Source organism: Ambystoma mexicanum, chromosome 7q, assembly GCF_040938575.1.
Source record: "Ambystoma mexicanum isolate Mex_15411 chromosome 7q, UKY_AmexF1_1, whole genome shotgun sequence".
Lineage (NCBI taxonomy): Eukaryota > Metazoa > Chordata > Amphibia > Caudata > Ambystomatidae > Ambystoma > Ambystoma mexicanum.
The window spans coordinates 402,714,039-402,786,127 of record NC_090941.1 but is presented as its reverse complement, the minus strand read 5'-3'; positions in this window follow the sequence as shown (position 1 = coordinate 402,786,127).

Genomic DNA, 72,089 nt, shown 5'->3' with positions numbered 1-72,089 from the left:
GGGACTAAATCAAGATATAATCTGCCTCCAAGAAACTTGGCTTCAAAGCCACCAATCATTGACCGATACTCAGTAACCCTAAATCCAGCTGAGAAAGGGCCTCGAGGCAGACCAACATTGAGCTTGCTTATCGCTATCAAAAATACGCTCCAATTAGAGGTATTGGAAATAAAACATCCAAATGCACACATTCAATGGTTAGTAGGAACGATCCCGCTAAATTCAGCTGACAAACCACTAACTCTAATCATTCTAAACCTTTACTGGAACCCAGTAGTGAAATCTCTGAGTGGTTTTTTGGCCAAAACAACATCCTTCCTCAATAAAGTTGGAGAACAATTTGAGAACCCTCACATTTTCATATGCAGCGATCTAAATGCTAATTGCTGGAACACAAAAGGCTATGAAACGGACGATGACCCAGTAAACATAACCCCGGTCCTACAAAGAGGCATAAACTGGAGAAGAGCGATGACACAAAGAAACATCTGCATTCTAACTGACCACACAGCAAGCAACAAACCTGGAGAAGCAACTTGGAGAGGAGCGAAAAGCAAGCAAATCCACTGAAGTAATTGCACTAATTAGAAAGCTCAACGCTTAAGCAGAACAGTGACACCCTGCCCCGCCAGTTTAGCCTAGGAATCTATTGTCACATTTGTCTAACCCAACACAGTGTTGTGCTAAATATCGGAATTATCCCCACCATCATCATGGCAGCTTTGGCTACACCTTGGCTAAAGAAACAATGATCCAAATGTATTTGAACATTCACCATATCTCCAGTATCCCTTTATTGGGCAAACTATTAGACAGCAGGTGTGTGGGAGAGGTAGAACGTGCAAGCAGGTTCCTGTGCTGCCAAATCATGATTGTTAGTACTTGGATTTCTATTATTTTTTATTTTTTTATTGTATTGGCATTTTTGGTTAGTATATTACAGAACTGTTTGCCTTTGTTCTTTAAAACATACATGTTTGTAAAAAAGAAAACAAAACAGCAGTTAAGAATAGAAATGTAAATGAATGAATTAAAACAAAAGGAAAAAAATGAAGAATCAGAAAATATTGCAACCAAATAATGTATCAGTGAGCAATACAACTTTTACATATTAACCAATCAGACTTTCGACCCAATAGTAGCACAAATACATGTCTTCTCTACATGAGAGAAACCATCCTGGAGGTGGCAGATAACAGTAGAGGAGCAGCACTGGTTCTACTTTATTTCTTGTTAGCCAATGATACGTTTAGCCACGTTGTACGCTTATCTAATCTAGCTACCACTAATGGGATTCAAAGAACAACACTGACGTTGATAACTATTTACCTGTAAGACTGATATAGCCTTTACATCCACATAAAGCCTTTTAAACTTAAGGGTTCCACAGGGCTCTACGGTCTCTCCCTGCTTATTTAACTATATATAAACACCTTAGTTGATCAAACTGAGGGAGTTAGATCTACATTTCCAGTACAAATTATGACTTTCAGATCACACTGGATATTGCTCCAAATTATCCCAATAATTCCTGGATTAGTGCCTTCCTTTGAAGTATTCTACATTACAACATAGAAAATCTACTTTTCAGGATTTTCCTGAACCAAAATCACTAGTATTCAAATGGCCAGCTCATAAGGGTATATACCCTGTATGCCAACTCAAAATGCTTGCAACTTTTGATAACGTCTCTCATGTATCCTCCAAATCAATATGGCCACACAGACAACACATTTCCCATTGTATGTATTTAAGAACATCATGCCATATCTACAGAGGCCACAGAAAATTGAGATCACGCAAGTCCAGGTTCTTACGAAACTGGATTACTGCAATACTGTTTATATCGGTTTGCTAAATATCTCATCCACCAATTGCAGCTCATGCTAAACATGAAAGCAAGAATGTTGTTTGATACCAGCAGTATTGGAACATTATTTTGGATACCCCTTAGACTGGAAATCCTCCTCAAGACGTTGGGTCTGTACATAAAGTCCACTATAATACTTGTGTTACAACCCTTAAAGTTAGCTTGAGTAAGTACCAACATGCATGTAACTGGAGATCAATCAAATGCAACCTAGTATCTGCCTTGTTTCTAAAGAAATCATCATGGAAGTCTTACCCTTGTAATTATGAGATCCAAAAACGGAAAAATGCACCATATTGATTTCAAAGTGGAATCCAATCACAAAGTATTTAAGATACTACTCCCAAACTGGCTGCTTAATCAGGCCTTTGGGATCTATCCACAAACCTTTGTGTTATAATTATTTCTTTGTTGTGGGTGAGATATTGGTTCATTCCTCTTTAATTGTGTTTGATTGCTAGTATTTTCTTTGAATAGCTTGAGGAATATTTCATCTTTAAGTAATTGCCAATATGCTGCCTCTCTGCATTATGGCTGATAACTGACTGTACCCTTTTTTCTCCTCCCCTGCCTGAAGCAGATTTACTGCAATTTGATGTGTTACAAAACGTCAAGTGAATAAAATAAATACATAAACAAACTAGCTCTTCAGGGAGTTGAAAAAATATATCTACTTGAAAAAATATGGCTGCTGGGACTTTACAGTGATTACACATTCTCTCGTGCTCAGGTCTCCTGGACGTTCAGTACATGATAATTGGTGATAACCATTTTCGCATGACTATTGAGGCCTACTGTATTCCAGTTGAGGCAAAAGTTAATGTATCCTTTATTTTATGAAGCAACTTTAATAATAAGGAATGACGAGTTATCCATTGATGAAACAAGACTGGAATTTGGTAGACTTGCTAGACTTTTTTCTGTCTCTTACATCTAGATTTTATTTGATTAGTTAGATAATTATTTGAAATAGCACAACATTGACTTGTTGAGTCTCCTTCGTGATTGTATGTGTGCTACCAATGACCTGCCCAATCATTTCCTTTTTGTCAAACATTTCTGTTCATTCCCCTTTCTTTTTCTAAGAAAACCATAAAAACCATATGAAACAATTTGAGTTCTTTTGTATTTTCTTTCTCACCAAATCAACGGCCCCTATTTATTCACACCCCTTTTATTTCTGGAGTATCCAGTGATTATCCTCTATTTGCCATAATTCTAACCTTCTCAACGTATTCTACTAATTGGGAGAATCTGGGCTACTAGATAATCACCCACTGATGAATAATGATCTCTGGTATCATTTAAAAAAATTGCATAACTTTTTGTTCTATCACCTGCAATGGTTAGGCGCAATAAACCTCAGTGTTTATGCATCGTAGCAACTTCCTAAAATCCAGTATTTACCATCTGTTCACTAAACACAGTTTCATTCCAGAGGGTTAACTGTCCTCCTCTTAGACAAGACATGGAAACGAGTGTCAAATCCGTAGCGATCAGGACATATTTTTGATAAATACCCAGAGGGTTTATATTCTAACCAATATCCAGGATGCCCTTCAATTGCTGCATGTTAGGCTGTAATTCAATACATATATTATACTGTATGATGTATCCTTAATATCCAGAACACCCTTAACATCTTTGGAAAGAGCCATCAACCAAATCCCCCCAAAAGGTAGCTTGTCCCCCACAGTTTACACTGTAAAGTGATAAATAACCCCTTCTACGTGTGATGCTCTCCAGTGAAGTCAGAGTTATATAACGTTCTTCAAGAGAAATAGATTTTAGTGAATCATTCGTATTACTACTTACAGCCTCACATTCCGTAACATGATAGAGACCAGTTGATATGTTTTCCCAGAGTATTACTTTGTAAGATGATATCATCCAACATCTAGATCTACTTTTCTACGCATAAAAACATTGCAAGAGCACATCTGTCAAAATAATAGGAACGTTGCTGAATTAAGGGATTGTTTTTACTGCACAACTTGTTCTCACCCATGCAGTTATTGCCCAAGAATGACTAGCAACCTCAAACTCGTTCCTCATATTTACATATATTTGCATTATTGTCATTAAATAGTAAGTTTCATATTACATTTTGAGAACCAGTCATATAGGTTGAAAATGTCCATGAGCTGTGCAGACAAAACAAGACGTTCAGGGTTGTAAATTGATTTAAGGTTCAAAAGTGTTTTTATAAATTGTGTTTTTAAGACTTAAACTGTAATATTGATCTAATTTGTGTAAAGTTTTTTTAAAGAAACTAAACAAATAAATAAATAATAAATTGATTTTGTGTGTGAGATAGGAAATGATCCACTGGTGACAGGGGTGAGTGAGATAGATACATGTTGAGGGCCTCACATAAAAGTATTCATATAAACTAATAGCCAACGGATACTAACAGTTGTGTTTTAACAGTGGGTCTGTCTTTTCCTTGAAAAGCCAAATAAGTATACTAACGAAATGACTTCTGTTCTGCGGGTATACAGAGTTCCTAGGACCATATTTTAGCAAGGCTGACACTGGGTTTAACCTTGAGTGATACTCGCGTGTCTCCCTCAAACAAGTTCGAGCTGTCCTGGTGGTTGACCTAATAGAGAAATGCAGCTTAGTTTGAATCCACAGGCAGGACTTTTGGAGTGGATGGGATATTAAGTGAAAGAGGAAGGATTCATTTTTCAAGGGATATATTTTTTTCCTTGAAGTCTCACTGTGGATGTGGAAGAGAGAAGGAAAGGGTGTTTTTGTCCTTCTGCCTACTGATTAAATGGGAATCATATGTGGTAGGATTATGATATCCATGAGTCTGTAAACCTAGTGTTCCCGAAGGTCCCGCTGTCCTAGAATATTGAGGAATACTTTTGTGTGACTGGTTAAGCTTTGCAATCCCTGATGTGCAGGTTATTCCTTTAACCATGGTAGTCTCCCCATTTTGTTTTTTTTTTCCATGTTATATGGCATTAGAGGATGATTAAAGCCTCTGGGCGCCTTAACATTTATGCATTAACATTTAGGAAGTGTCATACTCTATGTGATATTATGATGCCCAGGTTAGTTTTGCCCAGGCACCTCCTGGAATTCTCAGACCACCTCTACATTTGTTCTTAACATGACAAATCTGGTTTTACAGTAGAAGCTGTGATTGCCCCGATCATGTTTATATCATGGCTACACCATTATGGGAGAGCTTTCTTTTTTAATTGGTGTGAACTTACATTGGCTCTACAGGAACGCAGCCACTTCCTTTCAGCTCACAGACACTTTTTGAGCAAACCACTGGGTTTAAGAGTGATAGCAGAGTGATATAATGTTAGCACAGCTGATAGCTGCCAAAGGACATTTGTAATGCATTAGAGCTTGTTGCCATGTAGGTTCAACGTCCAAAACGTGAAAGGAAGTACATGCTGTGAGAATACTATTAACATGGACAGTAGGTCACTTGGAGTGTCAGTACTCTTGTCATTTGTTTAGCAGTTCTGTTCACGTGTGGATTGCACTTAGTTTTTGACATACACTTACATGGTGGAATGAGGGGCACCAAACTATACTATCCATTACACTTAGCAGTTAGGCTTTTGTCACTCCAAAGGTTTCCTAGCAAGCATCATTGAATTAGATTATGTCTTTGCTGCATTGAAGATAATTAGATTGTGTCCATTTGTATTTGGGGAAGCTTTTGTTAGTTGTCCAGTGTTTGGCCCAAGTGCCAGGTAGTGCAAGCATTAAGTAGGGTAGATATTAATCATTATTAGCATAAGAGCCACCTGCCACCTTAACCAGAGCCTTGCTGTTTTTGAACAAGGCCCAGTTAAGAGTTGGTAGCTTTCTGTCATTCAGGGAACCAGGCCGCATTTGTGAGCTTCTGTCCTGTTTGTAGAATTAGATTTTATAGTGTTCAGATGATCACGGTCCCTGGAGGAAGAGGGGAGTGCTGCAGAGTTGTGAACTGATGTTGCAAGATACTACAGTTCATAGAGTTTTTTGATTTGAATGCATTATAACAGTTTTGTTCCTCGCGTTTTGTTACAATATTAATTGTGATGGAAGGATCTGATGGAAATAAGGACTTGTTTTGAGATATTGCTAGATTACTGAATCAAGTTGTAGTCAAATAATTTCTAAAGAGCAGAGTCATCTGGTTCACAGGAGATAGGTAGGAGGATGTGCACTAGGAAAAGCAAAACATATTGCAGAGAAAGCTGCCACAGAGGTCTGGGAATAGTCTGATTTTGCCAAGAGTTTGAGCTTACGAGAAAGGATGTTGTTGTGTCTAATATGCTGGCCACAATGTTCACACCTGCAACATGATTAGTTTGTTTCGAGGGGCGTGCACATCATGAGTTACCTGAAGTAGTTCTGGCCAATAAGAAAAGGCCATTATTGCAGCAGTTATATGGATGCTGGTTAGCCAAACAAAACAGGGTATTTTTTGCTGACTGCACGGTTAGGTCATTTACAGGGGGCTGTACTCATATGGTCACGGATAGTTTACTAACCAGTGGGTTGGAGCTGTATAGGTTATGTTTAGATTCTTGTATAGGTGTTAGCCAATTCTGGAATGCAGGATTAATATGTACTAGACACTTGTAATCATGTTAACTTGGCAGTTTTTGTCTATATAACCTGTAACCTGAATGGACCTGCCGAGGGCGTTTTAGTTCTACGGATCTGACTGACCACCCTGGCTATATTTGCATGTAATAAAACTTGTTTTTCTATTAAAACGTGCACTCTGTTATCGATGCCTTGGATTGTTTTCGCCTAGAAGTTGTTTGGCCTTCTGTACAAGCTTCAGCTGGCATTGGCTTTGCAGCAAGCATGACTTTGCATTCCGCAGCTCATAGTTTTAATTTCCCATTATTATTATTATTATTATTATGAGATGACAAGCTGCAATTCAAGCCCAAAGGAACAACTCACTGTGAAACGCCTTTCCCACTGAAAAATGGCAAGTGTTTACTTCATGTCATGTGTGTCCAAACTGACAGCCTATGTTCTAGCATATTGCTTTCCAGACCCTGGAGGGATGTTTATTTTTCCGTCACACTTTGAACAGGGTTCAATGGGCACTTATCTTTATTGCACTTAAGTTATTGCTATCTGTAATAGCGTTTTTGAGTCAGGCTCTCCGGAGCGATAGATCACTGTTTGCCAGCTAAAGGTAATTAATCTAGGCGGTGGATTCTGAGGCCCTTTGATGGGAAGGTGTCTTAAGAAAACACACGGAGAAGTTTCAAAGCACGGAAAAGACAACAGGCACGGTTTTCAACCAGCTGGAGACCCGCGTGTGTTTTGATGAAGTTATTGTCAATGTAGTTGTCAAGTCAGTTTTAGGTCGTATTAGATGCAAGCTGCTAATTGGCAAAGGGCTTGCAGGGTGCCAGAATCAGAGGAGAAGGTATTCATACACCTGCTTTTGGTGCCCACTTCTATTTCGAAATATCAGTGCATGTTGTCCAAGAGTGTTGCAGCTCAGAGAAATAAAGATGAAGGAAGCTGCCAGCACCCATAAGAAGGAGAATGATGACTAGGGTAACCAAGGTGTGTGCTTGAATTTCAGAGACAACAGAAAACAGAAGCTTAGGATCCCAGGGGAGCAGACACCTATGGCTTCACCACTGCAGATGGAAGCTGGGACAGCAGGTTGCCTATCGAAGGAGAGCAAACATTAAGGGAGTGCAAACTCGACCTGCAAGCAGCCTACCCCTGCATGCAGTAACACAAAGCTCACCACAATGAGCAGTACGATGACATTGAAGTCCCTAGTGGGCGTCTGAAAGAAACAGAGACATGCGTTGCTTCACTCTCAGGGCAAGGGGCAGTGTGTGTAGTATGTTGGGTGCATAGAACGCCATTTCATCCAAGAACCTCATAAAGTAATGTTGTGCCCCCTTCACAAAGTGCACTTGTTGTTGCAAGGGTGGGTAATGGGACTGGTAAAAAAATGGCTGTACAGAATGACTCCCAAGGCAGCATATCCATCAACTGCAAGTGAGGGAAATAGAATGGCCTGAGCATCTGCTTTCTTTTACCAAAAGAAAGGGTGCAGTCACGCAAGCCAGGAGTGCGCATTTTGCCTTTGTGGCAGCTTGGACACGGTGCACATGCAGAATGTACCCTCACTGAGCCATTTGGGAGGGGAACAGGGGTCACATAAACCTTAGTAGACTTTCGCTCGTGGTGTTTGGTAAAGGACTTTATGCCCCAGTATGGAGGCTCTGGCACTCTTCTAATGGTGCTCGTTCAACCTGTACTAAAGAGTGGCAACATGGGAAGCCACACTTTCTGCATCAGCCTTGGTGCTCCTTGAGAAAGGCTTAACCGAATGGCTGCTGAAACCACTGTTCTCTTTAAGTATGTTGCATCACTCTCAAGGTGTGCGGTGCGCGTGTGCGGTGCGCGCGTGTCTGGCATTGGTTGCTGCTAATGGGGCTCATAACCCTGGGTTGCGTCTGGCAAAGCATGTGAACACAGAACTGTGCTCAGCGAGGGGCGTGGTTGATCCCGCCCCTGAGAGGAACGTTAAAAATGGATGGATTCGTATTGAGAATAAATCACAGGCGCCTTGTCTCGGGAGGATAGCTCAGGGGCCATGCGCTTGCTTTGGAAGCAAGATGACGCAGAGCAACACAGGTTCGATCCCCAAATATCGAAACGACGCTGAAATACAGCTGCAACACATCAGAGTAATGAATGGCCTCTTTCTTTCAGCTGTCAATTACCTTATCCCAGACCAAAACGTATTTGCCAACAAAGCACAGGGTAGGTGTATGTTGGGTGATTAGGTTAAACCGCAGAACACAGGTTTCATACATTTCTCCTCTTTTCACCAATGTCTAAATCCAAGAGTACAGTATTATTGTATGCATGACTGGACTGATTGCCTCAATTTAAAGATTTCATTTCCGAAAATACTTCAATGCCTTTTTTGGGAGATCTCAGGATAATGAAAGGTAGAAAACCACCTTTGATTTTTGCCACCAACCAAAACCTGTGAGGCAAAAAGTGAAGAAGAGCAATTGTCAGACATTTTACACCATTTAGTTTCCAAAGAGAACAAATAATCAGTAAAAATAAATCGCAGCCTGTTTGCTCTGGAAGAATTGCGAATTTTAGATAAGCTATGCAAATGAGACAGGGACGCCACGCACATTTGCCTAATAACCTGATCCAGAGACATGGGAAATTGAAATCCGAAGTCCACTGCAACCTGCCAAGCAGCTCAGAAGCAGGTATCGCACCATTCGTCATGGCTAATGGAGTGCCAACGTGCAATTATTCCGTTTTAAAAACATTACGGCCAACTTATTTGCATTCATCTACTGTGGAATCAAAATGGAATTTGTCAGCTAGCTATGAAGAGAATAATACATCTGCGTGTCATCTGCATAGCAATGATAAGCGACGCCAGGCGCAGCAATTTAGCATCTGTTGGTGGAAGGGAAATTATTCAAGGCAGTGAAAGGAACGTAACTAATAGCGACGAGGGACAAAAGTTAAGGAGAAGCAGAGGTCTTATGTAACGTGGTTAATCTGCAATCATATGTTAGGATTGATGACTGGGTTAATGGATATGGGCTGCGCCATCACTACATTTACAGAAGACGTAGCAATCAAGTCCAAAAATTGGAACTAAAGAGAGGCGGAAACAAGAAGGTCTGCTTTTCAACCCTTTGACAAAATGACAGCCCAGTCACTGTCAACTGCGTCAGGATAACAATGCTGAACATATATAAACATTCGTGTCATTATCTTTAATTTACTCATTAATGACCATTTTATCAGCCCCAAAATAATGGCAGGCGGTGTCAGGTGTACTGGCCTTCGATACCTTGAGTCAAAGGTTACTCGCAGATTTCTTTCTCTCTAGCTAGGCCGAGGTTCAGTGCTCTGGCTTCCCATGCTAGCACATCATTCTTTGTTTTTCCCAGTAGCCAAAAAGCAAAATCAATGCATCCACAATGCCTTGTGTGCAGTCAAAACAAACACTGCGCATTAGCATTTTACCCCAATATGGCCAGAGCCGAGCATTAAGTAGCAGACTTTATGTAATTAAGCACTAACACCTCTGGTGGTGGCCCAGGACCCAGATTATAGCCAAGAGGGAAGCAAGGGCCTTAACGCTTTGCCCGGTGCTATTACCGGCGGATGCCATCCCCACTGTGGGTTGTATTGCTTAATTAGCACCCAGCACCCAGAGATTAAGCCTTGAGGTGTTAATGACTTTCTTTTAAAATAAAATACCATGCATGAGTATTGCAGTTGAGCCGGTAATGGAAATGGAAGACAGACTTTTCCAAGTTCATGAGGTGGGGAGAGGTGGAGTCCAGCGATGGCGTTGAGTGGTGTCGGCTGCCAGTGATGTTAAGCGAGGAAATTGGGGAGAGAGCAAGTGGGAGATGGAGCGGCCGGAGGAGGTGGTGGGAAATCAGCTCTGGGGCACATACAATGGAGTATTGCAGGGACTCGGGCCCCATAATGTGACATGGGTTTGTATGATGGGATTCAGCCCATGTTCCTCAGCACCATATTAGCTGGTGCCTTCTCCCTGCTGCTAACTGACAAATATCCATGAAGCATTGTCCAAAATCAACATAAAACGGAACTGCTACTTCAGTAAAGACCTGAGACTGTACAACGACTTATAGTATCAATGTATATTTTTGCACACCACTACAGACATGCATGAGGATCCGTACAGACATTGAGAATTACAGTATCTGAAAAATCAGAAAAATCAGATATTTCCCTTTCCTGTCTTCCCTTTCCATTTTGTAATCACCCTGCGTTTCCTGCATTGTTGACCCTTTTGTTTGCTGATTTCCCGCATTGTTATTGTTTGTATTTTTTTCTGCTTGCTTCAATTTTATGTTATCTTTTCATTGGGCATTGAGGACACAGGTGAGTGGAGCAGATTATGTGTCAATAGAGCACCTGACCCCAATAGCAGCCAACCAAAGCATGTTCTATCAAATATCAGAAATATTTAAACGTCGGATGCCACCAATTGTCATGAATCTACAGCCAAGGTCGTCCACAGACCTAGGGGCCATGGATAGGTCTTCAAGCCAGAATCTAATCACAGAAACTGAGAGAAACAATCCATATACCAGTTTCTTGGCCCTGCCCCTTCCAAACAGTTTATACAAAACACCATACCCAACAAATCTGCATGCCCATATGTCAACACCATTAATATTGGTTTTATCAATACCAAATCCACTTTGGAGTTCTGTGAAATGATTTGAAAGAGTTGCCTAATTCCAACAAATCGGAGATTTTCCCATGTCATACATGTTAAACAGGAAATCACAATTTCCAACACTGACAATTAAATTTGCCCTATTGTGTTCATCAAGTGTAATATTGCTGAATGAAGACATCAGAGAATAACACACATCTCGGCCCAGGAGCCTTGACCCTTGACATACTTCATTCTGCATTAAGCGTACTATGTCCATTTCTTGTCTTTCATTAATTTCCATTCAAGGTGTTGTGCCCATGGCACCATATCGCCTTATTATACCCCCCACCTTCCTACAGATGCATGCAGTGGAAATATTGGAGCTAGCCAACAGCTTCCTGATTAATCCTGAGCAAGTTAGATGCATTTAATTCATGGCCAGAAATGTTGCTTCATACTCTAAAGGGGTAGAGAGACTGCTAATTCTAACATCATAAAAGGTTTTACCCTTGAATAGACTCTGATTAACTTAATGTGCTGATGTTATCTGATCCGTCTATGACATTTGCGGTAGTAGGAAACTCAAAATGTATTTACTGTCTGAGAAATTTAGCAAGAATCTTTGGCACAACCCTACGGTGAAATAATTATTTCCTCTGGGGTCGCAATTAATAATTTAGAATTGTATGACCTTTTTGACAATGAAAGACAATGGCCCTCATTACAACCTTGGCGGAGGACCATGGTGCTATTAGCACCATGGTCCATGCCGCTAAGGTTACGATTCCGCCATGGTGGATGGCGGAATTACCGCCCCATTCCAAGGTGAGTGGGGCGGTAATTCCCCATTCACCATTTGCCCTTCCCCATTCCCATTTTTGCCCCCATAGGGCATAATGGGAATGGGGAAGGCGCTAATTACGGCACCATAAATTACGGTGCCGTAATTAGCTCCAAAGTCCCTTTGCGGGTTGGATTTTTAACGCCTGCTAAAAGCAGGCGTTAAACACCAACCCGCAAAGGGACACTTGTAATCAGGTGTTAAGGGTTAACGGCGCCGACGGCGCCGTTAAACCCTTAACGCCTGAGTTGTAATGAGGGCCAATGACTGTGGTTAACCTATCGTCTAAGCAGTACAACATCACAGGGTATCCACAAGACTCCTGTCATTGTATTTAACAGAAATACATATGTATGTATGTAAGTAAATACTTTGAAGATCCAAAGGGCTGCTCCATTGCCTCAACACCCTATTCTTTGTTTTGCCACTGAAAGTGGGTAAGACCCTCCTGATATCTCCAAAGCTAATGAGCCCTAATATCTGTTTGGATTCCAAACTCTCCTTTGCGCAGGAAAATTTGACGTAACAATTATTAGATTTCATTTATGTTACTCAGTAGACTTGCTCCTATTTTTCAAACTAACATTAAGAGGTTTACATGATTTTTAGGGTAATACTTTCTTGTATATACAACCAAGTGGACAGACGTTTGGCAATAAGTGATACTTTTATAATCTTCCATTTTAGATTGATTCCTAGATGATCAGTGATCAGAATCCTATGATTTCCGCTCACCTCATTTCCTTATTATGGATGATCGTCCTCTCCCTCTCCTCACTATTCAGACTCTATCACTATTTAGTTCTAACCTCGTAGCTTTCCTTCCTTCTGAAGAACCACTTTCATGGCCTTCTACACCACCACATCACCCTGTTCTTCTTTTCCCCATGCCTCCCTATGACAAGCCCAGAGCACTTACCCACACCCCATCATTCCAAACGTAGTACACATCCCTGATTCATGTATAACTCTCCTGCATCACCTGGTCTTATATACACATCCTCTCACCCAGTGTTAAGGACACTGGTACTCTGCTCTGTACATCGATGTTAAAAATGTGTGCAATCAATATATTGCTTTCCCTGCTATTTCCCTGAATAAATAAATAAATAATACCAGAAAGAAAAAATAAACATTCTTGGAGATGGGCTGCTTCCATGGTGTTTCAATTTTGCTGAATCCACTACTGAAAAAGTGGACAGCATTGTGACTTAGGGTTAAGGATCTTACCTCACTTTTCTATGTTTTAATTGGTTATTATGGAATTTCTTGTTTATTCTCTAACCTACAGGTACTCCTCATAAAGTCAGGATTAGGAGTGGATGTGCATTCCTTAAGGCCTTAGTGCTACTTTAATAGAATATATAGGCACATCTGCCTGTACCTTGCATAGAGGTAGACATGTACTTTGTAAAACAAAGCCTCTGGACATAGTAACCTAGAGGAAATATAGATCATTGACATTTGTGTTAAAATGGGATATCATTAAATTATTATCATGTTCTCTCTTTGAATGTATCTGATTATCTGGCACTGTGTTGTTATTTGTCTGTAAATTAAAAAAAAAGCAATGTGCTATTCTTGTTAAATGGGTTTAAGTAATGGGTATCTAGGGCATTGTACATTGATGCTATTGGTTGTTATTATTAAATTAAAAATGATGGAATAAGTCCTGATAGTGAGACAAACACCCATAACTATGTTTTCCGTCAGGTAGGCAGAATAGAATCAGATGATTAAACTATTCATTGATAGCTGGTGCTACAATTCAATATGTGGGCTGATTAAAAATGCATCACAATCATGTTAGTCTTCTCTGAATTTGTTGTTGTAAGAATTCTTGTTCAAGTTCTACACTGAAAGGTTTAGTTTGATGAGGTGCCAGTTCTGTGTCCAGGGCCATTCCAGACCCTTGTAGAAAGGGTCTTGAGTTGTAGCAAAAATGGATGTGTGTGAGATTAGTTTGTGTGTCCATCTTGCCGATCCCTTTTTGATGGAATCTCTGAGATGCAGATAAGAAATCTTTATCTGGAATGCTTGAAAAAAGTGAGGTGACATCCAATATGGACAGGAAGGCATCTGGTGTCAGACATTCTATTTTCTAAATCATCCTGAGGTAGTGTGCTTAAGTACTTGCTTGGAGATGCTAAACTAAATTTAAAGAAACTGAGCTCTGATCATAGATACATGAATTATGACACACTATGGCTATTTAAATCTGTGGCAATCATGTCCACAGTGTCAGAAGACCATCTATCAGTACCACCGCTCTCTAACTGTTCTGTAACACAACTGTTCTGACCCCTAATAGGTGATAACAAAGGACATCAACAACAATAATGTTGGGTGTTTAATGTCCAAATGTCTGGAACCTATCATGAAGCAGAAGGCACACTGAGATAACAGTGGAGTATTGCATCTGTCCAAATAAAGTCACTTACCAACAATATATTTTTGGGCGTTCTGCCTTACCTTCTGCTAATTGTGGGATGTTGCATAAGTGCAAAAAATACAAATTGTTGCATTGAATGCTTCATTGAAAAAAAAAATATCATTTTTTAAAATCATCCTTTGTAACATTAATAAATATTAGCAAATCAAACTCGGGAGCCTTTCCAACACTGATACCGATGGTCTAAATAACACATGATTATCAAAGTCTGCTCTGCCAATGTCTTGAAACAAAGATACATGCCCTGCCCCAAAGAGTACTCAAAGAGTACTAAATTAAAAGCCAACATCTCTTAGTTTACTTCAGTCCATCCTAGAAAGGAATGTGAATGGGGTAAGGAGGCTGGAAGAGGAAACAGAGGGAGGAAATGGCCAGAGATCATTAGAAGGCTCTGACCAATTGTAGACAAGCTCGATTAAATAGAAGTTATACCAAATGTCCATTGAGGGGTATAATCAAATGTCAATAGATCCCCCATTGACAACATCTTCTGGCTCTCCCTCCAATATAACCTAAAAAAAACAAAGCAACACCGAAAAACATTCAGAGATACATCATTGCAGAGCCACAGAAGGGGTAAACAATTTGGCTATCCAGCAAATGAAAAGAAAAAAAAAGAAAAATAACTTAGAAGAGCTGGCCAAGCTGCGGTATTAACACAGAGCCCATTTGGAAACATTTTCATGAGAAAATATGGCAATATAAACTAAATGGCAAACAAATATGCAATGGAAAATGCAGGAGAGGCATGGACAGAATTCAAGGAACATGCCATAAAGTCCCTGAATAGACAAACACTAAATCATTGTTTAGTTACTCTGCTTCAACAAGTTCTCAAACGATGTTCCACATCTGCACATCCCGCGATGAAAAAAAACATTTAAAAACCTTAACCAGAATGAATATTGTCATTTTAAAGCCCAGATACCAGAAATCACCAATGGCAAATTGAGAGCATAGTCCAAATATAGTTGGAACATAGTAATTACTACAGTACATTAATCTAAAAGAAGCGGGGCATGAGGCTCCTTCAAAATATAGTATTGCCCTTTTCTCTAAGTATTAGTTTCCTACAAGAGCCAAAGCCCTAAGGTACAGGAATAGACACTACCCCACACTACGATTTCAGTAGACACAAGCAGCCTCCACGTTATTTCAGTCTGGGGTGATGCTAAAAGGATAGCCTCTCTGAAAAAGATCATTATAGCATGAAGAGAAAAATGACTAAAGAAGGGTGAATGGAAAATACTATAAAAAATGTTTGTGCAGTGGCTACATATTTCTGAAGGGAAATTGACATGTTATATTGGACAACACTTATGTATGTTTGAGTTTATGGCGGGCATCATGTATATAAATCAAGTATATATGTTCTTAATTTTCAGGTCGAAATTTTCTGGAATAGAATGTGTGAGATATAGGTTGGTGTTTGAATGAATATGAGAAATTAGAAAAAACAGAAGCGTGCAGGAGGAGGGAGCATCTGTAGGCCTGTTCACCCACTTACCTCTGTAATGTTGACTAAAGAAAAGTGGCCACACTGCTTACATGAGTCATCCTGCTTAACAAAAATATAGTATGGTTCTATTTTTCCTCCCTAATAACAGCAGTGCACTCATGCCCCAGACATAAAGTCATTTGATTTATTTGTGTTCCAATGTCCTGCTCATTGATGCTTTTCTGAAATAACTGACATCTGTCAGGCCCTAATATTGTAAGATGCCTGCACTACTACCCTAAAGACCGTTTAAAACTGGAAGGGTATATGAGCATTTGAACACCACTTTTGGTCCCACCACAATGTTCCTTTTTGTATAGGTGTTTCCTATTCATCTTGGAACTCTGAATACCCATGCATCCAAAATTCCACTACTGGCACTCCTTTTCAACGTGCACTTTCGTGGCTGGTCTTCCACCCCAATTTTCTCCTATGCATCGTAATACCCTTGTCTCTATTAATTGAATTAATATGCCTTTCTCCAAGTTTAGGGCTATGCCACATATGTCCTTTGCTTAATTGTATGTTGATATTAGGTTAAGTACCCGGTTTTGCACCGGGATGTCCATTCTCATATTTCACGAAAAAAGATGAACAAATATTGCTGTTTGCACAATGGAAAACACAATCCATGTTAATTTCACTAATTAATTGAACACCAAATTTGTATTTATCTCTGGTTTAACTCCTCACATAAATGTCATATTTGTATGCATACAGTAATTATTTGCAATGTTGTAAGCAGTGGTGGCCATATTCGCTGCTAAACACTCACTGAAAATAAACAGAGTAAGCATCCACATATGATATTCAGGTGAGAATTTAAATTAGAGTTAAATAAACATTTGGTGAAATTAACATGTATCATGTTTATTGCGAAACAAATCAATGAAAATAAAAACACGCTCTCTTCTAAAAAAACAAGAAAACAGAAAAACCAAGACCAGTTCAGCACAGACAGTGTGATGATGAGCACTTTCTACAAATGACCTGTAGATGACTGTGGAACACCATAAAACGTAATGCTGAAAAACAAACAAATTAATTATCTCGGGAACAGGATGACCTATCGAGCTAGAAATAGTTTTGTTAATTCGGCAATGAAATAAAGAATATTCCATGAAATCTTTATGACACCGGACCTCACCATTCAGGAGGAGTTACACCCACAAGATCAACACCACATACAAACCCACAAACAAACATGACTTTGTTTTATATATAGAGATTTTGTACTTTCCTGTTACAGCCAAAGTGCATTATAAATATACATTAGACTGCATCTACTATACTATATTCATGTGTAAAGATGTACTTGTATTGTTTTACTCAAATCTCTTGAGGTATTTTGATTTTGGCCCTGTACGTAAAAATCTCTCATTCATTTTTGGATACTTTTCTTTAGCTTTTTCTTGTGCTAACCAATGACTTATATTTGATACCTTACTATCAAAGGCTTGCCCAAAATGCACTATATTTACTCCATTCACGGTATATGGTACTAGTTTACTTTGTGGATTTAGTCCCTTCCATTCTGATTTTTGGATTGTGGTTAGAATAGGGTAAGGGGGAAGGCAGTCTTGGGGTTCACTGGCAATAACATTTCATTAGATTTTCAAAGATATTCAATAGGCCCATATCCTTTGAGCGAGATCCCCAGGTTCCAAATTTTCTTGACAAATGCATTCTGGAAAACTGTAATAGTTTTGCTAATATTCCTTTCTCTTCCCATTGAAATCATTCTTTCTCGCTCGTTCTGAATGTCATAACTTGAGAAAAAATGTATGCAGAATTAAATTTGAGTGATTTTGCCAGTCTTAATTGCTTTTGGAGAATAGACCTAAATAGTCATGCCTAAAAGAAGCAGGTTGCATTGCTGTAAACCTCCAGAAAACATCTGCATCCTAAAACAGTGAAGAAAACATAATATCTATCACAAAGCTAGCTTTTTACAACCTTTACAACACAGTTGTTAATCACTCACTGTGATGCTAACTTTTATAAATCTTATCAAAGGTGTTGATGAGATAGTGGGCCTCATCACGACCCTGGCGGTAAGTTACCGCCAGGGCCGTGACTTTACCGCCATGGCGCAAACTACGTTTACACCATGGCGGTAAGGGGATTTACCGCCCCATTCCGACCTTGGCGGGGCGGTAAATCCCCAATCCCCATTTACCCTTCCCCATTCCCATTTTTGCCCCATAGGGCATAATGGGAGTGGGGAAGGCGTTAATTACGCCACCGTAAATTACGGTGGCGTAATTAACTCCATGGTCCCTTACCGCCATGGTTCTTTACACCTGCTAAAAGCAGGTGTAAAAACCGCCATGGCGGAAAGGGACCTCGTAATTGGCGGAAAGGGGTTGGCGCAGCTAACGCTGCCGCAAACCCCTTTCCGCCAGGGTCGTGATGAGGCCCAGTGTGTTTGCTTATGTGTCTATGCCAGTTACCACCATAATCTCCATTCAAAATATGATTGTTTGTGTTCAGGTTGACCCTGAGAATGAGCTCCTTCGTTGGCATGTGAATCGTAATCAAATAAGATACTTTTGCAATATGACAATATCCGTTCAGTACTTCAGGAAAAAATAGTCTGAACTTTTTATAGGTCCCGAGGGTTAATAGGCCATAATACATCTAACAAGATCAGATCTGCTTTAAGCACAAACTGTGTTCCATCTCTGAATCATTACATTGACTCAATTTTTAAAACTATTTGTCACTCATGCTCTTACAATCATTGTGTTAGAGGTCATTTTCTGGCCATTCGGATTCACTACCATAACTAGTGGATTATTTTCAGCAGGGAGCCTTCCTGGATGATCTTTGATGGAATGATTCTTCAAATCATTAATTTGTGTCAATGTTTAATTAATTCTTGGAGGTTTTATGTATAGATGATCCATTATATTATTTTCTTCACAACTGTTGACAAATATGATGTGCGTCTGATTAGTTTGCTATTTTGGCTTGGTTACTGGAAGGACCCAGCATCTCATTCACTATCTCCTTCATATATTCCTTACTGCCCATCAAGGCCGCTCCTTCTGGAGCAAGGTTTGATGGATTTCTACCTTTTCCTGTTGTTTTCTTTCTTTTTACTGTTGAATTCCATGCTACTGGAGCAGTCCTTTTCACCATACTTATCACTAGGCATACCCAGGAGAGATCATATTTCAGATCTGAGGAGACAGAACAAATGGCTCACCACTAAGGACAAAATTATGCTGAAAACTGTCTCAATAGTGCATAAATGCCTTAACCAAGCAGCCCTTCTCTACTTCTTTGAGAGAATCACCACAAAATCCACCACACGACCAATAAGGACAGTCAACTCATTCTGTCTGGTTGTCCTGAGATTTAAACTAAAAACAGCAGGGGGAAGTAGCTTTCCAGTCATGGCAACGCAAACTTGGAATGCCCTCCCACCATCCTTGAGAGCGGACCAACCATTTCACAGCTTTATGCATGACACGAATATCTAGCTTGTAACTAACGACCATTAATACCCTTGTCCTAAATTGGATGATATACCTCTTGGTCCAGTTACCACTGCCTTGTCTGCCTATGTATGTTGAATGCCTTTCGTATTTCCTGCCATTCTTGTACCTTATGTATATACTTTCCTTATATTAAGTATATTAATTTGTAAATATCTGTATCTTATTGTAAATAATGATGTCAATACTGTAACCCATGCTGAAAGTATACTTGCTATTTCCGTGTAATGCACCCTGATACCCTTGGGTTTGGTGCGCCATATAGATCAATAAAACAAACAAACAAACAAAAAAAACAAACTAGCATATTTTCACAGAGGCTGCTATTTGGTGCCTCCTCATGTAACTCACCTTCTGACTTGCTCTGGGCATGATTACAATGCTGCAATATCAGACAATTGCTTTACAGTCGGATTATAAAATCGATAAGAATTCTTGCTTGCACACATAAATACAAATTCCTACATTGTTGGCCTGTCATGCATTTTCTGGTATATTCTTGGAATGAAGACTTGGGCCAACTTCCTGCTCAACCACTTATACTTATAGGATGGGTTCCATGTGCATCATTTTTAATGCTTGCTCAATGGGGTGGTTTGGAGTTGGTGGGTATCATATTAGATATGAATGGTTCCTCATGCTTTTTAGGCAATATGACCCAAGAAGGGGGGCCATTACTGGTTGCCATGAGTTCCCCAGCACGTCGCACCGGGGTACTAATTGCAATTGTTCTCCAGTTGAGAAACGGTGCAACACCGTTTCTTGATTCGAGGAAAAAAGCAAAATAAAATGGCCACCAGGGATCAGGTAGAAGGGACTACATGTAGTCCTGTCTCCCTTTCCATGGCGGCCATTAAACCCAATGTTAAAAAATGTTTTAAACAAAATGACCACCATGAAAGGCGCGAAGGGACTACACGTAGTCCCTTCTCCCTTTCCATCACAGCCACTTGCGGAAAGAACGCCGGGACATGGCGGTGCACCACGGGTAAGGCCCGGGTGAGGTGCAATGAGCTTGCTCTTTACAAGCTCATTGACCCCCACCGGGTACCAACCTGTATTCAAGCGCATCCACTGGTTTTCCATTTCACAATGAACATTGTCCTTTGCATCTAATACTGGTGTATTAATAATATAATTCCTGGTTTTCTTGGTTCACATTTGTTGTTGGTGCTCTATGTTCCTTTTCTCTCGAGCACGAAGGACACATCCCATTACAGATGTGGCTGCCACCTAACTGTTTTTAATGTATGCTCTTTGATTTTTTTTATCTGTTGATTCCTTCATGAGTTTCTGAGATCTACATTTTCCTAAAAAGTGCCAAGAATTTACCATCATAGAGGCAATATATTTAAGACCAAAAGAACTACATTACTGGTTTTAGCTGTGGATATCTTCCTTGATTGTAACTTCAGTTTGAAAGTACTCATTTCTCCTCCCTTTGATTAGATAATAGCTCTAAATGCCTCAACCTTTGTTGTATCTTTATTCCCACCCAGTCTACCTCCAGAAATGTCATTCTATTTTAACATTTGCTTCTCCTCAGGCCTTAAAATATTATCTTATTGGGTGATTTATGACTTTCAAATCCTCTCTCTTGGCCCGGCCATTCATCAATATTGTTGAAACTTTTTTTAAGACAAGAGTTTACTGTTGACTTGAGCTCCTTTACTCCTCATCGCCATGTCTTCGCATTCAGTCAGGTTGACTAACAGAGGTTTGCCCTGTTAAAGCCATGTGCTTTCATATTGTCTTCTAATCGAGTCGTTCTTATTACATCAGAACTTTCTTGGCTAGCCTCTGAAATAATCCACATGCTCTTTTCCAAAGTGGAATCATAGGGAATTGGACTAAAGTAAATTGTCTCCTCAATGCAGAATGAAAATGTGTTGGTGCATTGTATCTGATTTGTTGCATCCGATTTCTTGGGTTCATGTCTTTTCTAAGGGACGTCCACAACAGGGCTGCTCATTTTTGCTGATTATCTAGTAAAGAGATGATTCTTTTTTCAATCACTTTTTTTGTGGAAGGCACTAAATTGTTTTTGGTTAAATGCCATGTAACAATGATATAAGCATTTTGTTTCGTTACCAATGTCCAATGCAGAGACCTACCGAAATAGACAAAAGTGCAGATAGACATCAAGTGAGTAGAAAACAAGAGTGCATCACATATACAAAAAGAGAGTAATCAACTCAGATAAGGTGACCAGAAAAGTAGGAGATTTTTGGGGGCAAAGATGACACACATGGAAATGGTGGATTGAAAATAATGTATCTACAAAGTGTAAAAGAAAGAAAATATAATACACATGTATTCAAAACAGGTCTCTTTTTAAAGAATGTTATGGCAATAATAATGCAGAGTCATCTGAGACAAACATGACCCATATCTAGTGCAGCTTGCTACAATGTTCCCCTTTACGTAAGCTTCTCCTTGTAGAAGTATGGGTGCAGAGCACTTAGTCGGGTTCTTATGTCACGTTTCATGCTTCGGTCCAGCCTCTAAAAGCCGGACCTGTTTTGAACCTGTGCTGCGCGACATTGTCTTGCTGCCAAGCAACGCACCTTGCCCTTTAGCTATTCACTCAGCCCTTTGCAGAATTCTTCAGGCCCTCAAAAGTCCAGAAAAAGCTGCACGTTTCTATAATGTACTTAGAACATGACAATGCAAATGAGGCAACTCCCCCTGTTGGAGACTCTCTGACAGGGCAATCAACAGCAGAACCTTCTCAAATATCACAGTGCAAATGAGACAAAGCCTTCAGTTCAGAATTACTTTAATTAATCTTTTGTGCACAAGTCACTCATTATGCAATATGGCCACATATATGCATGAGGCATTATGCAATGCAAACTAGTCCTACGCCAATATAATAGTAAGTATAACAGTAAAGGAACCTCCTCTAGCGTAGCACATACAATGATCTCATACACCAAACTTTACATGAAAATTGACCCTTTGATTTCACTTGCCAGTGTGATTAGGAGCAAGGGGCTTTAGAAGATAGATGATTAGTCACATTGCAATAGTATATTAGAATGTCTTCCAAACTCTCATGTAATATTCACAATATACAATATTTATAATGACCTCATAGGCTTTTCAATATAAACATTTGAAGTGCTGTGCTGTAAAAAAGCGAATTGATCCTCGTAATAGGGGAAGCGTTTTGATAGCAGCTTCTGCTGCCAGAGTACTCCTATATACAGCTAGATTACAAAAGAATTATACTTTATTTATTTATTTGGGCTGCTCCGGCACCTTTTATGCTTCAAGACAATGCCCACATTATACAATACTAAACAATAACACAAAGATGTTACAAGCATACTAAAACTTTTTCGGTCAAGGAAGGATTTGTTAGAAAATGATCTTGATGCTAACAGGTGTCAATCGTATCTAAGACCATAACATATTTTGTACTGCTGACTCCTTAAATCTAATTTTAAAGACTACATTTAACCAATGCCGACATGTTTCTGCTAGCCAATAACTTTAAGATTCAGCAACCATCACCCCACAGGCAAATGACCAAGGAATTTTAAATGCAAGGTCGTATATCGGTTTTTCTGTTTCTTAGAGACAAGCATATTGTTTTATGACCAAAATAAAATTATCCCTGGTGGACATGATCCAGAAGGGCAATATATTTTCTAAAATATTTAGCCCCCTTGCCATACTGAGGGATATTTAACTTTGCTGTGGCCTCTTTCGTCTAGTTATATGTTTGAACTGGTAGGTTTTATGACTTAATTACGGAATACTTCATATGGAAATGATATGTGTGTGTACAAATAAGTAATGATTTGTTTAATGACTAAAAAAGCTACAGGTCACTAGTCTGGCCCCAACTGTCACTTTTAAGCAAGGTAGTGGCTTATGTACATACATTCTTTTTTATTTTTTTATTTGTATTTAAAATGATATAGTTTAGTTTCTAAACTTTTCATTTACTCTTACAAAATTCATAATTCATATAAGAAGATACATTGATAATCATTCATAATCAGATTTGTAGTCATTCACTATCCAATTTTTTGACAAACATTTCCGCTAATATTATCCCAAAATTGGATGATGGTATAGACCATTTTCTTATTATCACCCTGCAAGATTTGTGCCCACCGTTCTTTCGGTTCCATATGTGTATTGTCTTTCAGAAACATTTCTCTAAACAGATTACACTTTGCACATAGTGCCGAGCATTCCATTATCATATGGAATAAGGATTTTACTAATTCAGTTTGGTTACAAAATCTACAGAATTTTTGCGTATTAAGATTTTGCTTGGTTTATGTTAGCAATTTCCGTGCCGGGAGTAAGTTCAAACGTAGTCTCAAGAAGCTGTCTCGAATCCATTGATCTGGGAAAAGTGCAAGGTATGCTGGTAATTGGTTGATAGCTCGTATATCAGATTCACATTTGAGGTCCATTTGGTACTGTGCTTTAAGTTGTAGCGTCGTTATCCAGTCATTTAACAGGATTCATTTTTTTTTGCATGCAGTGGACTCTGGAGCAACATTTCGGTGGAAATCTCTGCCACTTGAAGTATTTCTTTTATGGTGTTTTTCCAGTCATTTATTACTCTGTCATTATACGATATTTCCTTGTAATGCCAGATGTCAAATGCTGATGACTCATTTCCACTTACGATTTTCTGGTAGAGATCCAATATTTTCCATTTCACTGCAGAATGTAAAGATTGCGTGACGATTTCATATCGGATATGAGGCACCGAATACAGTGATGGTAATGATAGTTCTTTCACCCAAAAGATTGCTTCAAGCTGTTGCGAAACATGAAGATCAAGCTTGATCAGAGACTCACTTCCATATAAGAGAATGGCTGTCACCTTTTGCCTAAAAAAGGTTATTACGGATTTCAGAGAGAATTTCCTGTATTTGGAGTGTATTAAATCTCCTTATCCAACAAGTGAAAGAGCTTTTTATTTCAAGAAAACTTCCCAATCCTTGACTGATTTCGATTAATTAATCCAAATCCCAAGATATTTTATTGTCAGTACTTGCAGCATTTTTTTCTTTTGTAGGAACCAACTTAATCTTTTAGCTCGCGTGGAAAGATTCTTTGTTGGAGACATTATTATGGTTTTTGATGTATTGATTTTCAGTTCATTCAAATTCATATAAGATTCAAGTTGGTTGAGGCTTATCTGTAGACCTCTTGGCGTTTTATTGGAGATGACAATATCGTCAGCATATTTCATTCGTGCTAATTGTTCCGCATTGATTTGTGGTGGATTCATTGCATGGTTTCTCATGGAATCTTCAAAGTCTGAAGTATGTAAAGTAAAAAGGGTTGCTGCTAACGGACATCTTTGTTTCAGGCCATTCCACATTTTAATAGCCGATGTCACCACTCCATCCGAGGTCATTAGGATTTGAATGCTTGTATTGGAAAACAGCTGCCTGATGGGTTCTATTATGTCATGGGGACATTTCCAGCAAGTCAATTTGTCCCACAAAATCTGTCTATTGACTAGGTCAAATGCAAGTTGCAGGTCAACGAATGCCGCATAAATCCACATTTTTGATCTTATAGATTCTTGTTTAAGCAGGTTCAGCAAAAACAGGTTGCTGTTAGTACCAACATTTTTAATAAATCCTGTTTGCTGTACTGCTTGATGGTTGTTATTCGCTGCCCATGATGCTAGTTTTTTTAATAAAAATGATGCAAAAATTTTCCCTAGTGGATCCAGCAGGGCAATTGGGTGATAATTGCCCGGGTTCTTTCTATCGCCCTGCTTATAGATTGGTATAAGGATTGCTAATTGCCAGGACTTAGGTATTTTGTTTGTTTCAGCTATCAGGGCAAAGATCTGTGCACATAGCGCTGTCCATTCTTTAGGATTACTTTTGATTACCACATTGGACAAGCCATCTGGCCCCGGCGCACGGGACATATTCTGATTTTTGATCAAATTCGAAACGTCTTCACTGTCGAATTTTCATTTCTGTGTTTGGACTGTCAGTTGAGTCCTCGTTGGTATTGTTCTTTCTTTGTATAGATCGGTGAAGTATTTTGTCCAATCAGATTCCGAGACATCAGGGATCATTTTGCTTTGTATATTTGATTGTTGATTAAGCAGGTCACATAGACTTCTGGAATTTCTAGTCTTCAAAGCTTCCATAATCATTTCAGCATCACATTGTTTAGCTAGATGTCTAGTAGATTCCATCCAATTTGTTTACTTCTGCCTCTCCTTTTTAATCAACCTGTATTTGTCTCCATGCAGATTTTTAAGGAGAGCTCTTAACTTTTTACATAGTTGTCTTTTCTTTTCCTTTTTGACCAGATTAAATGCATGCAGGTGTTTTCTTCTATCATTCGGATTTCTAGTTTGAGCAGTCAGAAATGGCCTCAAAAGCCATTCATAGTTCAATTTTGCGACACCTTTCTGACTAGACTTTTCAAATAGATTTTTCAAATATATTTAAAAACAATCCCATTTGTGATTGGGTCATACAGAGTCTGTTCAATCTGTTATTAGTTTCTAGTGGAGGAAGATGCAGGTTTAGGTATTCCCCACATGAACCATGTGATGGTCAGCATATGATGCTCCCTATTGGCTGAGTATATATTTCCAGTATCATGGAATTTTGCCGTTATCCTGTGAAATTTAGATATAGTCTATCGTAGCAGTGGAATATCCTTGTGACCATGTTGGTAGAATCTTGCCGCTGTCGTCGCTAGAAGGAGCTGTAAGAAAAAAAATGCAATCTTCAATTTCTTTTGTCCATTTATTGGTCTTAATGACCAGTCAGAAAGTTCATGTATAGCTCCTTTCGATGTATATAGATGGATATTCAAGTCCCCACAAATTAGGCTGTCCAATTGAGGAAATTGGTCATTTGCTAGATCAATCTTTGTGAAGGCAGTCTCTATAAAACTCTCGTCACTAATTGCAGCCGGATTCCAATGCAAATTTAGAATTCCAAAGTTTTTTTTAATTCATTGGCATATTTTCCTTTTGTTGTTCTTCTTCTTGTGAATGATGTTCTAATATAGTCAATTGTGCCCACTGGTTTAGGTTTTTGGATTCAATAATTTCAAAATTTGCATCAATCTTAATCGATGTTAAAAGACCAGAGGCGTGTCTTCCTTTGATGTTCTGTATTGCAGGGTTTATAAATGTGAGATAGCCCTCACATAAAGCTGGGCAGACCAGCCAAGTTTCTTGAAAACATAAAATCTGAAATTTGACAAGGTCTGATCTAATCAATTGAAAGAGATGTTGATGTCCTCTTGTATTCCATGAACATAATGTTGGTAATGTATTTATATTTGCTGTTGATTTTTACAAATCATCCTGGTTGTACCGAGGCATGCGATCATCTATATATTCTGTGTCTCTTCATATAAAATGTTTGTTATCATTCGTTTTTGGTCTATTGTGAAGTCCATCGTCTTCACTGGTTCTTACATCAGACCATCTCACATCATTTGCAGATTTAATTATAGATATATAAGGGATCTTATTTCAGTTTAGTTGCGTCATTATATTTTACTTTTCCATTTTCACTTTTCGTACATATATGTACATACATTAAAAAGCTCAAGGATACACGTGAAATGGAGCCATAGCTTACATTCTGGTAAATCTGGCGGAGCTAGTTATTTCCAGGCTCTCCAGCCGATGACTTACACAATCCTGAATTTTTTGAAGGTGGTGGTGAGAAGAATTCTAACAGCATGGTTTGGCATGTTTCTCCCAGCCCTACAAACCCCTCTGTAATCCTCGTTGATTTTGGACTGTAACAGAAACCCTTATCATTGATAGTAAAAAATGCTTCAGAATTGGGGACTAGTGGGATGACAAAGTTACTGCTGCTGTGGCTGCCTGAGTTCAGCCTGGGAACATAGATGTGGGGGAGAGATGAGGCTGGTAGCGAGACTGGGGATTCCCACCGTTAGGAACCCTAACAACGCACCTGCAAAGGACCACATAAAAATCAACACTGGGTATTTTCGGTTAGCTGGCTTTGAAAAAGGCAACAGATGGAGTTAAGAAACCATTGTGCAGGTGTATTTGTCCAGTCTGTACACCATTTAGCCCAGCAGCTACTGCATGCACAAATGTGCATTTGCGGAACCTTTTACTCTTCACAATCACCTAAGAAGAGTTCAGGACAAGGATGCATGGGTCCCATGTACTTGATGGACTAGTTTGGTTGAAAACGAAGTAGATAGAACACCATATGTGAAGTTTTCTGCACAGGGCCTTTGTCATGGTAAGGAGTGGCAGTGTGGGTCCAACACGGATGTGTTGTTGAGCAGCATCAAAGGCCTATGGGTTGAAGGTGCTGAGGACTGCAGGTGATGGCAGGTCAGCTACGCTGGGAGACTATGCGCCCGTGGGCTCAGCTGACTCTAATTGAATTGGGGCACTGCAGCAGCGATGGTTTGGAGCATGTAGAAACTGGTGACCAGGGGGCAGTGTCAGGTTGGGTAAGTTAGAACATTCAAAGAGTGTCAGATGGGAGAAGGCAGAGTTTCAGCATTGAGCGAAACTCAGAGATGCTGCGGTATTTGGACATCGAGGTCAGAGAGGACTCTGGAAGTTCCCATGCAGCAGATTAGTTGGCTTTGAAGGAGACCAACAATGCAGTCCAGAGATGCAGGAAGAGTCAGGGTTCACATCCTTTCTCCTGTCCTATTTGGGAGTCCCAATCCAGTGACTCCAGGGCAAGGTGAGTCCATCTGCACTCCTGCTCCAGTGAGCTTGGGGTGCACCTACAGGGGATCCTTCTTCATTTACAGTGAACAGGAGCCTGGTTCTAGCGCACCCAGTATAGAAGCTGTGGCTCAACAAATTTCCTCTTCACCTCCCTGCCAGAAGACTTTGGGATATCCCCAACAAAGGTCCTGATGAACTCACCTTACCCTTGTAGATATCCAATGATGAATCAAAGAATGCCATCTTCTTTAAAGGCAAAATGTCACAGGGAATTGGTCCAAAGCAGGATGTATGTAATCCAGTTGCTGTAACAAGTGGCCTTTTCTTTATGTCATCACACCAAGAATACTTTGCCTGCAGGAAATGGAGGGGACAAGAAATGTAGGAGAGCCCCTCTAAACATCAAAAGGGTGGAACCCTTCTCCTGGCTAACCTCTCTCCCTTCTGGATACTCTTGCTCCATCACCTTCCCATGCCCGCTTGCTTTAAAAGGAGTACACTAGTTAGCACCCTGTGTGAGAGGGGCTTTGTAATGTCAGTGCTATCTATTGAGCACCAGTTTACAGCAATCCCCCTGTGAGAAGTTCCAGCGGCCTACAGCACCATGTTAGTTCAGGAGAATCAAAGAGGCAGCACAATAGCTATTGTTCACATGGTTATAGTGGAGGCAGCATACCAGACACTAATTAGCATCAATCATGTAACAGCTGAGCCCTGCTCACAGAGCTGACACTAGTGTAATATCATATTGTTGGGGCAGTATAATTGTGTGCTCTTAGCAGAAACCATGTCTCAACCAGACATGGCTTATATTTAGAGATGTTCTTGTCACCAGACTGACCAAGGCATACAAATATTATAATTTAGATCAGAATTGCAGGAGATTAAAAAATCCACCTCTGCCTACAGGCACTTACTGTCCCAACAGCTGTCTGGAGTGCCCATGTGACCTTTGAACCAGTTCTGTGAAACTTCACAGCTGAAGCCTAGGGTGTCTATAGACTGCCAGCAAAGGCACATATGTTTAGCATAATTTTTCCGATGGACCATTTATGAAATAAGATCTGATTTTTAAGACTTCCTTTCAGAAGCAGAATTACCTGCATCATTTTATACTAATACAAATAAAAAAGCTAGGACTTTCACACCCTCACAGATGCCAATCTGTGACACTGTGCCACAGACTTAAGCTGTCAGTTATTTAGAAAGAGTAGGGGGCAGCAGACTTGGGTCATAGGAATAAGGGCAAAAAAAGGACTGAGTCCTAAAAAGGAATGATGGATGTTTTTGTGATAGAACTTGACCATGGACAGAAAGGTATGCCAAGTGTTGGGATGTAGGCTAGACATGTTTAATGCTTGCAGAAAGTTTGGAACATTCCAAATAGCATTGAATGAGCTGGACTGTCTTTCCAACATCCATGGGGCAGGTGGGAGGATTATAATGGTACCGCGAAAATGATAAGCTCTATTCAAAACCCTTCGGGACAACAAAATTATGGTCATTCGTGGTGGTAAAATCATGTCTGAAATCATTCTTGGCACTCATCTGGCATTAATGAAAATGGTAAGCCCTTCAACACGGCATATCATGGAGGCTTTCCAGGAGTACTTGTGACTCCAATAAAATGGTAGGCTCTGCCTGTGTGATTGGATTGTCGGGTAAGCAAGATAGTTTATCACCCTGGATGTTTTGTCTCCCTTAATTGTATGTTAAAGTCAAATTAAAATGAGAAAAGAGCAACATCCAGTTGTAAAAGCAATTATCTAGTTTGGGCACCAGGTGGTTCTCTCAAAGTGTGGTTAAACTTGCTGTACATGTTGGATTTGACTATCATGAGTCTGAAAATAAACATAGCTTTCACCCAGGTAGAAGATGATGAAATTGTTCAGGTATGTCTTGAACATCTCATTAATAAATCACTGGAACATGGTGGAGGCATTACACAGCCAAAAGGAAATTAAATACTCATAATGGCCATAGTGCATCTGAAATGCAGTCTTTCAATTGTCTTCTTACCAGACACCCAAAAGATTATTTGCCTCCCTCAGGTCAAACCTCTAGTAAGAGTATGATAAGAGACAAGGGATTCTGGTTGTTTGTTTTCATTACAGTCAGATAATGGTAATTCAGACAGGACCACAGGTTTACTTCTCCCTTGTGAACAAAAAAGAGGGGTGTCCATGTGGGTGACTGTGATGTCAATATGAACACTTACATATACAATGTCCCAACTACAGACTTGCCAGTAGGTAAATCTCTTGGTGTAGCATACTGGCACCAAGCCTCAGGTCTCTCGGATAATTGTAGGTAAGCAACACTGGTGCCTCGGGTTACCAGAAGATTAGGAAATTCAAGACATGGTGCAAGCAAAGAAGAATAAGCTAAAAATCTAAAAATTGGTGTTTATCTTCCATGTCAAGGTGAAGTGTGGTCAGGGAAGACTATGATGTTAAAGAGACGTTCTGGCAATAGGGCAAACCGAAGGTGATATTAGCGATGTAATAATTCCAGTCAACACATAGATTGTGTTTCTCCTACCCAAAACAGACCCAGAATGTGATGAACAGTGGCGGCTTGGATTTGGTTGAACCTAATGTTCTTCTGATGTTCATAAAGGTTTCGAATTAGAACCACAGTAATTGGTTTATTCTTCTTTTGTGTTTGGTTTGTCTTCCAAAGTTACTTCCCTTTGACAGGCAAAATCAAGGTTCATATGGATTCCTTTTCATCAGAGTCAATCATAAGGTTGCCGTCTGTCTCTCTGAGAAAGATATATGATATGATAAGGCATTTAGAAAGCGCCTATGCACAAGGGTTTCAAGGCGCGGCAAGGCATGGGAGGGGGACAGAGGGAGGACAGAGACTACGATTTTACTAGGCCAAGTGACATTGAGATTGCTCAAGTGCAGGGGAAAGGTGGGCAAATTCATTGATGCTGATGATTCAGTGGCTCCGGTCTCTGTCTTCCTTTCCCCTACTCTGCATCCCCCCTCGCCAATCTCTCCCCTTCCCTACTTCATCCTCTCTCTATCCTCTTCTTTCTTCCAACTTCACATTTTCTCTCCAATTTCTCCACTCCTCCAACTTTACCTCCTTTGCCTATCCTCTCCACTCCTCCTGCTTCTACTCGTTCCTCAAGTGTCTTCCTTTCTCCAATGTCACTTCTTCTTCCCAGCTTCTTCTTTTCTGATTCTTCACCTTCCCTATCTAGCATCTTCTCTCATCTTCCTTCTCTTTTCTCTAGCCTCTTGCTCTGCCATCCACTCTATGTGATATCCCAGGCCTTTTTGTTAGTTGCCATCTCTTAAATAGGGCTCTAATCAAGCCTCCAAAGTTCCCCTCTTAACACCAGGCCTCAGCTGTGTCTTAGTCCCCTTTTTACAGTATGATTTATTCATTGATTTACCTACATGCCTTTTGGGTAGCCTTTATAGCTCTGTCCTTTCTGTGCATGCCTCGACGGAATGAGCAAGTAATGAGCAATGTCACTGTCTTGAATTGGGAGTGCGTGAATGCCCAAAGGCGAACAAGGATACAAAGGGCCTGCGCTCCATGGGTCTGCTCATTCTTATATGCTCACAGCATTTCTGAAGCAATGGTAGCCAGCCCAGAAAAAAACACTCAAGTGGGTCTTATTGTCCACTGTGGAGAGCATTTATGTCATGCACCTGGGCTAAGCAATATCACTTATGTCCTTCGAGGCACGAAGGGGGTGCTTGGGCACGAGGCTATATTGAAGTTCAGGACTTTGATCACTTTCAGGGGCGTAGTGGATATGGTGGACTCTACTAAACCAGAGTTCCTTAAACGTGCAGCACCACAAACATGAACCATGTGTCTTCCCTGCCACATAAATGGGATGAGAGGAGGAGAGACAGCACATCCTCCTTGCACTAGCCCCAGTCCCAGCATAGGCTGGCAGCAGCAGCACCCTGCCCCACGGCCTTCCCACTTCTCTTCCCCAAAAGTCAGGACAGGGACTGTGCACTGTAGTTACCCAAATGAGGACGAGATGGACAAGCACGCAAAAAATGTCCACTCTTGAGCAGCAGCACCGCCCTGAGGCTTTCCACTTCTCACCACGAAAATCCACGCAGATGATTGTTTCACAGGGTTGTGCATGGTAATTACCCAAAGGAGGATAAGATGGACAAGTAGGCTGAACATGCCCACTCTTGCTTCATTAAAGACATATGTCATTTTCTCTTGACTTTGAATACATGTTCCCTTAACCTGCCACCAATCGTCTGGGCTCTGGCCGCGGAGGTTAACTGTAAAACTCGGGGGAGCTTCTGCACAGAAGGTGAAATCACGGGACCTGTGTTCTTTTACTTCGTTTTTGCCATTGTTCCAGCAGCCACTGGTCAGTCTGTACCATGAGTTTGATAACCCAGGGATGGTGCGTGGAGGGACTCAGGTTAACTCATTTTCAGGTCCTCTCTGAGATGTGTGCAGCAATCAGAATCTACTGTCATTTGATTGACGTGAGTAATGTGACACACACGATGCCGGGATCCTTGACATAAGGCACACAATTCGTGTTAGATAGACTGACCACTGGCCATTTCTGCAAAGTGAGATTGAAAGTCTTCTCAGAATCTGCAAAAGACATGCTAGACATTTGCTTAATCACTAGACGTGACATTGCCCCACATTGGGGCTTTTTTTCCTCAGAGTCTCCAAACAGACACAATTCCTGCCTGATCAGTAGAAAATTATCCAGCTCTAAACGGGATCTGGCATTGACATACAAAGATGCAGAATTCTCTTGGGTCCCATCCCATAGGTCAGGCACTGGAGGAGATGCTGTGGCCTGGGGAATCTGTATATAAAGGGCTTTGAGCTGTATGTGTATCCTATTGGTCATTTCCAGAGAGTCAAGCTTGTCCAGCACTGCCTGTAAGAAATGAGCCATAGTTGGGTGTTCAGTCCCGCTTGCTGCATCCTCCATTAGCCGGCTTCAATACAGGCTTATTGATCTGTTAGGCAAGGAGAAGAACAGGGGCAAGAGAGAGGGGGGTGAGGTGTATTATAGAAAGCAAGTAGGTAGCTTGGAAAACAGGGGGAAACTACAAGAGTGAGGGAAAGCAGATCCTTGCACCACTGGTACGTAGCAAGAGCCTGCTAAATGTGCAACACATGCATTTCCTTCACTGGTGCTGTACTGTTCTTTTAACCCTAAGGTACTGGGAGAGTATGTGCACGATTGGGGGATTGCGTCATGTACCTACTCTGCATCATAGTACTGGGCAAAGGATGAGTGAAGGCATGAGCATGGCAGTGCCTTCCCTGAAGAGCCCTAATGCATTACCCCTCACACCTGATGTATCATATCTGCCTCACACATTGTCCTCACCATATTTACCATACCCTCATCCCACTGCATAATCAATTATCAAATTGTGGTACTACCCGATGTATTCTGCAGTTAGTGGTAACTGATGTACTCACCCCGCTTAAAGAGGTAACAGATTTCCCTATGAAACAAACCTTCTGCCATACACAATTAGTGGCATGATGAGCTGTAACCGCCCATACGATTCTGGCAGCTACTTTTCAGGGTTACACCTATGAGTTTGCCCTACGTCTTGTAGAACCCTTAACATAAACTATTTTTCGGTGTTCACCTTCCTTTCATCTACATTGTCAACCACTAATGCCACTAATGCCATTTGCCTGGGGGAGTAACACAGCCCTATACAGTCTTCTAAATAACAGACGATGACAAGGTCGGTCCATGTGGAAGTCACACAAATGTCCCTTACTGATCAGGATTATCATTCTACTTTAAGCTTTTGAGCCCTAAATATGGAAACATTGTGAGAACACGTGAATGCATAGCCCCCCCCCAACAATGTAGAAACCCCAAAGCACTGAAAGCTTTCTAACAAATGGCTCAGCAATGGTTTCAAAAGGAACTGGCGTTTGCAAACAGTAAGAGAATTGAACATAAATTGTAGAAGTCATGCCTTTACCTGCAAAGTCCACACTCCTGGTGTGGTGGAAAATAATGACCACTCACGATTCTGGTGGATAGATGAACATTTTATTAGAAAAGTGAAAGCAGATACATAGACCAATGGCAACATGAGACTTCCGTGCAAGCAACTCAAGCCCCCCCCCCTCCCTCCTGGATCCAGCTATTTTATACCCATACGAGTTTCAATGGACGGGGTGGTCTCAGCCTGGCAAGGCCGCACTTTGCAACTTTATTGCTGACCGAGACAAACCCTTATTGTACAGTCTTTCAATGCCAGCTGCACTCACCATTATTTGTGAAAGCAGCACAGTGTAATGCATTTGTTCAACGCGAAGATACTCCCTAGCAGGCGAGAGTCCTTGTAATATGTCGACGTCCTCCTGCTAATCCCGCCTTTTGGGAAAAGGTGAGAGCAGAAAACATGCCTGGCTATGTCAAAAAGGATACACGTCAGAAGCGTGGACAGTGCAAGGCGAGCATTCTTCAAAGGTGCACATTGCCCTTACAGCAGGCGGGGTACATAAAAGTGACTGTTTTATTATTTATTTTTTCTCCACAATGGTTAACACTCACTAATGAAATTAAAAAGAAAATGTGTAGTTTGTTTAACAGTACCCCAGACGTGCCGAGGGAAACTAGAAATCTGTATAAAATGAATAGTTGACACACCCATCTAAAGTCTCTAGTTGACACCCATAACATTACCATTTAATGTGCTTAAACCCGTTCACCCCCTGGACCTGACCAGCATGGTTCTTCCCCTGTACTACATCTCACATTAAAGCCTGCATTGAATCACTTGCTCTGGCCATGACCTAGGTCTTCCGTAAATCCTTATTGAATGACCTGAATGATAGAAAAGCAGAGAAAGTCAACTACCACCCTTCCCAGGGAGGTCTAATTATTTTCCAATGCTAACATCCCTTTCATCGGTGAGATGATTGCGAGGGTTGTAAGGAGACACGTTCTAAATTACTCAGAAAACGAAGGGATTTTCCTTTGAAACTATTTGTCATCAGTCTCACCATGGTCATGAAGACCACATTGATGGGCATTAGATAACAATGTTCCAGACAATAACTAACAATTATTACTGGTCGTGTTATATTTACAAGTAGCCTATTGTACATTCGACGTTCATATCCTTGCAAATGCTAACATCTTCAATGTGTTCTGAAGGGCCTGTCCTTAAATCCTTCCTCTGTGACTCATTTACCTCCGTCAGCCTGGGGCATTTTATCCACACCCCTGGGCACTGTCACGCTGTGTCGCCTAGGAAACAGCAACGTGCCTATCAAAGGCTCATTGCTGATGTGATAACAGGCTTCACATCATCCTTTCAACTTTATGCTGATGACATGTAGCATGTTTCCAGTGTGCATCATTGCAATGATGACGGTGGGCATTTTTTTATGCATGTAAACACTTCGCATGTGCATGTCTCAATACGTTCCATGTTTGAATGCAGAAAAAACTGAAACACTCATTCCTGGGGGTTCTCACACCTGCCTATCACTCATTCAAGTGTCTGACCTTTATGGACAAACCTCCAAAGCTGGTCGATAAAGCCAAACGTCTAGGATATCGCTTTTATCTCCAATTCACATATATCCCTATGATTAATAGAGTCACTGGCAGTTTACACTACAACGGCCGTGCACTTAAGAAGACCCTCACCTTAAGATGGTCCACAAAATAGAAGTTGTGCAAGCCAACTTACTCTACAAAATAGGCTACTGCATTGGCCAATGCAACCAGATCCCCTTCATAAAACAATGAAGCAACTTCAACTACATCACACCAGCACTGCAAACTTCCTGCTGACAGCCAATTGAACAAAGAATCAGCCACACAGTTATATGCTCGACCCACAAGGTATTTTTGAAGCTTCGTACAAAACACTCACAGAGTGTGGACTCCCTCCATGTGTCATCTGACTACCCAAGTGGAAAAAGTAAACCCCAGAGTACATGTTCATTGTGTTCAGGGTGTGATTCTCCCAAGTCAGGGGTTTAGATGTATATTGCATTGGGAATGTCAAGAATGTGGATTATAATCTACCTGTTATATAATGTTGGTGTTCCTTCCTCTCTGAACGCAGGCCATCTCCAGCCCACCTTCCTTCTCCCAGATCAGGGATAACCACACTCAGCCTTTTAATCTCAACATTCTACAAAGAGGCCCACTCTTATCTAAACATTCACATTTCCGGGAGGAAGAGGAGAGCGGCTCATTCTGCAATATATCCAGTATCAAAACTCTGGAGGGCTTCTTCAGGTTAGGTCTAATTACAAAGGAGATTGCTTCTGCCGGGCCCCTAGCAGAAAGTTGCCAATGCGTGACAGAGGCATTTGGTCAATAAAAAAATGCAGCCATTCCAGGGTGCACCAGTCTTTGTTGTGCAGTCGGCCCACATCCTTCTGACTTTCCTGCACTTGCTGGTGGATGGAAGTGGCAAACTCCTCCTGTAGTCTTTGGTTTTTCAAGTATTGACGGTTACTGTGGAACACTGCCCAGATCCAAGAATGTCAATGCCATAAGACTTTTGAGTATGCCATTGCCAACTCTAATGTCAACTGGGGAGATTGCATACAGACCTTCTCCATTAGAGACTGGCCTCCTCCGATTCCTTCTTTGGAGCAAGCCAATGGATCACATTTGAACAATAGAGGACTATATGGGGCAGTGGCGGTAAAATCATCTTAGTGGGAGGGGAAAGGGATAGTCAGTATATCCTGATTTTGAGGTTTTAGATTTGAGACCTTTGTCCTCAAATCTGGAGCACCATTTTGGTTGGTGAACATCTATGAACAATGCATAGCCCAAAATAGATGACAAACAGATGAGTCAAACCCATGGTCTTTTTCTCCAGGTAGGCTTTGCAGGAAATGTCTGTCCATTGGCCCCTCTTGGGGATTAGAATTGATGAGACAAGCCTAGCAGAAATGATATAATCCTCCTGCGTGTTCACCAGTTTCTCTTCCCATAGCCTTGTGTGACTCTTTGCAAGATGTTCCAGTCACTAACCTAGGTACCATGTCCTGTAGATGGAAATTTTGAGGAATTATAGGACGACGGTCGCCGCCCTATATTTCAGGTGAGTTGGAGACACATAGGAACCCCACAATATTCTATTGTTAATAACGTTTGATTCAAATAATTGATTTGGCCAAAATTGTGAAAGTGATTAAAAGTCTGCGGATCCCCTTAGACTCCAAAGTTCTGTAAAGATGAGTTACAAAATAAAAAAGTTATTAAGCACCAAATAACTTTGCTCAGTTGAAAGCTGCATCCACTGTTAAAGTCCCAAATCTCTGGTTGATAGCTTGTTAATTTTTTTAAATATTCAGTGCACATGAGCGAAGGTTGTGACCACTGTCCATAACTGAAGGCCATGACTAGTACCCATTCCTGTGTTAAAATATATTTGGCCATGCACAATGGCCATTACTGAAGCCCCTGCTTAATGGCAGTTACTGTTGTAATGTAATTAGTGATGTCATCAGTGATGTGATCTGTGATGTCATCATTGTGGTCATAGTCTGCACAACAGGGGGTGCAAAGTTAAGGTGGCTTTAGCTGCATTTCCAGGGTTTTGTTGCATTAAGTTCTCACCTTAACATCCCTGCAACAAATGTTTTTTCCTTGAATATATATATGTTAATTAATTGAAAACACTTTGTTAAAGGACGTTATGGTTAAGTTGCACTAATAAAAACCAATGAAATTCAGTAGAAAAACATTATCAAAGGGACATTATGGCTACAAGTAAAACCGAAAAACCACAGTAATTCGCCAGTTATGTTAAGCTAAGCAGCCATAACTCACGCTGCCACTGTGCACTGCGAAGACTAACACACAGGACATCAAAGATGCCATCACAAATGTGATGATCAAACACTGCCCCTTATCTTAGATTTAAGGCACACACAACATCTTTCCCTCCCCACCTGCCCCTCCATATCTTTCACTGGTGCCCCTTCCCTCATTTCTCTCCCCCACCTTACTTCCGGCCCTCTCCTGCATACAACAAACAAAAAAAAAACAAAATACAAAATCCAAAAACACAAAAAAGTTCCTTTAGAACCACATTTTACAGTTAAAAAATAGAACTAAAACTAATAATCTTATAGATACATTTCTCAGTAAAGTAGTTAGAGTCAATAAGATTCTCCAACATTTCTATGAGCATTTTGTATTATGCTAATGGGAATAATGGACAATTGTATACAAGAGAAAAAAATAAAAGGACAGAAACAATGTTTTTCTCCAAAATACTTTTCTCTACCACATGGATCATGCCTGTCGCCTCTACTTTTTAATATCTTTTCAAAACTATTATGCAATATGCTACAAACCCTGGGTGTCAGGTTTACAAACTACGCTGATGACACCCAGTTGGTGTTCACCCTGTCAGGAGACTATGAGCAAGATGCACAGTAAGAGAGGTTTTCTCAGCCATACAAACATGAATGGCTGCAAACTCGTTGGCTCTTAACAAAGCCAAAACTGAGCTAATGATAATTGGCACCCCACAGAGACTAAAAAACTAGAGGATAGATACCTAAGCTTTAAAATCAATAACTGCAATGTTATGGTTTCGGACCATGTAAAAAAAATGCTGGGTGTTTTATGGATTCTTACCTTTCCTTTAAAAGGCATGCTTCTTATCTCAAATCCATGCACCTTTTTCTCCAATCTTCTCTGGCAAATTCGCCCATATTTATTCAAGCCCAACCTTGCCATAATTGCTGGTGCCATTATCAATTCAAAACTCGACTATTGTAACAGTCTATTAATGGGCACCTCTAAATCGAATATTAAAAAAATGCAAATCCAAAATGGAGCGGTTAGAGCAGTAAATGGTTTAAGCAGATACTCTAAGATCTCGGCTGAGAGGAGGAATCTTCATTGGCTTCCAGTTGGGCAGAGAATTAAATTCCAAAGCGCAGTATTCGTTTTTTAATGCATATCTGGTACTGCACCAAAATATCTCTCTGATAAAATAAGGAAAACCCCTTTTAGGAGAAACCTGTGTTCAAACAACAATCAGGATTTATTTCAACCTCGTCAACTCCTAAGAAGAGTTGGCAGTACCAACTTTAGTTTCTGGGCCCCCAAGGTTTGGAACGCACTACCTCTTTCTATAAAAAATTGTGGATCTAGTAGCACATTTAAAAAGTAGCTTAAGACCTAGCTGTTCGACGATGGAACATCTTTTTTACTAAAGGGGCATCTGCACCTCACTGTCCTCTATGTCTTCTTTTTCTGTTCTGTACATCACTGTGGGCACTCTGAGGCCTTTGGGCGATTTAGCGCTATACAAATTCAAATATAGATAGATAGATAGATAGATAGATAGATAGATAGATAGATAGATAGATAGATAGATAGATAGATAGAACAATCACACATCCATCCACCAATCACTTCCAAAAACACAACATATAACCCTATCAACATATTAAATTTCCACACACCAACTGCTATTTAACAATTTTCTACAAATCTTTTGCATCTGCATTTCCCTTATTTATGCAAATAAATTGTACACAGTGCTCCTATAAATGCACATATGCATTGTGCAGTGAGAGAAGAGCATAAATAGAAGGGGCAGGCTCATGGGCAAGTGCTCATGGGAGCCCAGGAGGGAAGTGACAAGGGATGCAAAGGTGGGAGTCAACTTGTTAACTGCTTGGGTGGACGAATCCCAAGGGTGGTGGGCATCTTAACCGTAATGTCCCTTTTACAGAGTTTTTCCTGTCAATTTCATAGGTTGTTATGAGTGAAAATGCTTCATGATTTTACATCACTGTACATAAGTTATTAATAATTCCTCTTTTAGCATTTATGAAAGAACTATAAACCTCTTTTTACTACCATATTTTTTGCAACGCATACTTATGTGTGTCATTATCACCAGCACATGCTGGCGGTGCAAACTATCATTGAATTGCCTACAGCATGATGCTTGACCATGACCCCAGACCCACCCAACCACCCCTATTATTCTCTGCACCTAACCTGCATCCTAGCTCAGTGTCCACTATACCCAAATAATGTGATCAATGGCCACGCTGCATTCCCCAATAAGCAAATCAGAGTACACATGTGTGTTTCCAGAGGGCCAGGCCCACTACCCAGACACCATATTTACATCACTCGTTTTTTCTACTTACATTCTGACAATTTTCCAAAATAAAACACAATACAGATTTGCAAAAACATGCTTTCAGGTTCTTGCAGATGCTCGTTGTCCAATTTTGTTGTAATGCAGTCCAGCACTACACGCTGTAGCCGCTAGAAGAAAATGTTTTCCCATTCAAACGTATGGATTTTCCCATTCCATGTGCCGCAATAAGCAAATTACAGTACACATTTCTCTTTGCTGTGGGCTATGCCCATTATCCAGGCATCAAAGTTATATCACTGTGTTGGGTGTTTACATGTTCACACTTTCAAAAAAATAAAACACAGGACAGATATGCAAAACCATGCTTTCAAGTTCTTCCTGATGGTCCTTGTGCATATTTGCTGCAATCCCGACCAGCACTTCAGCCTGTAGCCACAAGCAGAATTCTTTTTACCATTCAAACCTATCCCAATTTAAAAAAACTTTACCACTCAGTCGGCCCCTAATGGCCATGCCCACTTTAACCCCATAGACATTGACTTGTGGTCATGGCCACTAGCCAGATTATCCAGGTCATGGCCTTCGGACAATCTAACCACTGCCCATGGCCACAGGCTATAGCTCATTCACCAAAGGTACATCACAATTTTTTGTACCTATGTTATAACACTTTTCAAAACATAAAACACGGACACATTTGCCAAACCATGCTTTTGAGTTTTAGTTTTTGAAAAGTGTCCAAATGTATGTGCAAAAAATAGTCATATAACTGAGCCATATCCTGCCAAAATCCATTCAGACTTTGCGCGAACATTCACGGTTGGGTCTATAATCTGTCTGCTAACTTTTCTGCAAATTCGTTAAACGTCAATAAAGTTATAAGCCATCTAAAAATGCTGAGACCCCCTCTAATTTTGCCCCGTCTTGACAAAATTCCACCAAACTTTTCACAAACATTGAAATCTGGCTCTAAAATCCTTTTTCAAACTTTTGTACAGATTTGTCAAACACCACCACATTTATTAGCCTTTCAAATATTTGTGGACCCTCCTGTAATTGTGCCCCCTCTTGGAAAAACAACAGCAAACTTTGCAGAACCATTCAGGGTTGGATCTTAAATGATACTGCATAGTTATAAGCATCCATAAACTCATTTTCACTGACTCTATTATGCAGAAATATATGTGGAAGCCCTCGAGCATCTGGGAAGTCCGCGAACATTGCAAAAAAAAAAAACGAACACCTGAGACATTTGCGGACTTCGTAGAAGAAAAACCACCTGATTATTTGCTTTTTATGGACATATCCGATCCCATCCTCATCACTCCTCATCTCCTCAGACACAGTTTCATTAGTTAGACAAGTGCAATGTTGTTTTTTTTTAATCTGTTTTTACCGTGTTTGCGATTCCAACATGGAATCCGTTTGAAATGTTTTTACGTACCTCACCTTTTTGGACATCCAATTGTCAGGCGCGTCTGATGTCAGATCACCCCCTGATTGGCCCCAGGGGTGGGGGTGGGTTCATGGACTGAACCGGAAAGTGAGTCCACTGACCACCAGACCCAGATATCACTAATTTTGTTGTACCTACTATTGGCCAAAACTTCTCATTGGGGTTGGTGACAATCCATCCAACGGTTTGGCTGTAAGTGTGAGCACATTATTTTATCCATTGTTTCTATGAGGATTTCCACACATTTTGGGACCATCCTATAACTTTGCTGCCCCTTGACGAAACCGCACCAAACTTTGCAGAATCATTCAAAGCGGGTTTCATGAGGGTTCATGGGGGGTGAAGTTATAAGCCACACAAATAGTGCTCTTCCTATGGGTTGAGCAAGTTAACCATGACTACAGGTCCACTAATTACATGGCCACTAGTCACAACCATGATAGTAATATGCTTATAGTCATTATAGGTACTGTAGGGAGAGTAGAATGTATGTGGCATTTATGATTGTTGTGGAATTGAGGATAGTGGTTATGGAATATATATTTGTTTGCACTAAGTGTGGTTACTTAGTTGTATAAAGTTGTCAACCTGGAATCCCTGGTTGGTTCCCTGTATGAAAAGAACAGTATAATTTGTTAACCACGATCGTTGAAAAGGTTCAGTAGCATACAATTCTACATATGCATTTACTGTTTCTGACCTTCATAAACAGTCCATTCTATGAACTATGTGTTGTACAACATTAATATGTGGTACACTGTTGTTGTATTGACTTCAATTATCATTAAAAAAGCCCTACTACAATTATGTCAGTGTGTGATAGTATGTTTGTTTGCATTGTGTTTTATTAAGGGAATGTTTAAAGTAATTAGATACCTGTTGGTGTATTCTAACTAAATTAGACTGTAGAAGAAGTTTTATACTAACAAGAATTGTGATGGCGTATTTCAAGTGTTTTGCAATGAAGGGTATTTTTTAAGTAGTTAGATGCCTGTTTGCATATTCTAACTATCTTAACTTTTAAAAGTACTATTGTAGTATGTGAGAAACCTGAGGCCTTTCTCCCATGCCATTCCCGGGGATCCCTGACTCAGGTGGCAAGGGGAGGGCCATTGCTCTTGGATCCCAACCCTGAGGGCGGACAAGCAAGGATTACCTGGGAAGGGGACCCTTGGAGACTGTGGGAGGAATGCCCTTGGGTGAGACATGGTATTCCCCCTGTTCCAATACATCCCTACCTGACATCCCCTCATGGGGTATTATCGCCCAAAACCCATTAACCCTGGCAAAAACCTTTATAGTTTTTCCCTCATCCCTAAGAAAAACTGCAACTCCCACAATCCGTTCATCCCCTATAAAACTATCTCGCCCAATCTACCTTTAGAAAATATGAGCAGTACCATTCAATGTCCCCCTCCCCATTTTTGAATAATACTAAGAAGAAGAAGAAGAAGAGGCAACCTGGACGGGTGAAGATTACCAGTGAAAAACCCATTGAGAAACAGAGGACAGGCTACAACACTCTGACAGCAGGCTGTCCCCTTAAGAAGGACAGGAAAGGTGAGGCAGACCCAACCCTGACCACACACCTGCATAGAATCAACATTACGCAGGTGAATAAAAGGGGACTGCAGAGGGAAAGAGGGCAGTTACTCTTGGAAAGCCATGAGGGAGGCTGCAAGAATGTGTCCATCAGAGGAGCCTTATCCCAATCCCAAGCACTCAGAGAGTGAGCTGTGGATGCTGTCCAGACTGGAGGAGGCCAAAAGGAAGCAGGAGCTAAAGGCAAGATGAGAGTGACACACAGATACGCTGGCTCAATGCTTGTTAAGGGCTGCTGCGTGGCGAGAGAGCCAAGTCTCCAGGAAGCCAGAATTGCACAGCCTTCCTTCTGTTGGCCATGTTCAGAACATTGCTTGTTGTCTTGGGGCCACTCTCGACCCCAAGGGTATCTGAGGGGCAGGAGATGAGATCCTGACCTCAAGAAAAATCCCATGTAAATCCTGCATGCCCCAAAAGCGCCATAATGTTGTTCAAGGTGAGCTGGCGAAGTGGTAGCAAAATAAGAAAGCTACCTTGTGAGACTTGAAGTCCAGAGAATTCTTTTTTTATTGAACTTTTGGACAAAGTGAGATGGTCTGAGCCAGACTGAGGGAGACCCATGTGAGAAGCCAAAGGAGGGGTCTGAGCCTGACTGAGGGAGACCCATAAGAATTGGAGCAGGGTAGAACACGAGAAGAAGCAGAACTTCGGGCGCAAAGGCAAACCCACTGGAGCAGAACGACCAATCGAGGGACCAGAGCTAAGGGTTGGGAGACCCTGAAGTTCCCTTCAGGAGGTCGTTCTGTCTGAAAAACTGGGAGAGAGCCAAATCCCAGACAAGATGACTGCATTGAGTTTCAAGGATGCCAGCGCCCCTCCCGTGTGAATGACAGAGTTGTGGAGGCAAGGCCAAGCCTGTGGTATGAACCTTGACTCCTTAATTGAAGCTGCAAAGTGAATGTACTTTGAAATGCATAATGGTCAAGATTATCCCTGGCAAAAGGGGAAGTGAAAAGGTGAATGCTTGAAGAGAAAGATTTCTTTGAACTTTTTGCTTATGGTACAGAACTACCAAGACCAAGAAACACTGGGGTAAATAACATAAAAGGAGAGTGGAAGTGAAAGTCGACGAGTTCCTCTGGAGATCCATAGTAAAAGCCTTGCACATTCAAAAGTCTTCCACATTGGAGAAAGGTGTGCGCCCGACTGAGGGAGACCTGGTATGTGAAATATTATATGGGAAGTAAACTCCTAAAGAATGTGAATAAAGGTTGGGGAAGGGAACCTCTGCAAGTGCTCTGCTTGCACGTTCTGAGGCTGGCTGAGGGAGATCTATGTTGAATCAGGTACTTTTTGCTTTGAGAGGTTCGAGCCCGACAGAGGGAGACCTATGTTAACTTTTTGTTTTGAGAGGTCCAATCCCGACAGAGGGAGACCTAGGTGAACTTAAGTGACTTTAACGTGGATGGCCAAGTGTGCCTCGACTCACGTCTTGAACTGCCTTTTGTTTATAAACCTGAGCCAGAGTGTGTCATTCTGTTTACGGGGGCTGCCTTACACTTTGCTGTCCAAATTGGGAAGGAGAACTGACTCAACCATTTTGATTCTTTATGTTATAACACTGACTTTCCTTTGCATACATATTCCCCTTTACACACTTTTTGTATAAGAGATAGGGCAGGCATTAGGTTTTGATAGAATAGGCCATTTTGATTTGACAGAGACTGACTAGGTCTGTGTTTTACTTATTATTTGATGGTGGAGACAACTCCCATCGTAGCTAGAGGGCAAAGTAGGGGCTTTTCTTTATCGCTTGTGTCATTTTCATACTTGTGATACCATCACTTCCTTCCAAGTATTATGTATGTAGTTAGATACCTGTTGGTTTATTCTAACTGTTTATTGTGTTACAGTTTAGTGAGTACATTTGTGTTGAAGGAATATTAAGTAGGCATTTGGTAGATTTGCTGGTAACCTATGCTATGGAGAAATGGACGTACCATTACATTAAAACCCAGCACTTATTTTTCTAACATGTGCAGTATAGTGCCCTGAACTGGTAGTGGCACCAGTTTGGTATACTATACCTACTGTTGTGAAGGTTTTCTTGCCAAGAGATACTTGGCCGTGTGTGAAGCTAGTTAGTATGACATATTGACTATGTGAGATGATTTGCAAACTGGAATGATTGTCTGAATTGCAAAAATTGCATTATATGCCATGATTTGTATTCTGCAGGAGCTGGGCAAATGGAATGGATTCAAAATTTGGTATGGATACATATACAAATCGTTCATTAGTGATGTGGTCTTGTGAAACATGGTTGCAGAGAGTGCATGTATGTTTCCATGCATATGAAATCAGAAAGATTTAATTTATAGGAATGTTTTGGTTTCCAATACTTTTAGTAAGTACATTCACAAATTCTTGAGGATATTCTTGTGTGTTTATGGTAAATTTGACCATTCCTGCACAACAGTCCAATTCTTGCCTTATACCTGAGACACTGTAAGTGCTGTCAGGATTATTTGTGTCATTACTATGAAGGACAAGCATTTGCAAACACAACTGGTCTGAGCCGTTTAAGTAAATGTTGCTAACAACTGGTGGCAATTGGGAAGAGAAGATTGTTACATTTGCATAGGAATTTCCTCCAGTTGTGTTGCTGAATGTAAATGGACCACAGAGTTGTGTGTCTGTATCATTTGATGGGCCTGCAGATTTTTTTGGAGATGAGATATTTGTCTCTATCTTTTCTTATGCTTGTGCAGTTGAGATTGTAGCAGACAATTTTGTGGTTGTATTATTTGATGGAGAAGGAGTTGGTCATTGTTTCTTTAGCAGTATTGTTGGGACATCTGTTGTAGATTCTGTATGCATTACTTTTCTGTTTAAAGGTTTTATTTTTTGAGGTACAGGGTGTAAAGACTGGAGAGGAGGTTAGCTGTACTCCTGCCCTCTATAAGGCAGAGTAGAAGTACAGAGCACCCCAGCCAAGATTCTCTATTGTTGGTAACAATGGACGAGCAATCAAGGCTTAGCTCTCAGGAGGTAATACAGGCTGGATCTTAAGTACAGTGTAGTCCCAAACCCCCACACTGGAATGTCCACACACTATGTTAGTGATAACAAAGTTCTTTGTATAAATAAGGCTCAAGTTATATACACATACAATAACACACTTTGTGCTCAGGCAATTCTATAATGATAAATGTACCATTTTTATGTGGTACCACAATTACTCTTTGAGTCTATGAAAATGCACCAACTGCTGACAGTTTCAAATGGCATACAAATCAATAGCAAAAGGTATCAACCATAGACTTGGGAGGAAAACAAGTTGGTTAAACAATTGGCAGAATACTGTGTCCCACTACCCAGACACAGTTCTGTGTGAGGATCCCCCCTGTAAATATAGTATATTGACAGGCCCAGTCCATATATTGTTTAGCATAGTCTTATTTCCTTCTACAAATCTTCTACTACCCCAATGTATTTGGTTTAGCAGAGTTGGACGATGGGTCATCGACGGATCCTTCTTGAGTGAACTCCATTTTAGGCAGAAGAAAGGGGTGAGCAATGTTGTTGAGGAAGCAGCTTCAGTCCTTGCAGTGCTTGTCGACGATCGGTCGTGGACGTCCTCATGCCGACGATGATAGTGTGTTTCCGCAAAGAGTCAATGAAGAACGTAGGCCCAGCAGGTATGTTGGGTCATCAGCGGTTGGCTTCGGCAATCAGGACTTGACCATGACTGGCTTTTGGATCTTCATCAGTGTCTTTGAGGACTTGGGTGGTGGTAAACCCACCAGCGGATTCTCCTTGGTTCGTCGGTGACCTTGACTTTCTCTGGCAGGACAAAGCGGTCAACGATGATGAGCAAGGGAGTCCTTGATTGAAAAGTCTTAGGAAATGGAGTGTTGCAGATCCGGTCGCTTTGCTTCAAATTCCTCAGCGGTCCCCATCTCTGGTCGGCAGCCTTTTTCGATGACTGACTTCCAGGGAGCCTTGGTGAAGGTTAGCTGTTGCACGATGTTCCCTCATAGCTCGGGAAGAGGTCTACTAGCCAGGTCCTCTCTTGGATCAGTTCTTGGAGACATGAAAGCTTTTGGATTGCGTTGAAGCAAAGCAGCAGCAAAGCCTTCTTACAGCTGGGCTTCAAGGTAAGCATCAAGTTTCGACTTCAGCTTCTGATTAATTCCAGTAAGTGAGAGGTCCCCAGATATACTGTTCTGTCTCTCATTCATACTGCAGAGCCAGGCCCAGGCAGCCAATCATTCAGAAGGGCATTCAGCAGGCTGACAATTAATCAGGCTTACAGTGCATTCAGGCCATTCTTCTGCGTCCAGACACTCACAACAAGGAATGTGGATTGGGACATGCACCCAGCCATTCAGCACTCCACACTGCATTCATACCAGTTTCGGCCAGGGCTGACTTGTTTCAATGGGGACTTACCGATGTAGTCCGACCTTTGCGGGACCGGTAAGTCCCCATTGAAAAATACATTCCCCATTCCCATTTGAGCCCCCAGATGGCTCAATGGGAATGGGGAAGTAGCTAATAACGGTATCGCAATTTGCTCTGAAGTCCCTTAACGGGTCCCGTCCATAACGCCTGGTCGGACCAGGCGTTAACGGAGGTACCCGCTAAGGGACCTCGGAATAGGGCAAAAAGCGTTTACCGGCACCGGTGTCCTTACCAGTGCCGGTAATCCCTTTGTGCCCAACTCGTAATGAGGCCCATTGTGTCACACACCAGAAACCAGACACCCAAAACATGAAATGTATATTGGTCACATACTCCGTTCACCCAGGTCCCACCCCAAGGATGTACCCACAACATACAGTCACTGGGAAGGCTCAAGCCAATCTGGCCTGGACTTCCCCATAATACCATATATGGAATTTCCACCCAACAGCCAGTCGGGGTGAGGGACAGGGTCAGGGCTTCCCAGGAATTTGGGAAAACAAGGGAACAGGTAATAGAAAGCAATTGGCCACAGGGGCCATCTTGTCTCCTATCAGGAATCAACCGATTCCAATGGTAGGGTCTCTGTATCCCAAAATGGAGGATACTCAGAGCACCTGTCAAATTCAGTATGGAGCTACCACCAGCCCTTACCCTGCTCTGTGGGTCACACCCAGGTACCCAAAAACATACACTAGGGATACAGATACAGGGTTGTACCCCCACCCATGTGTGCCATAAGGCTATCCCAAGGGTCTGTTCACCAAACCAAAAAGAGGAAGAGCTGCACTGCCAGGAGTCCCACATGGACTCCTGTGCAGAAAATAACACACGATAAAAGGACTACAGGACAAGGACAGGGAGGCCGTGTCTCTCCAATGCATTTCCAGCATCACAGTCGCCCCCCTCAGACTGAGGTTAGGGTAGTCTAATCTCCCACAAGATTGACACCCTCATCCAGACGGTCAACATACCTTCTGGAAAGGCAATCCACATTATCATGACTCTTTCCTGGCCTATGCTCAATGGTGAAGTCTAGCCCTTGCAGGCTAATGGAACATCAGAGCAGTTTTGGATTGTCACCCTTCATCTGCATACGTAATTCTAAGGGCCTATGGTCTCTTTGGAACTTGAAGGTAGACCCTGTAAGGTAGGGCCTAAAACACCTAAGGCTCCAAACTATGCTAAAACATTCCTTTTCGACAGTAGCCCACCTAAATTTGCTACCCTTGAGTTGTCTACTGATGAATATGATAGGATATTCCCTCCAATTCCGGTGTCGCAGGCATCACTCTGAACGATAAAGGGTTTGCTGAAGTCAGGCACACAACACAGGTGCCCTACACAGACTTTACTTCAAGCCAGTAAAGGCCCTCTGACAATCTTCTGCCCAATTAACCTTCCTCAGTTGTTTGGGTGAAGTCAGCGCTGTCAGAGGGGCAGCCATGGTTCCATAGTCCACCATGAAGTTGCGGTAATACCCAGTGAAGCCCAAAAAGGCTCATCAGCCCTGGACAATCGGTGTGCATCAGTTTTGGTGATGACATTGACCCCTCTCCAGAACCACCAATCCTTGGTACATGCATGGGAACTTGCCTTGGGAGCAAGGACCACTGAACTGGACCAGGGACTGGTCGAGAGTTCAATTACACCCAGATCCAACATCTTGGTGACCTCAGCCTGGATGTGGTTCTTAACCGTGTCTGACATTCGGTAGCATCTGTTTTTGACAGGCACACTGTCACCAGTGTCAATTGTGTGCCTGCACGACGGGGTTAGGCCTGGTGTCAGTCAGAACAGAGGGGCATACTGCCGGAGCAATGCCCTGCAGGCCCTCTGCAGCTCTGGTGTCAGATCTGGAGAGAGGTGCACTCCCACCACTGAGCCATCCTGAGGGTTGCTATGCAGCAAATCAGGAAGGGGCTCACTCTCATCTTCTTCTTGCTTAAAAGCTAGCAAGAGACATGAGACTTCTGCTCGCCTATGGAAAGTCTTGAGCAAGTTGATGTGGAATACCTGAGGGGCTACCCCAGGGACTCCCATGTCAACCAGATAGTTGACTTCACCCATCTTGGAGATTATCCTGAAGGGTCCAGTCCCCTAATCTGCCAAAGGTCGAGGCTTGGTAGGCACCATCACAAGGATTTCCTGTCCTGGAGTTCAATCCATGTGTGATGCTTTAAGGTCATGCAAGTATTTGTTCAATTCCTGGCTGGCCTTAAGATTTGCTGTCGCCTGACCCTTCATCTTTGTCATCCTCCATCTGAGGCCTAACACATAGTCCCCCACTTGCTTCGAAGGACCTGGAGGGGTGGCTTCCAAACCTTCCCTGATCAAGGCAAGCCCCCCCTCCCACGGGATGTCCAAAGAGCAACTCAATGTGGCTGAAACCAACACCCTCTTCAGGTACCTCTCTGTAAGCGAACAGCAGGCATAGCAGGAGGAGATCCCATTTCCTCCTTAGGGGCACTTCCAAAGCACCCAGCAAGCCCTTGGGAGTTTTATTAAATCTCTCAACCAGACCATTGGTCTGGGGATGGTAGGAGGTGGAGAACTTGTAGGTTACTCTGCAGCCTTTCCATATCGCTTTCATGTCATGACATGAAGTTTGATCCTCTGTCTAAGACTACCTCTTTAGAGAATTCAAATCAGGTGAAAATGCCCAGGAGAACACTGGCAACCACCTTGACTGTAATGGTTCAAAAGGGTATAGCCTCAGGGTACCTGGTGGCATGATCAACCAAGACCAGGATGAACTGGTGTCCTCCTGAAGTGCAAGGGTCAGGGGGACCAACAATGTCGATGCCCACCCTCTCAAATGGTGTGCCAACCACTGGCAAAGGCTTCAGTGGGCCAATGACACTGCCTACACTCGTGCCGGACAACTGACAAGTGGGGCAGGTCCTGCAGTGGGACTCCACTTCTAATCCCATCCAGGCCCAGTCTAAATATGCAGAGAGCCTCTGCTTAGTATTCTTGGTCCCAAGATGACCAGCTAAGGGCACCTCATGCGCCAACAGCAGTAGGAAGGGCTTGTAAACCTGGGGTGCCACCAACATCTTGAGGGTACCAGGTTCAGGCTTAGTGGGCTCACTACAAAGGAGCTAACCTCCCAAGGGCATTCAACAGGCAGGCAGCCAATTGGGATCAAAGTGCATTCAGGCCATTCTTCTCCATCCAAACACTCACAACAAGGAATTTGGATTGGGACAAGCACCCAGCCATTCAGCACTCCACACTGCATTCATACCAGTTTCGGCCAGGGCTGTCTCAGTCATTGTGTCACACACGAGAAACCAGACACCCATAACATAATATGTATATTGGTCACACACTCCATTCACCCAGGTCCCACCCTAAGGATGTACCACAACATATCGTCACTGGCTCAAGCCAGTCTGGCCTGGACTTCCCCACAATACCATATATGGAATTTCCACCCAACAGCCAGTCAGGGGAAGGGACAGAGTCAGGGCTTCCCAGGACTTTGGGAAAATGAGGTAACCAGCAATAGGCCACAGGGGCCATCCTGTCTCCTATCAGGAATCAACTGATTCCAATGGCAGGGCCAGGGTATCCCAAAATGGAGGATACTCTGAGCACCTGTCAAATTCAGCATGAAGCTGCCACCAGCACATACCCTGCTCTGGGGGCCGCACACAGGTGCGCAAAAACACACACTAGGGGTACAGAGTACAGGGTTGTACCGCCATGTTTGGATGCCTTAAGGGTATCCCAAGGGTCTGTTCACCAAACCAAAAAGAGGAAGATCTGCACTGCAAGGAGTCCCACTTGGACTCTTGTGCAGAAAATAACACACTGTCCCTCCAATGCATTTCCAGCATCACACAGGGTACATATCTAGATGGAGGGTGTACAGTGCATTTAGCCTGTTGTACTGTAGGATTCAAGGAATGTCAGTGTTGACTTTGTTTCCATCAAAGTTAACTAGGAATAGACCATTGAGTGTACACAGATGTGAAAGTGCTGCATAACTCCTACCTTCCTTAAAGGTGGTGCTGCTAGTATCAATCAATGCGTGATCTAAGGTTAGACTTTGCGATTTATGAATAGTGACAGCATATGCAAAAGATAGAGGAAATTGTTCTCTGAGTATGTTCATGTCTTTAAAAAGAAGGAAACGTGCTATAGTGCGGCCAATTTATTAACTTCTGCAAGTTTGTCAAACTGGATGTTGACTATTTGAATGTTGTTGTCATGTGGATATGTTTGGCAGACAACAACCGTAAAGATTGCTCCATCAACTAACATTGTTCTACATAAAGCTTATGTTTTGGAATGAATCTGCTGTTTATGCACACTGTTAATATTGTATCCAATCCAGCTGTGTTGGAGAAATACTTTTCTGAGGTATTTAGACGTGCAGTTGCTTGTTGACATATAGGAAGTGTCATGCCATGCACTTCTAGTTTGTCTGTGGAGCTGATATGCAGTATGGGTTGCATTTCTTTTTTTTAACATTGTCTCATTGAATATATTTTTTTGTTGTTAATGTTTCCATGATATCAGGAGCAGATATGTTTCAGGCATAAAGCTTATGGATTAGTCTTGCATTTGAGATGGATGTTGAATCTTTTGTAAGCATACCAGTTCTAATGCTTTGTAAAATGTTAGCATAGGTGAGGTCTGCAGACTGACACATGCTTTGAGTCCGTTTTTTGTACTGAAAAGGTTGCCAGAGATTTATATTTCCAATGCTGTCGAGTATTTTGCGGCATTGCTTGTGTCCTAGTGTTTTGAAAATAGGTTGACACTTTATTGGTGTTAACTATAGGCTGTCTTTGAAAAAAATAACATGTTTTCCTCCAAACAGTCCTTCATAGTCAGTTTTTATGACTTCTTTCATTCAGAGGTGAATTAAAGCCAACATGAGGTTGGAAACCATGCTTATCTCATCTATTAAGAGTACTTTTATCTGTAGGGCCTTTTATTATTCCAGATCATCAGATCAGATTCAGAATGGTTTGTTTTGTAACCTGAGATCTTTCCCAAACTATAATGTACTGTATATATGTTTGTCGGGTCATCACCTCTGGTACAATATAGAAAAAAATTAACATGAGTATAATTACATTTTTAAAAATACGTTTCCAAATGTAAGCACTGCAATATGGTTGTCCTTATGAATATTTTCCATGAGAATTCCAATTCCTACATCAAGCAACAAAGGTGGAAGGTGGCAGCCATGTCTTATTCTCATTCGCATTGTAAATGTAAATTTGATGTTCTGTTATTTAAAATGACTCCTGCTTTTGAAGCAGTGCACATTGCCCTAATTATCGACAAAAAAAGATGCCAAAACCATATTTGACAGAATGGTCCATAGATCCTCCCACGCAGCCTGTCAAATGCTTCTTTCAGCATCAATTGTTAATATAGGTAGGGATACTGAGAAGTTAGGGCATAATCTATTCCCGAAAATACAGCACATGCATGTGTTTGAAGAGTTGTAAAGATGTGCAGAAATGACATCTTGAATGAAGGTACTGAAGCAATTTGCCAGTCCTTTAGAAAATAGCTTAGAGTCAAAATTGATTAACCATTTCAGACGTTCAGAGTTACACATTTTAGGATTGATATCAGTTTTGTCAATGGTAATAATGTGCATTTCTGCCCAGCATGGTGGTACCAAATGTTAATGAAATATACAATTACACATCACACACAGAGTATTATCGGGGTCTTTTCTTTTGGGAAACCTCACAGCTAATGCCATTCAGCCCGCTATCTTCCCTTCTGAAGATTCTTGATGAGTTTATTGTTTTGTTTATTTAATTATAGAGCGCGCCGGGCCGTCAAGCATCTGGCTGGTTAAAAAATATAGGCAATATAAAGAATATAGTAGTAAGGCATTATGCAGAGAACAATTTACAGTCATATTTAAGTGAGCAGGATAAGTAAACTGATATACATATATACAGATCAAGGGTGGTGGCATCAGTGGTCATTGGCATGCAGCCAATGTTTGACCTTAGTCTTGAATGCAGGGAGGTATGGTAATGCTCTTAGGGAATCCGATACAGAGTTCCAGAGATGAGCAGCCAAGACTGGGAAACTGGATCCACCTGTATTTTTTACTTTAAAGTTAGGGATTCTGATGCTATTAGCGTATGTTTTTATTAATGGGACGTTCTGATGTATGTTTGGTGAACCTCTCAGTCAGATATATAGGTGCCTTGTTGTTGAGGCAGTTGTAAGTCAGATTTAGTGTTTTGTACTTGATTCTGTCTTTGATGGCTAGCCAATTGGTGGATCATCTTACTACAGAGATATGTTGACCTTTAGGTTTGCCTAGGGCAGTTCTTAGCACGTTATTTTGGAGGGTTTGGAGTTTGTTAGTATTGTGACTGCTAGTGCCCAAGTAGAGTACATTGCAGTAGTCCAATTTGGAGAGAATTAGTGCCCGTGCAATAGTGATGCAGCTATCTGTGGTCAAGAAAGGTTTGCATGCATAGATCAGTTTGCATTTGTAGCTGGTTGCGGGTGCAGTGGCATTCACTTGCCTGTTGAGATTGAGTGCTGAGTCCAAGTAGAAACCTAGGGTTTTTACTTCCTTGGCGACTTTGATCTTAATACCATCAATGGTGATGGAGTTGTATTTGGGGCGGGGGCAGTTTGTTTAGTTTGTTAGTGGACCCAATGATTAGGAGTTCGGTCCATCCATCCAAGTCTGTGTAATCTGGTAGTTTTTGTTTGATAAGCCTTACATCCTTGTTGTAGTTTACTCGAATTGGGATAAGGATCTCGGTGTCATCAGCATAGTTAGTGTATGAGACACCCAGGTTGTCCGATATATTGAAGAGAGGCTTTGTAAATATATTGTACAACGTGGGGGAGACGCATGACCACTGCAGTACTCCACATGTTATAGGTGCTGGGTTTGCTGATGAAGAGGGTGAGAAGACTCTTACAGTTCTACTGTCCATGTGAAGGCCTCTCTAGAGAAATTGGTGGCAGATTTAAGGTGGTTGCATAAGACTTTGTGGTCAACCAAGTCAAATGTGGCTGAGAGATCTAGGAGTAGGAGGATGGAAATTTCTACTTTGTCTTTCCAGTCGACTAGTTGGTTCTTGAGATCATGAAGGCAGTTTCCGTTCCATGCCTAGGCCTGAGGAACGGTACTGTCGTAATTGGCCTGTAGTTGGTCGGGACACTAGGGTATAAGTTAGTTTTTTTTAGAAGGGGTAGTACCCAGGCATCTTTGAGGTTAGTGGGGACGGAGCAGGATTGGAAGCAAGCGTTTATGAAGGTAGTGACCAAGGGAGCAAGGTCCTTTGCCGCTTCCTTGATAATGGGTGCTGGGCAGGTATCCCCAAGACACTGAGAAGGTTTGAGTGAACTGATGATGGTTTCTGCCTCAATGATTGAGATTGACCTGAATTTAAATTGATTAGGTGGTTTAGTTTGGTTGTAGGTAAGTTCTTGCAAGATGGCTTCTTGGGTGGCAAGAGCAATCTTGTGGAGGGAAGTTTTTTTGGCTATTATTTTGTTTTGGAGTGTGGAGATTTTGTTACAGAGGGCATTTTGTATATTTGTGCACCAGATTTTATTTATAGTGCATGAGTCGTTGGGGGCAATAGGGGATTCTAGTTCTCTGAGAATAGAGAAGATTTCCCTAGTACTTGAATGAGCTTTTCTGATTCTGTCATTGAAAGTTTCTTTTTTCATTTGTATGATTTTTTTTTGTATTTGTCAGACAGGGAGGTGAGGTGCTTTTTGTTCTGTGTTGAAGGATTATTGTCCCATTTAGTTTCCGCTTGTCTTTTTTTATTTGTGGAGGGCTTTTAGGCTAGGGGTAAACCAAGTGTTGAGATGGGCTAGTGGTTTTTCTTTGCTCAGTTTTAGTGGGGTGATGGTGTCTATGGCTGAGTTGATGGTGTTATTATACAGTTCTACCAATTCTGTAGGATCAGTGGGAAGGTGGGTGTGATTGGTGATAGGCTGAATCAAAGGTAAGAGGTTAGTGACAGTTATGTTCTTTTTACATCTAGTTAGGGTTGGTGGGGCCATGGGCTTTGGTGTGTTAGTTAGGGGACAGTCTTGGATGGTAAGACAGATCAGGCAAAGGTCAGTCCATGCACAAGGTTCTGTGGCAGTGATGCATGAGGTGCAATTGATATCTACAACCCAATCCAAGGTGCAGCCTTTGGTGTGAATAGGTCCATTTTTCCTGATAGTAAGGCTGGCTTCAGCAATAGTGTTGGACATGATAGTGGCATTCTGGTCTTTGGGGTCATTAAGGCCTTTGTTAAAGTCACCAAGTGTGATGATTTGAGAACTAGGTTTGGCACTGGTATTCAGAAGAGTTGTTATGTCTTCTTCGAAAGATCCTAGAGGGCCTGGATAATAACATAGCAATATAATAACATAGCAATATTGGGTCTCCATTTAATTTGCAACATGTTGAAATCAAGTCGGAGCACCATAACCTATGATTTTATGCTTTTCCTGAGTAGTCTGAAGGTACAGAAAGTGAGCAGCAATGATTTTTACTAAACTTACTCTGTGTTGATAAAGTTTGAGCTGGCAGTACAATTTACCACTAATCCTTGCAGATGAAGATTTGTTACATAACCTACCATAGTCTGGCCTTTACTGCCTGATACAAGTGCCTTGAGGCATGAATGTATCATTTGGAAATAGTACCTGGGCTTTTTGATAGCCCCATCTGTCCATGATTTGATCCCATATTCATTTTACACACTCATTATTCTGCTTACCTTTGCAGTTAGACTCTTTTTAAAAAGAAAGTTATATTGTGCTGGATGCCAGCCTCAAAGCAGGACTGGGCCTCAAACCCATGCTGCTTGGCATTGTCTTGTTTTCAAGACAAGTCTGCTATCCCTGAGCTATGCTTCTGGCCCAGTTTTAGCATCCATAGACTTGTTTTGTGTCACTAATAGCAAATCCAAACACATTGGTAGCCACACAACAGGGGTCTGCTTGAGCACATCTCCAAGCGTACACCACTTTTCTACTTGAAGAATATCACCCAAAAATGCCTTCATGAAAAATTCCCTCACTAGTACAGACAAAAAGTAGATCACACATGTAATTCTGTACACTCACTTAGATTAAGCTGTTGGATCAACATGCATCCAGATGCCCAAACACATTGGCCATGACCTCATCCCTGCAAGTCTCTCTCCAAAACGTTCTCTCTTCATCTAATCCTGTGCTCACTTCCTCCTTTTCCATATTTTCCCTTTTCCCACAAAATGTGGTGTTGATAGCCATGGTGGAGAAGCAATACACCAATAACAGTATGAACACTCCATAGCATAACTTGGGTTGCTGGCAAAAAATCTATCAATAGACTAATGGGGTGATGGAAGAATCTATCGGTATCGTCAGTATTCAGGGCATTTGATGGCATAAAATAGCAATGGTATTTCTCCTGTGCATCGCCTATTTTGATCCAGCTTCACTGACTGCCCGTCGAGTGTTGCATTAAGTTCAAGGCTCACTGCCGGGTATATCGCGCATGGCATAGGAAGCGAGCGGTCTTCCTCCAGGAAAGGATTTCAGCCTGCATTCCTACTAGGGCTCTTTGCTCTGCAAATGTGGGTCTTCTGGTGGTTCCTCGATTTAGGAATGCCAAAATGGGCCACTGAGCTTTTTTCGATGGCTTCTCCCTGCTTTTGAAACTCCCTCCCCCTCTCCCACAGATAAACTGAGGATTTACTTCACTTTTAGGAAATCGCTCAAAACCTTTGTTTTCCCGCACTGATTAATTTTGGTTACTCATTCCTTTTTCTACAGGCTTTTTTTCTTCTCTCAGCGCCAAGATATCTCCGGGTGACAGCGCGCTTTAGAAGTAATCGTAACATAAAATAACAGTGGTGTAAGTAACTGGCCTTTTTAATAATAGTAACATGGGCTACATTCACCACCAAAAAAACTATTCGTGGCTGCATTTGTCTCACAGGCATTTGTGGTTGAAATCACACACATTTCCCAGCCACATTTCTGAATCACAGATGTGGCCCTTGCAAGCTGCGTGTTTTCAAATGATGGCCACAAAGAGGTGTGATTCGCTCAGAAAATGCATCTGTATTTGTAAGTCCCAGAATGCAAAAGAACTTTATTGGGTAAACAAGTGAAAGAAAGAAAAATATTCTGCAAACGTGATGTCAAACTTTAACGAAAGTGAGGCATTTTCCAAGAAACATTTTAAAGGAGGTGAAACTTGCTACACCAAATGTTCCCTGATTCCAGGATGAAACAGGGTGAACTTCCTACTGACAGTAGTTATGTTTTCTTTTGTTTAAAGAGTGGTGGGTGTGATACCTTTACCTTGCGCTATTGTCCATGTTACAATAGAATTGAAAAGATAAATAATTGTGGCTAACACTCCGGCAGCGAGGATTCCAAAAACAAAACCCACCCACTAGGATTTGTGTCATGAAAATATCTGAATTGGGTCCTAGGGATATATACTCACGCTCAGGAAAGAGTCCTAATGTTATCAATGTCCATATATTGGATTCTTTAGATGTCAGAAATGGATTCCAAAAACGGTGATTGATACAAAGTTCTCCCGGCTCAAGTTAGCCTATTTTATTGCTTGCTTATCAAGGATAACAGCCTTAGGACTCTTTCCTGAGCATGAGAAGATATCCCTAGAACCCAATTCAGATGTTTTCTTTTGTGATTGACATTGCATCCTCCCCACTCTTACAGAAAAAAAATCCCTCTTTCCATATGTAAAGTGGCCATTTCTGGAGCTACTAACTTTCTGCCACCAATTTTGGCACAGTTATTATTATTGTGTTTGTGCTGGCCTCAATTTGACATTTCCACATTCCTGTGAATGGGCACAATTTAACACACCTGCAAGTTGTTCATTTTCTTCCCAAGGTGACTTGTTGACCGCCCAATCAGGCCTGTGGTCTAAGAGAGATACCAGTAAAATCATAGTAGTACCTGATCATATGATGGCCATACCGGGCAAATGGTGGCAGTTCTTGCCTGAAAATGGCAGTGTCCGGCTCGCTACGACTGCCATTTAAAAAAAAATGTTTTACCAAATTATTTTGCTCTAAAAAACTAATTGAAAAACATATAGGTTGTGTGGGGAAGGATACATAAGGGCTAGGGGTAGGGAAGAGTGCTACATTAATATGGGAGGGGGAAGGTTGTGGGAAGCCACCCAAAAATAAAATAAAAACTCAATCGAGAAAAAAAATTAGAAAACAACCATCGAAAACATGACCATTGATAAATAAACACAGGACCCACACTCACACACTGCTTATTCAAATGCCAACATAATTTGTCAAGGCATATTTGAAGTTTCACTGTGAGCCTCGCTTCATATCCCACTTTTGGATGAGCAGACATTATTTTTTTTTATTATTTGTACTTTGGCCTACATGCACCTCTGCACCTGCATTAAAATGAGTGATATCGGGCTTTCAAAAGCATTAAAATGCAGTGAGAACAGGCACAGTAGATATAAACAGAGAAAAATGTGTTGTGCAGCGCTGCAGACCATGGACGTAGACACAAATGTTTAAAATGCGTAGAGGTCACGTGAAGGATTTGCATGCCATGACGTAGCTTTGGGTTGGTAGAACACTTGTATCCCCGTGTGATTAATATGCTACACTATTTCCTATGCATACATCTAGAGATGAGCCCCTTTAATTCTTCTGCAACATTACAACATCAATTCTTGTAGGCAACTAAAGGCGTGCTCAACGCTTTCTCTCATGGGGAGCATGTGGGCAGCTTAGACTGAACGCAGAAACACTGCTACATTTTGAAAAGGGATTGCTTTAATGCACCATACATGAACTTCTTTTCTAAGAAAAGTATGTGCTTATGTAATAAATGGACAGTGCGTGCCCCTCTGCATCTGCGTCAGCGCACTCCCCTAATATTATAAAACATTAATCACGGAAGATCACACCATGTGCAAGTGGCTACTGATTTGGGACTCGTAAACCCCAGGGTGAGTAAAACTGGAGCAGAGTAGCAGCGCTGGGATTTGGGTTTCCTGTGCTTAATCAGCATAAAAGCACAAGTTCAAAGCTGTGGTTATCCTCTTCCGTGCGAGGAAATGCAGACAGCAGGCTCTGCTCGCTGCGGTAAGCGGCGGTCATGCGGCGCAACCCCTCTAAAAGTATCCTGATTAAAACGAACAATAACTCGAAAGATTGGATTAAGACATGGCATTCATTCAAGTTATCAAAGATAGTGAAATGAAATGAATCACGATTTTGATTAGGAGTATCGTGTTGCCAATCTAATATAAGATTGGACAAAGGCTCACTACCAACGGGTTAATTGGATAAATAATCATCAAATGCATTCTAGGGACAACACAATATTCAAAATGAATGGTAATTTTCTAGCACACGAGATGGTGTATTAGAAAGCATATTTATGGAAAAGAATTCAGAAATAATGCATGACATTGTAGATAATATTTTCTTTCTGTATTGCCAAAGAATCTGCATAGGAATGCAGTAGCAGTAAGCATACATGCACGGCTCCCGCCAAAATCGTGAATTGCAAGGTGGGAAGAGCGTTCCGGGACCCTTTAATGGCCGTCCCACAAACGAGTGACGCTGGCAAATGCAATGGCTCCGCACACGTTCCTTCCTTGAACGTCAGCATTAGCAAAGTGTTAGTCTAGAAGTACATTGAAAATATGGTGCCCGGTCCCCGAACTCTGCGAACATGCACAAGAGATCCCATTGTATATGGTTATGGGCAGCAATGCCCTGGACAATGCACGTCACTGCCTATTTGTGCTGGTCCCGGACAGCCCTACTTTTGTCAGTAATGTCCCCCAAAACAGCCACTACCACGTCCCATACGTTTTACTTGCATGCATCTGAAACACTGCTTCTCATGTGCCCAGCCTATGCCTACGTGCTTTCCAGGCCACGCGAGAGTGATCAATGCAAAAAGGGAAATCCAAAACACATTCACCACCTTGCTGGAATACAGTTACAGTGAAACATACATTATCGTCTTCGTTCATAATTTAGACTCAGAACTAAAGATTGGGAGAACACGCAGATTCAAATGAAGGAGTATTGCTTTGCCTGACCTGCCATTTATGAGTCAGGCAACTCAAGAGTGCATACACAATAACAGAGAAAAAATACAAAATTAAATAAAATGCAACAAAATTAAATGAAATGCACACTAATATGAAATAGCTCAGATATGGTGTGTGACTAATCGACTCCTGCCCAGCAAGAATACAAGGATTACAAACCAACAGCCAACACAATCATAATGGTAAAACAGACACAGTTAAGGCATATACCTCCATCACCTTTTGCTGCAACGTGGGACGAGGGAAGGGATAAGAATATGGTTCAGTAGCAACCCAAACAATAAGGTATATGATATGATGTGGCATTCATAACGCACCTGTACACAAGTGTTTCTAGGCGCGACAAGACAAGGAGGGGGAAACAAAGGGGGACAACATAATGATCTTACCAGGCCTTGTGTCATTCAGATTGTGCAAGTGCGGGGAAGAGGGAAGGGGAGAAGAGCCAGGTGGGATATAACTAAGTAGAAAATATTGAAAAAACCCACCCCTGTAAAAGGTACACAGAATATGAAAGATAGAATAGATGCGACACTCTGGGTAATGAGAAAGGGGGAGACAACGCAATAAAAATGACAATGTTCAAAAGGGTATGTTCTTGAGGTCGCAAAAAGGGATAAATGTGAACCCACCAGTCTCTTGGGTCCAAAAATGATGGACAAAGGGGGCATTTAGCAATCATTAGTACATTCTTGTAGTTCATGGTGGTCCAGCAACATCAAATCAGGGCTATTTGTGCTGTGTGAGCAATTCAAAGATCAGGAAAGTGCAAATGGCAGCAACAAAGAGCTTTCAGTGGTTCAAATGTGTCAAAAGATTAAACGTGTCTCCGAGCAGTTCAACATTGAAAAAAACTAGGATCCCAGCTGTCTAGACTCTTAGGGTGCTGTGAGTCCCAATCCAGGGGGATAACTGATAATAACTGGTAATATAAGTCATTTTCTCATGCTCCCAAACATGGGGGAGGCAGGCAAACAACTGTAGGGGTCTTTCAACATGGTAAGGTCCTGGGTACCACCGTGGATGGTGGAGAGGCAGGCCTTGTTCTAGAAGAAGGTTCACCCACAATGGTCCCTGGGAATGGCTAGGAAACAAAGCTACCTTCTGCTTTGTAACACCTGCCTTCACCTCCGAACCTGATGACTCTAGAAAGGACTGCTCTCCAGGCAGGGTGCAAACAAAATCATCTTCAAGGGTTGGGGTGTCAAAAGATGATTCAAAGTAGTGATGGGGGACCCATTATTTTAACGGTAAAGGTCCACAGGTGACTGTACTAAAACTAGCCTGCCTTAGCGGTCCAATCTCTGTCCTTGAAACAAGTGGACTTTGTCCATCCTGTTTTCGTGAGAACCCCTGCATCACACCCAAAGTGCTTTGCTCTAGAGAAAGTGGAGGGGACAAGAAGAAGAGAGACCGAGAGAAGCAAGATGATGGAAGTCTTCCTCGACTATCCAGCAATTTCCTGTCTCGAGTAATCACACCCCTTCCCTTATCACTTCCCTTATCACTACAATCAAAAGCCTTTAGAAATGCAGCATGCGTGACATCACTCCCCTTAAATGAATGTGCTCCTTTGATGCTTGCCCCCCAGGCACCTGCCTGTTCTGCAGCTGTCCCTGGAGGAGGGTGTCACCTACCCTCACAAAGACGATCAAAGAAGAGGCCTGGCCCATTCAGGTTCATGTCCTGTCACCTGGAAGGCTCAGCCTGTCTGGCCAGAATACACATCACCTTCCACGCTTGAGCTGACACATGTGATATATCCTTGTGAGTGCAAGGATTATAAGTAGTGTTTTACCCTTTCACTACCATGGGCTACTTAAAATATGATCATCATAGTTTTTGTACAAGTGTGCATATTTTAAACCCCTGTGCTGAGTCTTGGTTGTCAATGCAGCTGTCAAATGGGCAACTGTAGCAATGTTTTTGGCATGGAGTTTATGAAAGGGGAATCTGATCAGCAGTTTACCCTTTCGGAGATGGAATTACTCACATCATTTTATTAAGAAAATCAAAACACCATGGCTTTCACACCCTTGCCAGATGGCAGATCATCACACAGTGAGATACAATAAACATTAAAAAATGCAGAACTCAGAATTTGAATAATAGCCAAGTTTGCAATGTGGATAACAAGAGCACATTAGGAGAAAATACAACATAAGGCAGTTCAGACTACAACTCGTTTAGACCACTACAATTTGTATCTGTGCAGAGGCTTATCCTGAGTGCTTGGTCATGGCATCATATCTGAACAAGTACTCCAGAGGAGGCACTTGAAAGAGGTGTAGTGCTGCAATGATGTTTATTAGCAACACGTGTGGTATAGAAGCCAACCTAGATCGGTGCTCTGCTCATAATTATCCCCTTTGTAAAGCACCTCGTGCGCCGCTCCCTTGCACTTCCATTTTCCCATGAGATCAGACCATCCTGTTTTCGTGAGAACCCCTGCATGCCCCACATACCACCTTTGATTGAAAAAGTTGACACGGGTCACTCCATGACGAAGTCCTTGTAGCGTGCAACCTTCCTCTTCACACTGCTGGGTCTGGCATACTTACATGTCTCTGATACTCTGACCCCTTCACATTCCTCTTTTTGCGCCTCTGTCATTGTCTGATTGTCATTCCTGGATGCAGGTATAATTCAGTAGCCTCCCTCTCATCCTTCTCATCTACATTTGTGTTTTTTTCAGGTTCTTCCACGTTTCTGAAGTGGAAGTCTTTTCCTTCAATACTGTCATCAGTAATCAGGCCGAGGAGAGGTGAGAGTGCACAACCCAACTTTTAATTCATTGATTATCTGTAATGATTACTTAATGATTATGCTTGGGGTTCAAACCCACTGGTAAAGTGCCTCTGTGAAATGGCACTACAAACTAGAACAGAAATGAGACCTTGGCCGTGAAGACAGCGGTGTGGGGTGCACTCCCACATAGCACTTATAGTGGTATACACTAGTAATGTTATATTCAAATGTGATGTGATTCCAGTGATAATGTTCAAAAAAAGAGATAGAAATAGTATTTCTTTTTTTCAACTATTTTATATGTAGTTAGAATCCAATATCTGCAGATGCATTAGAGGTATGGCCTATGCATTTCGGACGCTCACGTCTTTTGTCAGGGCCAACAAATGGTGTTTACTCATATACCAACTTAATGTTGGTCTGCATCTAGCATTATCAAATGACAAAAAATCCCAGAGAAGTACCAATTAAATTACATCAAGTTATACAAAACACAAACGTTTTCAATTGTACCCAATGTATCATGATTTCTTTTCTTCATAAAATTGCCAAAGTATCCACCACATTTGAAAAAGTAAAACTAAAATGACATGCACCATAAGTTACATGATCACAGACACCACTATCAATATCAGTGAGTCATGTTTCGAGTTAGCACCATCACCATGTTCGTATTTATCATGGACAATCCCAATAGATAGTTTTAAAATCATTTGGAAAAACCATTGTGATAACATTTATACGTACGTGTTGTCATGGTGTGACAATATTGCAAATTAAAATGAAAGAAGCAAAGGAGAAAAGTAGAAAAAGAAGAAAAAGTCAGTTAGCATGTTAGTTAGATGTTGTAACCACTGTGTTTGGCTGTAAATTAACTACAGTGACTAACCTGGTGCTAGTCGTATTGGTGAGTACTCTGCAAAAGGCAGATACATAATCAAGGTTTAAGTATCACAGAATAATCTTGTGTGCGGGTCAAAACAATGTTTGCTCTCAGTGCCTTTCTTGCCAATGGCCACGCGGATTCCGCGTGTCAATTACGGCGCTCACATATTAAGAACCGCTGTAGTACCACTGTAAATATAAACCTGTTTTGAGCCTTACGATCTAGTGGACACGATAGCACAATTCTCATCTGGTGGGGGCTTACTTTGTGCGAGAAGCAACCGTGTCAAGTCGAACGCTGCGAGAACGCGCGTTCGCCCGAAGTGTAGATATTGTTAGGATGGTTGTCATGACAACATGGTGCAATAGACAGGGCCGGTCTTACACCAGATTGCTCCCCAGGCGGGAAGCATCCTTGGCGCCCCCATCCCCATTCATCAGAATGTACCCTATCTCCCCCGACTGGCTCACGTCACTCCCAAACTACATCTCTGTTGTGTGACAAAACCCCTCCTCAATATGAATAAATTGCTATATAAATGAAGCTAGTTTCATTACATTGTAATTCAAGCACTTTACAGAAGAATTCTAATGTGAAAACACAGCTGTTGCTTCCCAAGTAAATGGTTTTTCTGTCACCTGCTCTTAGGGAAGCAATCTCAAACTGTCCGTACTGGCACACTGCAGTGTGACTAGCCTGCAGGGGTCTGTGGGCCCACTGACCACTGGCCCTACCATTCCAAGATGTGACAGATGGAAATGTGAGGAGAACGTGGTTTTACTTTGTTTCACAAGGCGACAACAACTCTAGGCGGCGATATCTCCCAATAGACATACCAAGCCGCTGCACAAATGGTGAAAATTCTAAATGGCCCAGAAATCAGAGGCACTTTGACAGCACTCAGGGTCTGCGGCGCTAGGCAAACACACCAAAATAAGTCGGTTCCCAAAATCTCCCAGAGACTGGCATATTATATCGATGAGTATAACCTGGCTGGCAGTACATGTTGCAAACTTTAGTCTGCATGCCGTGCTCAATATCCAGGTGCTTGGAATTCCCACCTCCCCCTTGAGCTGGCATCCCATCATCATTGCCAACAAACGGCCATTCCTTAATACAGGTAATACATAAAGTAAGATATAGCCATCTTAAGACAACTGAGCATGCTAGAGCGAGTGCAACTAGCATTAAAATAGATGTGATAACAGACATGGACAACATAATGACAAACTATACAATGACGCCAACTGATTTAGCTGCTCCCATCATGCCTAGTATAAAGCTTATTAAATGTAGCACCTATACGCAAGACGATAGCACCACTGCCCCTATATGCCGAGTAAACCTCATCAAAAGAATGCAAGTAAGTAGAGGTCTCACACGCATCACATTTTCATAGTTCGACAACATCTGCAGTTCAGTGACCTAGGCCACCTGGGTGCCTAAAAAGATACCGCTTTTTAATGTCACACACTTTAAGGGATAATGCATTGCCTATTCTAATTTTCAGGCGTTTTACACAAATATGCATTATTTTTTTGTAACACAGACAGCAATTAATAATGTGGAATACGCAGTTTAGCTACCTGTGGCGGGATTACTTTTCAAAAGAAGCTCTATAAGAGCAGAGGGATAATAATTAAGATGACTTTGTGCCATACCTGGCTAACCTCTGGATTTTTCCCGGAGACTCAGCAATTTTAACCACTTCTCCAGACCCTGGAGACCCTGGAATCTCAGAAATTTTGGTGGGGTGCAGCTTTCACTGATTACTTTTTTTTTTGTAATGTTATGCTTGCAGGACTGCACTGCCATGGACTCCCTGCCTGAGTGTGGCTTTGTCTCTGTATTAATGACTGTAACGTTTCCAGCACATTGGCAAAAAGAATGCAGGTGAAGCAAAATAACGCACATTTATTTTGCTTCTCCTTTCATTCTTTTTTGCCCACTTTCAATGGAAACTTGCATTTCTTCTGCTTTCTTTTTTTGCCCAGGTTAGGGTGGACTCAGCCCCATTGAACCACAGCCATCAGGTTTGCAGTCTGGACAACTCACCACTGCACTACATAACCTGATGAAAAACAACTAAGGTGAATTGTCCAATTTCGGTACTGCAAAATTCAGGGAAAACCTTTGTATTGGTTCTTGGAGTTAACATCTGCACGTTTTAACGTGTTGATTTTATGGAAGGCGAATGCCTTTTGTCCTATGCAATTTGGGTGGTTGTGAAAAGGCAATTTAATGAAATATGCTTATTTCAATTGGAACTGCAAATTTATGACATCACATCACAACACAGTTTACCTTTTTAACATGTGAAAATGGGCAGAGTTTTGTGTGACTGTGGGCAGTGCCTAAATCTCAGGAATTTTGATTTTCAAACGTAGGTAGGCATGCTTGGTGCACTGCCGTAACGTTTCACGCTGGATTCCAACTTCCAACTTCCAAGCGATGCGCTCTAATAATGGACCTAGTCTGTCTTAGGAGTGGGCAGGCATCGGACAGGAAGCCGTGCCTTCCCCATGCGGCCTGCCCTGTCCCTATTTCAGTATGGGGATACACTTAGGGGGAATCTACACAAGTTTGCGTACAGCTGGTAAACAGCTGTGAGGGGTCAGGCCAGCCAGCTGCACAGCAGACAACTTCCCTCAGCCTTAACTCCTGATTAACCACCCATTGGTTAATATTGTGAAATACATAGAAAAGTGCAGCTGATACATGCCACACAAGCATTGCCTGGCTAACCAAATGCCCTGCATTTCAGTACCCCCTCTCTTTAGTTAGCATTACTTTAGTCAAGCCCATGTATATACAGGCACCTGGTTTAATGGACACCGGAACAAGGGGAGAACTGGACCTAACTATGCATCACGCGGACACACTGAGTATGGAAATACACTTGCATATGCCTTAAACTACGTGGAGGAGAAGCACATGTTTGGAGCAATAAACAAAATCAAAGGCTGGCACACAGGTGTCAAGATTAGATGCCATGCAGGAGTAGGTGTGTGTAGGGAAACATTTGTCTTGAAAGGCATACAAAAAGCAGCACAGGCGCAACTGGGAATAGCCTCAAACAACTGCAGAAGCTGAGATTAGGGATAGACCGTAACATGAAGGTGCACAGCAATAGCTGCAGACGCCATAAATGAGGCCCAGAGCGTTAAGCAATACACAGGGCCTATGTTTTGGGACAATTTGTGGAAAAGGGATCTTTTAACCTTTTGGGCCACCAACACTGGTCAGACCTCCTAGTTGCACGAAGTCAAACTGGCCCATATTAGCTAGCCATTATGCCTTGTCCCAAATGGTGTGTAGACACGCAAGGGAAGAAATGCCATTGCGAAGATGAGCATGGAGTAATTTATAGAGGTGCCACCAGTAGTACAGCAGACGCTTCAGGGTTGTTGGGGTCTGGTGAGTTTATGAATACTTGTTTCCTTGATGCTGACTTGCTCTTCTCCAGCAAGCCCTGGAAACTCACTCAATAGCAGGAGAGACAAACACGCGTTGCAAATTCTTGTGCTGACTCAACTGGTGGCAAGCAGTCTGCGCTCCCAGGTATTTTGCCCCGGTAAATCCTCTTATGAAGCTCGATCACTGCCGGGTGTTGTTTTTAAGTTCTACACACTCGTGCTACTGGTGCACCTTGACAGAGATTGTTTGCCTCCAATCTCTGTCAAAGTGCACTAGAGCACTGGGAGACACATGCAGAGTTGGCCCAAACTAACACTTACCTGATGTGCTGCTGGCTCCACCGGTACTCGCTCCTCTTTCCCGAATGGCGGTGGCGCCAGCCAGCCCCAATCTCAATCTATCAGTGCGCGCCTGTGGCGCGCACATAGCCTAAGGGCACGCAGCATGTGCAGTGCACTATGCGGCCCATGGGCCTGGCTGGCACCAGCGGGCCCCGGGGCGGGGAAGTGAAAGCAACAGAAATGTTGCTAATTTATTAGTCAGTTGCTGCACGGCCTGTCCTGCCTCAGGGCAAAGGCTGCAGCCTGAAGCAGCAGTAATACAACCCGACGTGAGTGACGTTTGTTGTTTTTGTTTGTGACATGAATCATTTTTTATAATTTCATGATGACTTTATAAAAATGATTTTGAATAAAAAATGAGTGAAAAAAATGGGACAAAAGAATTGGTTTAGCACCACTTGAAACAATTGCACTGCCATAGCATTTATGCCAGCATGATATTTTCATGCTGCCAAAAATGCTGTAGATTTCAATGGGAATGGGCTGTTGAAAAAAAAGCAGGCACATTGCATAGGATTTCATTGTAAATGCTGTCTGGCGTGCCTAAATGGCAAACACCATTTACTACATTTGCACAGCAAAAGCGAGAAATTAAGGTAATTCTATCTGCTTGTTACACTTACCTTTTACAATTCTTAGTGCACGCTTCCTCCTAATGCTGCCCGGTAGAAGTACTTTTGCCCAATGCTTTCATAGGCCACAGTTAGACACGCATATACAGTGGGATGGCTGCCAATTGTTCAGGGTCACTTTGTAACAGTGGCTTACTGTCTTGTCAACTACCTTACCCTTTCATGTGCACTATATGCCAGCACAGTGTTTAGATACCAGGCCTCCCCTTCCCAAGAGGGCTGTGTCTGCTGTTCTGATCCCCCTGTTATAGCTCGAGGTATCACACAAAAGTCTTTCTCATAGTGGTAACAGTTCATTCCACTGTGCATTTTAATTTTGAATTGGCCATTGCTGTCCACTGCCAATAATTTTTAGTTCAGTATTCCACTCGTTTAAAAAAAATGTTCTGTGCTGAAAGTGCTTTCATTTGGGTCATCTACCCTTTGCATCTGCTTGCAGCACAGGCCTGGCTGGGTGCTTTTGGCCTGGCCTGCAGGACTCAGAGAACCACTGCACGGCGCCCCCTAGTGGCTGACAGACATCAGGCAGTCGTCTGAGCTGCCTGACGCAAAGACCGGCCCTGGCAATAGAGGCGGCCATCTTAGAATGGTCTACATTATTGCTAATCTGAAGTGAAGGACTAGGAACACTATAATGGAACTCAATAGTTAAAGGTGTGCCATAAAGGGAATATCATACTGCATGCTCGCAATGTTATTTAAAAGGAAGAACGAGAAATGACTAACACGCTCACGATGATCACGTATCATAAGTCTGTCAAGAATCTGAAATAAGGCAGAAAAAGGCCAGAAACGAAGGCCTCTCTCATAAAATTAAGCCATAGTATTGCGTAGCTATACTTTAAATTCCCAAAGCTGCCGAATAATAGATGGTAGAAGTGCATGTTCAAATTGAATGCATGACACTGCTACGGGTGTCCAATCTGATGCACATTAGTAACCAGACTAATTCACCTAAACGTTCTCTAGTGTGAGTAAGGTGTCACTGCTCAACAGTTCATTAGAGCATTCATTTCTACCCATCTGGTGTGCACACAGAATTTGTTCCCTTTCAGATGACTTTTTGTGGTTGACTAAACTTGGACCCAGTCATCTTGTCTTTATGTGGCATCTTTATCTTCACTGCAGAAACTTGAACAAGCAATTATGAAACTCTTCACACCACCATCTGTGGCAAATGAGTTTGTTTTAGGTATCCTCTGCTATGTGAAACTGGTCTGCACGTTAATCTCAGTGAAATCTACAACCAAGAGCCAGGATGCGAAACCAGCTTAACTCCCGTTCACTCCACAGCCTCTCCTAAAGAAACTGCTCCCTGCTAAAATCTTGCAACGTCACACTCCTCACACCGCTACAAATCAACAACTAGATCTAGTGTACTTAACAGACCCAGACCATATACATCTTCTAATAACAATCATTCTGTCAGTTCAGCACTTCACAACTGGTGGGCTGCCAATTAGTCAGATCTGCTACACTCCGTATAAACTACAAGCAACAGAGGTGTTTATATATACTCACGCAGGTAACAGGTACTTACAACCTGCATCCAACAACACTATAGCTTTCCGTATTTAACACACTATGTTGTCTTTCCTACAAAGCCATCCACAGCAAGACTACCGTTATTGTTAGAAGGGTGCTATATAAGATCACTTTAAATTACATCCCCTTCTTCCTCATGTTCTCCAGAATGACCCTACATTGTGACCTCATGCGAGCTTTATTTTTCTTCACTCTCCACACTCATTCTTGAAAGTCTATTACTTTGGAAACTACAGAGCATTAGTGTCGAAACAGCTTTCCTTCCTCTCAATGGCTGATACTGCACGGGGGGGGGGGAAGCTGTGTGCTGTAATCAATTGCATGTTTGGGTTGTATGGGTTTGGGTGATTCTTGCACTTTCATATCAAATGTTTATGCAACTTTCTTTTTCAACCATCATTTCACTTTTGTAGGCTTGTCCCTATCTTCATTTCCTTGATCATGGCTTTCATCACTTGATCAGTGGACAGAACATCCTCTTGGGTGTCCCTCTTCTACCCTCATCTCTCCCCCTCATATTCCGGTATGGTATAGAGTAAAGGCAGTTAAGGGACCTAGGATAGACAGAGGAACCAACAGGTTATTCATTGAAATACTTATTTTTTCTTTATTTTATTTATTTATTGTTCACTTGTTAGGTGCTTATACGGAAAGCAAATACTGTGTCAAAGTGCCAACAGGGCAACAGGGAGGGATCAGGGGATGATAGACAATGTAATTACAACAATATTAAATAATGATTACAACAATATAATAAGAGACAATGGTGAGGGGAAGACAAACCTACTATGCGCTGCATTGTAAGTGTTCAGAACATGCAAGTGCAGAGGGGTGGGGGGTATGTGATAGGTGCTGTGGTGCTCATGGAGAGCAGTAGGTGAAGTGCTATGAAGAAGGTATGTGCGACCTCCAGTGGTGAAGGATGAGCTGAGGCAAGTGCAGACAATGGACAGCTGCTGGGATGATAGGATGTGGGAGGTACAGGCTGCGGGGATGCATAAAGGCACTGCATGCCAATCAAGCTACTGTGGGATTAGCAGGGGGGAGAGGGAAGGAAGGAAAAGGTAAAGATGAAGGTCTTGAGGCTTTTCCTTAACCTAAGGAGGTCCTGCTCAAGATGAAGAGGGGGGGCTGTTCCAAAGTATGTAGCCCGCTGAGGAAAGCGATCAACCACTTGCCCTCTGTTTGGCAAACCGCTTTACACACAGAGAGTTGGTGCAAAGGAACGCAGGTGTCTAGAGGGGGAATATTTAGTCCAAAAGAGTTGCAGATAGAGTGGTCCCCGGCCCTACACAGTCTTGTGGATTATGCAGAGGGATTTGAATTTAATCCATGCTGTGACTGGGAGCCATAAAGACTTTATAGGGCACGAGAGGGACAGTCCCTGGGCTTGAGGCCAAGGATAAGTCTTGCTACCCTATTCTGGTTTAGCTCGAGGGGCGAAGAGTGGACAAAGCTAGGTTACGGATGAGACTATTGCAATAGTCAATCCTAGAGAGAACCAGAGCCTGGGTAACGTTGAGTCTCTGGGGGGAGATGAGGAAAGGTAGAATTCCATTCAGAAGGAAAAGCTGAAAGTGGGACTTCTTGGCAATGTCCTGAGTATGTGGGAGGAAGGAGAAAGCAGAGTGAAAGATGACTCAGAGGTTTCCGACTTCTGAGGAGGGAGCAGGGGAAGAGCCCATGGAAAAAGGCCGGAGTTGAGGGAAGAAGCTGGGTGCCAGGGTCCCTATAGGAAGGTTCTCTGTTCTGCTGGCATTGAGGCAGAGGTCATTAGAAATACAC